General features: G+C 44.2%; 1 long non-coding RNA gene and 1 pseudogene across 1 annotated transcript; one reads left to right on the forward strand and one right to left on the reverse strand.

The window, feature by feature from the left end:
- Positions 1 to 4813: 4813 nt before the first annotated feature.
- On the forward strand, positions 4814 to 6855 carry LOC123075939 (4-hydroxyphenylacetaldehyde oxime monooxygenase-like; annotated as a pseudogene).
- Positions 6856 to 24582: 17727 nt separating this feature from the next.
- LOC123075940 (uncharacterized) lies at positions 24583 to 25250 on the reverse strand. Its single transcript, XR_006436236.1, has 2 exons — positions 25025 to 25250; positions 24583 to 24933 (listed from the first exon to the last, which is right to left on the reverse strand). It is a non-coding gene; the product is annotated as an uncharacterized lncRNA (long non-coding RNA).
- Positions 25251 to 65448: the final 40198 nt, after the last annotated feature.

Consider the following 65448-nt stretch of genomic DNA (forward strand, 5'->3'; position numbering starts at 1 on the left):
CACATGGGTGGCCTTTTCAGTTTTCCTATCTTCAATATAGTGTTTTAGGTTTTCTTTGCCGTTTGGGTTTCTGGGACTTTTATTGTGTGTGCTGTATATAGGATGTACGAAGTTTGCGCGGTTGCCTCTCCTTCCCCTGCGTGTCAAACATGAAGCGCACCTGAAAAGACCTTGTCGTGCGATATTGCTCTACTTGTAGCGCTGGGAAAGGATGCACGATTTCAAAGTTTTTCTTTGTAACCAATAGCAGAAAATAAAGTTTTTTTGCATTACGAGGCCGACACAGCCCAGCCTAGAAACAGTTCTGCAGCTGCTGCCGGTGCCGGAGTCCTTGGAGTGGACGGTAACTCAATCTCCTCCATTTTTACCTCTGCCAGCTTGACAACGCACCTCACTGGATTAGTTAATCACGCCGAGGTCGACACAACCACCATGAAACTAGCCATCTCCTGGATTAGTCAAGAAATGACGACAACAGCAGCCGGCGGCAGCTACATTTTGCGGTTTTGACTGGTTAATTGAGAAACAGGAAGCCGCCGGCCGGCTGACCGGCGAGCTGATATTATTATGGATATACGAGGCTGCTTCGTTCATCCGCCGTTTGTTTAATTCACTAGCGCAGCCTAAGTAACTACTCTCCTCTGAATTATTCCTCTATAAGACGCATGCAGGCGAATATCCATTTGGGGCTTCTTGTTGAAGCAACCAACTCGATCTGCGTGTGTATTGTTAGAGCATCCTCAATCCAGATGCTCGCCGGTAAGTGTATGGAAAGGGAGGTACATATCGTATGGGGGGAGATTGATTTTAATTACCTCTAGTTTAAGCAATATTCCTTTGTATATGATTTCTCTGTTTGAGCTACCCAAAGGTCCTAGTAAGAAGATGAACTTTTTTATGAAAAGAATGTTATGGCAAGAGGAGGAGGGAGCTAAAAAGTACCATCTAGTGAAATGGGAAGATGTTTGTAGACCTAAAGAGATGGGGGGGTTTAGGCGTCTTAGATCTTGACATTATGAACATCTGCTTACTGTGCAAATGGATCTGGAAACTTGAAAATGGCAGTGGTGTGTGGCAAGATCTAGTGAGAAAGAAATATTTAAGTAGATGTACCCTTAGAGATAGCAAGAAAAAACCTGGTCATTCTCATTTTTGGCAGGGTCTAATGAAGGTTAAACCAATTTTCCTGCAATATTGTAGGAAGATGGTGGGAGAGGACTATGTTTTGGAGTGATGTATGGCTAGGAGACAAACCTCTTAGCGTGCAGTTCCCTAGACTTTATCTGCTAACCTTTAGTTCAGATTTCACTGTCGCCAAAGCTCTATCTGATAATATGAGTTTGATTAGATTTAGAAGAGTTTTATGGGGAGACACGGCTGATATGTGGTATGAGCTCAAAAATCTATGCAGTAAAGTAGTTTTAAACGATCAAGAGGATAGATGTAGCTGGTTGCTAACTAAATCTGGTAGATTCACGGTAAGATCTTTGTATCTTGCTTTAAAAACACATCAGGCTGCCTGGCCTCATAGGAAACTATGGCAGGCGAGGGTACCGCTGAAAGTTAAAGTTTTCCTGTGGTTGATGTTTAAGAATAGTGTCCTAACTAGAGACAATTTGGCGAAAAGAAACTGGAAAGGAAAGGATAAAAATTGTAGTTTCTGTGATTACCCAGAAACGGTTGATCACCTTTTTTGTACATGTGTGGTGGGTAAGTTTGTGTGGGGTGTGGTTAGGAATGTAACTGGAATTCTTGACATTCCATGCAAGATAAAAGAGTTTACTGTCTGGGTAGAAAAAATTCCTAAGAATATTAGGCAAACAATAGCAGTGGGTGTTTCTGCGGTGTTTTGGACTTTGTGGAAAGCCAGAAATGCTGCTACATTTCATCATGTTTACCCTCATGACCCTAGTGTGTTGTTCTTTCAAATATCTTATTGGATGTCTTACTGGGCTGGTCTACAGAGAAAAGAAGGGCAACAGATGTTGCGGGCCGTCGCAGCACTGCTGGTTGATGTTGCGAACAGTTTCTTCAACAAGAGCAGAGGATGGGCACCCATGATGAAACGTCTTGATATCGGAAAGTAATTATGTCTGTACTGTTAGCTGAACTTCTGTCCTCCCTGGAGAGTATGTGGCGATGAGTGGGGAAGAGGAGCCATGTGTGGTTACCTCTCACCTGGGTGTGCATTTCTTATAAGTGTGGAGTTTTTTTAGTTGCAAGCTTTATTCTCTTGGTTGTTTAGTTGCTGATGCTTGGATGTCATGGTAGAACATCTGGGGGCTGGATGGGATCTGAAGAATACTTGATCTGTTTTATTGGTTTCCTTTCATGCAATGAAATGAAATCGGGGGCATGCCCCTCAATTCAAAAAAAAAAATCCAGATGCGCATTGTCAGAGCATCTCCTTATAATTTATAACTTCAAACTCCTCCTTACCCTAAATTGAACTCTCCAAACGACCCTTCTTCACAACCATTGCAATTGAAGAACATCTGAAGCACAATTTCTACTTAATTACCATATCTAAAAACCACCTAAACTCTAACTTCATGAACATACTACTTAAACATCGCATAGTACATAATTAAACTCAACATGGTGCTTAATTAGCCTAAATTAAACTGCCTATCCTCGGCGCATGAGGAATTGACGACGACCTCCTTATGCTTGCCGTAACTCGTTAGCCCGTCACTCACTATGAACTACATGGACTCGAGTGCCACAGCCGGCGGCTTGGACCGCGGCACGCACCTCTTGAACGGCAGTTGGTGGCGGTCGTCTGTGTGGTCAAGCAACACACATAGGTTAGTGGGCCGGCCATATTATTTCGCAGATTTGTGGACTAAACTGAAACAGTAGGACAAGTTGGTGGACCTTAATACAATTGACTCATTGTTTTTATGAATAGTGTTTTCCTTGAAAGAAAATTCTTAAAATATTAGTGCTAACTAGTCCATGTATAATCTCGTCGTAGTCTAGGGAGGACCAAGTTGGCAATACTTATAGCATCTATAGATGGAGTAGGCAAATCCGGACCCTCAAACATCTGCAGACGCGCCCGGCGGACACTGACCAGTCAAGTCTCAAATTTGCTTATCTGCATCCGGATACCTCATACTAGAAATAGTAAATCCAAACAAAAGCATGCAAAGAAAAAAAAACTCACACATAGTAAGTAGATCAACTAGCCTAGTCCTTGTCGGAAATGTTCACTATCTCCGTGCCCGGCGTCGGGTACATGGACGGCAGCCGCAGCTCTGCCTGCTCCGGCTCCTCCAGCTCCTCCGCGGCGGCCTCTGCATCCGTCTCTGCTTCGACCTCGTCGAAGAGGGGGCCGGTCGCCGCCCGCTCCTGCTAGATGAACTGCTGATTGGCCTCCACATAGGCCTCATCCTTGATAGACTCCAGGATGGCATGCTGCTCCGCCATCTCGTCCACTTGGGCTACGGCGAACTGCACCTCCGCCTACTCCATGTTGAAGCCTGGAGCCGGCGCCAGCTCCTGCTCCGGCAGCTCCACCTCCTCGTCATCCTCCGGATCGGCCACGTCCATCGGAGTTGGTTGTTGCTCCTCTCCCTCCTCCTCCTTCGCCTGCTCCTCCTCTTCCTCCTCCGACTCCGGCGAGTCCGGAGGCAGCCCCGCAGCGATGCGGGCGGCACAAGCGGCGCATCTCGCCCAGACCTCCTGCTCGATCTCGTACAGGCGCTCCGGCGTGAGCATAGCATATGTGGTTATCTTATTCTAGACCATGGAGAAGCCGGAGAGCGTGGGATGAGCGCCGGAGTAGGAGAGAGGAGGTGAAAGGGCTCGGGCTGGCGGCACAGAGAGAGAGAGAGGAGGTGGATGGGCTTGGTTTGGGGGACGCCGGCCGGCTTAAACAGCCGGATGTGGCCTCGGGCGGCGAGATAGACCGGCACCACGCGTCGTTCACCCCCCCCCCCCCACCCCACTCCACCAGAGAAGACGTCCGTCGGACCGCCAGATTTTTGGGCGATTTCGCATGCGCCCCCGACGTTTGTCCGGCGTGGCGAAGGCGCCAGGGCGCCATCATATCCGCCCCATATTTAGGTTGGATATGAGGGGTGTCGGTCCGCTCGAGCATTTGAGGCCTGTTTGAGGAGCCCGTCTGGGTCGAATTTCCATGACCGGTCACTGACCCGGCCATCTGCCCGGGCATTTGACATGGGTTTAGGATATCCGGTTGTAGATGCTCTTAGACCTTCGGTCTCGGTTTAATGTGGCCAAAAGACTACTTTTCTAAGAAACATGGTACAAAATGCGGACGCCTACAAAACATGCAGTTACACTCCTCCCTATGAACGTCTACACGCACGCTCTATCCCTATGAGGACCTTCGAAAGCCTCGGTGTCTTATAGTCAACAGGAACATCATCTCTCATTGAATGACATCTTAAAAAGGTCTAAAATAAATTTAGAAAAATACGAGCACACATGCCGAATATAAGACTTAAACCCGGATGAACAGGTTCCATTCCACCACAGGGAATCTTGCCACCTAAACTACACTCGGTGCATGTGATTAATTAAGAGAAATTGTAACATAGCAGCCTAGCTATGAGTTTGCTGTAGGAGCTCGTGTGCTAGGTTTATTCGGCGTTCGATCCAGGTTACAACTGATTACATTTTTGTAATGAACCGTGTGTCAATCAATGAAATATTTAATGCTGTTAAAAATTATACCATCCTCATCCAGAGTCGAGTGCCACCCGGCCTGATCACAGTATAAAAGGCCTCTAACACACGAACAAGCAGCATCAGCACATCACCAAACACACAGCTAGGAATAGCAATGGCCATCTCACTCAGCTTGGAGCTCCTCTCCCTGTCCCAACAATGGCAGGTCCTCCTCCTCCTCGTGGCACTCGCCTCCCTCGTGCTCTTCACGAGAAGACTGAGCAACAAAGGGCTCAGACTACCGCCCGGCCCAGCCCAGGCTCCGATCCTGGGGAACCTGCACCAGCTAGGCTTGCTACCACACCAGAGCCTACGGGATCTGGCAAGGCAGCATGGGCCGGTGATGCAGCTGCAGCTCGGCACCGTGCCAACGGTGGTGGTGTCGTCAGCTGAGGCGGCGCGGGAGGTGATGAAAACGCACGATGAGGACTGCTGCACCCGGCCTGTGTCCCCAGGGATGAAGCGGCTGTCCTACGGCCTCAACAATGTCGGGTTCGCCCCGTACGGTCCCTACTGGAGCATGATGCGCAAGTTCCTTCTGGTCGAACTCTTCGGCGTGCGCCATGTCAAGGCCGCATGGCACGCACGCCAGTATCAGGTATGGATCGTCGCATTGCGTCGGTGATTTGGCCCTTCCTTATCTCCACTGCAACGCATTCTCTTGCATTTTTTTGGCGAGTAATGTGTTCTCTTGTATTTGCATTGTTTAGTTTTTAAGCACAAAACACAATATAACATTGTGGTGCACGTCAGAACAGGGGCAAAATAATGCAACATGCAAAGACAAAATGAAACATCATGGTGGGCCCCAAAACACGATGAAAACCAACAAAACTTGTTTGAAGCATACAGAAGCAAAACAAATTGTTGTGGTACGACTAGCTATCATACAGACACAAAATAAGAGATGATATATATGCTATTTACATATTCCAGTGCATTATTGTGGCACATGTCATGATAAAATAAGAGATGGTAGATATATATTGTGCATGGTAGAAACCTCATGGATTTTATCGTAATAAGGTGGAGAAACTAATGAGCACCTTGAGCGGCTTGGCCGGAGAGCCGGTAGCACTGAAGGAGCACATCTTCAGGCTGGCCGACGGCATCATCGGCATGCTGGGGTTTGGCGATATGTACAACAGCGACAAGTTCCCACACCACAAGAACTTGGAGCACGTGCTCGAGGAGGCCACACACGCGCAGGCCAGCTTTTCTGCCGAGAGGACTACTTCCCCAACATCATCGGCCGCCTAGTCGACCAAATCACCGGCCTCTCGCCGCGAGCGGATCTTCAAGAAGCTTGATACCTTCTTCGAGATCATCATTGAGCAGCATCTTGACCCTCAGCGGGTCAAGCCTCAGAATGGTGACCTCGTCGACCGCCTCATCGGTCTCTGGAAGGATAACAGTGGCACCCTCAGCATCACGAGAGACCATGTCAAGGGCATCATCTTTATACGTTATATTAGTTGCATCTACATCATGTCCTGTCCTGATTGAGAAAAAAATATCAACTAACTCACATCACTCACCACCCTGCAGGGCACGTTCATTGGTGGCTCAGACACGGCCTCGGTGACGATCCTATGGGCGATGGCGGAGCTAATCCGGAAGCCACGACTGCTGAAGAAGGTGCAAGATGAGATCAGGTCCATGGTGGGCGGCAACGAGAGCGTGCAACCGGATGACCTAGTAAAACTAGCCTACCTCAAGATGGTGGTGAAGGAGACCCTACGGCTGCATCCGCCAGCGACCATGCTGCTGCCAAGGGAGGCCATGCGGGATATCCAGATTGGTGGCTATGACGTGCCGGCCAAGACGCGAATCTATGTGAATGCGTGGGCCATTGGCAGGGACCCAACAAGCTGGCCTGATGACCCGGAGGAGTTCAAGCCAGAGAGGTTTGAGACGAGCGAGATAGACTTCAAGGGCGCGCATTTTGAGCTAACTCCATTTGGTGCAGGGCGGCGGATATGTCCTGCGCTGTCTATGAGCATAGCTACCGTGGAGTTTACGCTAGCCAACCTGTTGTACTGTTTTGACTGGGCGCTCCCGAAGGGGGCGGTAGTGAGCATGGAGGAGGAAGGCAAGCTTATCCCCCTCCTCAAGACCCCGCTCGTGCTGGTGCCCACCCCATACCGGCACATGTAAGCACAGTGAGGTGTGACATGACACACCCAAGAGAGATCAACTCCAAATTAATTTGCCCCCGTGTATGGAGTAAACATGCATGTAATCTTGTGACTATTAGTATTACCACTTTGTATGTACTACCAGTTTGTTTACCACACCTTGGAAGACAGTATATCACAACAATAAGCTTGGCACCTGTATGTTATTGTAAAATGCGATAAATATACAAAAATCGTTGTTTTGGTTATTAAGTCTCGAGGGCAAGTATATATAATGGTATGCGATTGGGGGACAAGTAAGCTACACACGTGGAGTGCTCTCTAAGACGTTTATCTCTACTTCATTATCTCTACTGTGTACACATATTTTGTATTTTAACGTTGATGTCTCTTGGAATTTGAGGGCCGGTGGTAAATGCAGTATATAAAGAAGAAAAACTCATTTGATTGTATTACGAATCGGCCAAGAAGATAATAAGTGGACGAGAAATTGATAAGAAAAAAAAACTAGAAAATGAAGATATGTTGTATCACAGGATACATCCATGTCGGCAGGGCCGGGACGAACAATTAAACGGTAGATGCACCGGTGGAAGGAACAACATAGCGAACAGCGATGACGATTGAATCAATCCATTAATCAGTACCAAAACTCAATTTTGGTCCTTTTCAGGGGGCAATAAAACAAAAGTGCATTAAAAAATACGCATGGAGTGGGCAAAAATGACAGGTGACCAGTCTAACTGCGCAATTAAGCATGACAAACCCACTACTATTTATTAAATATTTGAATGACAAATGCAGTTTCTGGAACATGGCAGATTTGCTAGTTGATCAACATATAATTAGCTCTCAGACCCATAAGTTTGAGAATGATCCACGCACTGGGAGGAATCATACAACTAGTGTGCTGCCGGTGGTGGTGGGCAATTAATCTTCCACGGGCAGTTTGTGAACCATTCTCCGAGATCTACCAAACACAAATTCTCCGTTTGACAACAGCTCGTCTGGGGGCGCTAGCCTACAGCGACAAGCCAGTCCGGGTTACGGTTATCGTCGGGATTCGTTCCAGATTGGGGTTAGGGCTGAGGACCGCGTGGCAGGAGGTATGTCTTCATTGGGAGTTATATTGTAGTAATAAGTAGAGATTTCTGTATGGTATTACCACTAATTCTACAACTTGTGTGATTCCCAGCACATTTAGTTGCTTCTTTAAAGCAGAGCAGCGCTCACCCTGTTCATATTTGGGTAGTCTTATTAATGATTTCCCATGTTAAAGGAGTGAAACTATTACTAACTATTGTCGAGTATCTTTCGACAATTACGGTAAATTAGTTCTACTTTCATTTTTAGTACGGGTGATGGCACCTTTTCTGAGGATGTTCAGTTTGTTTTTACGGATTGCTGCTTGACAATTGAAAAAAAAAACTGTTGTTAGAATTGAAGTCTTCTCCTATTGTTGACTAACAGCATTTTAAAAAAAATTAATTTACTAGGTGAACCGATAGTACCAAAGAAAATAACTGACACTGGTTTCTTTTTTCTATTTCTTCCTTACAGTACATCGGCAATCATATTAATGTGTTTCAATACGCTCAGATGCATGTCTTCTGAAGATTTCTGCAGTGTTTTTTTTGAAAAGGGGGTTTGCCCCGGTCTCTGAATCAGATAGATGCATACGGCCATATTGATGACATACCTCAATAGAGTGCAAAAGAAAAAGGAATATGTACTAGTACTCCATCTCACCTGCTATTAAAGTTAAGGGCGATAACATCTTAGTGTCCAAGGAACCATTATGAACTGATCAGATAATGTCGGTTTCTTATGCTTCAGCTGCCAGAAGCAATATAAGTATTCAAGTATGAATGCGCCCTATTTGTGATCGGGATAATTGGCAAATATACAATTAAGTTCAGAAATGGACCACTGGAAAAGCCGCCAAAAATCTTGCGCGTATGCAAGGCAATAAAGTTTACATGCTCACTAATAAGAAGTCTAATAACCTCGATATTATGGGTTATTCATACATAGGTTCTGCGAGATGTGTGGATATTAAAGTTTCCACGTTATGTTGCATCCTCACTCTCACATATGGAGCTATATCGTGGAAAAGCTCCATAATGACACTGATGGCAGTAGAAATAATGCACTTAATTATGTGGCATGTTTAGAGGCTACTAGGCAGGTTGTATCTCAAGATATTTTATTCCCGAGATTATGGTGGTAGACAACATTTTTTAACCACCTACTGCACTATGAACACACAGTTTTCTATGCGAGTAACAACAAGTTAAATGGTGTTGCCAAAACCATTGACAATATGTTTAGTGTTGTGAAAGATAGAATCCAGGATCAAGCTATTGAAGTTGAGCATATGAGTATGTTTGAATGTTTTACGGATCCGTTTATCGAAGGCTTACCACCCAATTGTATGTTTATGTTGCTAGCATGGGTTGCTGGAAAGCCTTTTGATCCTGGAAGTAAGGACCTTCTAAATAAACCACTCCCATTAAGTAATATGTTTTCCATTTTGAAGTAGGCTGATGTATTATAAGTATTGAGGTTCGATGGCATTTCATTGGCTATTGTAACACCTTACTTTGATATATTTTTCCTACGGAGAATGGGCAAATGAAGTTGAGCCTAACGATCAAGGGGGAAAATGTTGGTTGATCTCGGCTCTGACCGGGTAAAAAGTAACGTTAAGGGGATGAGCCACGAACCAACGTACGTGGCTTTTGACCCCAACAGAATTGCCCTGATCGGGGGCACCTCTAACCGACAGATGGTTTTGGTCCCCTATTGCCAGCACATATAAAGGGTGGGGCCTGGATACCTACGATAGGTCAATTCACGTACGTTTTATCCAGCCTCCTCAATTCCCTAAAACCATACCGATCTATGGGTGCGCTGAAGCAATGGGAAGGCCAAGTCCACCGCCGGCCACCACGAGGGCAGTGCCGGCGGCTTGCTGCTGTCATCTATCGTGGATGTGCTGCTGCCCCTCCAGACTACAACACCACCCACGGCTCCACCCTGCACCAGGCCTGCATCAAGAAGGCGAGGGATTTTGCCTCGGCCATCAAAGGTACTTACCAAATCAAACTTCTGATCCATAGAAGGTGTTCTAATTAGAGATCAAGATCCAATTCACGTTAATCCTAAAGACTTAATTCTAACATTCTGCAGTGTGCATTTGATTAATTATGATTAGCCTTGTCGCCTTCATGCAGCCGGCTGTTTGACAAAATGTCGACACCGTTGTCCAGTTTCATAAATGTTGTACGTGGATTCGTCATGTCATCAGGCATAATGCAAGTCTGGTTCATGTTTACGGTCCTGGCGACATCGAAGTGGTGCTCGATAACAGGGCCATGGATCCTTCTCCGCACCTGAAAACAATCAGGCTCCAAACGGTCGATTTGGATGATGGATTCTTTAGGGCTCTGAATTTTGACTTCCCTGTGCTTGAATATTTAGAGTTGGATTATTCCAATATCTACGGGGTCAGGCAGAAGATCTCATCAAGGTCACTACAGACTATAAGCATATCATGTTGCCATCTATACGGAGATCTCAAGATTTGTGCTCCGAACTTAAACCATCTGTTTATCCTCTACCCAAAATTCGAAAAGGAGTCTGTTATAATCACAAGGGAGCTGTATTCTCTAGTTACAGCTTCAGTAAGTCTAAGATCTCGTGTCTATGGCAATCGAGACAAAATTGTGAATGCCAGTATACTCGAAGGCCTTTCGCATGTCACAGCCTTGGAGTTGCATGCATCATTACCTGAGGTATGTTGGGTTCGGTTGTTCCCTTTTCACATTCACACTAGTTAAGGTTAATATGGTCAATTGCCTTGCCAGACTTTCCACTATTAGTTGCCTCTTGATATCAATGCTAGATGCCATCTACTTCTTTTACCAACTATTTTCCCCTCATGTATGTTGTACTACTGTTTTAACTAGCTCTGTTTAATCTCATCTATGATAAACACAGAGGCCCACACGCGGGAGGGGTTTGCAAAACATACTCGGTGGTGTTCGGCAACCTCACAAACCTGGTGCTAGGCTAATGGTGCATGGCTTATGACTTCACTCCGCTCCTGCTCTTTCTCCGGTGCTCGCCTAAACTGAAGAACCTGACCTTGAAGCTCCCAACGGTACCGCTGTTGTTTCGGATAAATATGCCTATGTAGTGTGGGTTTTGTTTCTTTCCTAGAACCTTGAGCTAATGTCCTACGCTGGTGCATCTTGACACGCTGAACACAGGAGCAGTGTGGAGAATGCAAGGATGCTGACCATAATCCATCACGAAGGGAGGAATTGTCGTCGGGCGGCTATCCTAGCATCGAGAGGACCGTGATCTACTGTGGCAAAGATGATCCGAGAGTCAGCGCGTTGGTGAAGGTGCTGCTGCCGATTGTCATCCCAGGTGGGGAAATCAGCATCAAAGGTCACTAATAGTACCGTACTTGTGTCCAGGCACTGCCCCTCTCGCTGACTTTTGCTAGTGCTATGGATGTATATGTGTGTCGAGAGGTGTGTCAAGTAGTATCTTTTGCTACTGCTATGGACGAAAATATAAAATAGCACAGCTGCACCCGGGCCCTTTCTATCTAGCCATCCATTCTACGCATCGCGATTCGTGCAAACACATTTCTCTTGTTTGTTTCTCTCACATAAAAGATGTCTTGAAGTTCAAACCTTTGCAGCGTGCCAAAGCTTTCCATCTAGAATCTAGGATAAATCTCTCAGATTTTTTTGTCAAAAATAAATATACAAAAAATGATTTTTTAGATCTAAGAGATTTATCCTAGATTCTAGATGGAAAGCTTTGCCACGCTGCAAAGGTTTGAACTTCAAGACATCTTTTATGTGAGAGAAACAAAAAAGAGAAATTTTCATACGAAAAGTTAGTTGTGTTGCACAGATCTTAAGCAATATTCGACAACCAGGATACCAGGGCCGGGGTGCAGCTGTTCTAAAAATCCACGTCCCTGCTATGGATATATGAATGGACCATCATGTTAAGAACTGTTTTTTTAGAGATTTGTCTGTAGTAGGAAAGGAAATGGCATAACCCTGCGGTTGTGTTCTCGTTTGACACATTCTATTGACAACACCAGCAGATGCCGTCTGGTATGATGTGTTGTGCTATGCTGCTTCTTTTGGAGAGAGACGAAAATGAGTAGGTTCGGACCAGCAGTTCAAGTACTGAACTGAATGGATTCTTGCTGTGCTGTTATCTTGTCCAAAGGAGGCCTTGTTATAGTAATTATCAGTTCATTTTTATGGCTACTCTTATTGTATTGATATTACATTCCTCAACAAAAATATTCTACTGTCAGTTTGGGGATCCCGTTCAGATTGTGATAGCGATACAGTGGTTCCATATCTCTGGAGATGATCCCCATGGGTTATTGGCAAGCTATGAACTGCCTTATTAAAACAACACAATGCTGTTTAGTCTTATTAAAACATGAATTTCTAGAGATACATGTCTTGCTGGGGGAGTTTGGGAAAGTTGTGCGGAACTGATGCAAAGGGATTTGTTACCCAGCAGTCCATGCCACCTGACCTGATACAGCAAAGCATGACCACGTCCATGGTTATAGTATGCATAAATAGTACCCAGTGTTTAAAAAAGTTGAATCTAATGATGATACAACCAGAAACAAACGTGTAATCCTCTGGAGAGTAAAGCTTTTTTTTTTGAGTGGTAAGCCAAACTTTATTACTTGGTTGCAAGGTTTACAGGGATAATGAGGGGGTCATGAGGAACCCCCAGCCACACATGGCGACCAGACTCTAAATAACTAGAAAACTTAACTAAGTTGTGAGCATCCGAGTTCATAGATCGACCCTCAAAAACAAAAACACAACTATTAAACTCTCTTGCCCTAGCAATGATCTCTTTGATGATTACAGAATATCTTCCTTCAGTGCCTCTTTGAATCTCCGACACCACTGCCCTGGAGTCGGATGCGATAACGAGTCTGTCCACCGCTAGATCTAAAGCAAGGGATAGGGCCTCCCGACACGCAAGGGCTTCGAGAGTTGCAGGATCAGCGATGTCTGGAAAAACCATAGCTGACGAACCCAAGAACAACCCGTTATGGTCCCTGCAGACAGCCGAAGAAGCGCCCTTCTGCCTGTTTTGGACAGTGCACCATCAACGTGAATCTTAACATGACCCTCACCAGGAGGTGTCCAAGTCCGCCGGCTGCTAGAGAGCCCGATGGTGTTACTTCCTATTGGTCGTGCTGGACTTGTTTCTATATTCTATAGCACTTCCAGTTCGTCTATAAAGTTGTTCACGAAGGAATGAGTAACGTGTGGACTTTGAAGAATTCCATCGTGTATCGCCTTTCGCCTAGCGGTCCAGAACGCCCAGAGTGTGACTACCAACTCAGTCAGTTTCTTGTGTGGTAATCTTTCAATCATCTCAAAAATCCAGTTCTTTGCGTTCGGATCTGTCTTGGCCTGGATGTGATCGACAATATCCACATCTGCTAACGCCCATACACATCTGGCCACAGAGCATTCAAGGAGAGTATGTCGCCAGGAATCTTGGCTACCACATAACTGACATTTATCATCATCCGCCATGTTTCTGTTGTGTCTGACATCCTCAGTTGGAATCGAGAATTTTGCTAACCTCCATAAGAAGTTTTTTTTATCTTTCCAGGCACACCAATAGAGCACAACGAAGTCCATGACTTTGCCTCATCCTCATAATTTGATCTCCCCGGATTGTCTTCAAGCCAATCCTCTCTCCTTCTCTTGGTGTCAACAAGCATTCTATATGCCGATCTCACCCTAAAGATACCATTCTTCTCTACGTTCCAAGCCCAAAAGTCCTTCATGTTCCTTGTGCATAAAGGGATACTCAAAATAGTATTTGCATATGGTGCTAGAAGAATAGCCCCCGCGTCGTCCGCGTCTCGGGCGACTCGGGCGGCAGCACGATCCACTTTTCTCGGCCACTTCCCCACGCGCCCTCCTCTCGCCGCCGCCGAGCGACGCCGCCGGGCTTGCTCGCCCGGCTGCCGGCGGCGGCGGGGCTCCGTCCCTGTGGCCGATTGGATGCGGATGGCGATGTTCCGACGGTGACTCAAGGCAGTGGATGCGGCGGCCTCTATGCAGCAGGCTTCTCCCTGGTAGCGTTGGCATGATGCGGCTTCACCAAGCAGTGGAAGCAACGGCTGCACCAACCAGATGCAGAGGAGTACAAGCAGCAGGACCGGCGGCCACCATGATCCAAGTCCCCAATCTGAAGAGACACCTTCCAGGGCCGGCGTTGCTCTTGTGGCACATCTTCAGCATGAGGGTGTGAAGGGATGTGGTGATGGCCTTGCGGTAGATGTTGCGACCGCCACCCTCACAGCGGCAGGTGGCTCGTTGATGCGACATTGGCTGGACGCATTCGTCGGAGGGCTAGAGGCGATGCCCGGCGGTGATCGTGTCCTCCCCTCAGGATGATCTGCTGCCAAAGGAAAAGACGGCGGAGCTAGTGGCGGCACGTGATGGCGTCGTCTCGTGTAGATCGGCCATCAGATGCCACTTGTGAGGATGGTTCGAGACTGTCGAAGTGTCCCAAACTCAGGATTTTGGCGGTTCTCGTGATCCTCCTCTCTCGTCAAAGAATTTGTCACGTGTGCGACGACGAGCTTTCGCTGTTTAGTGCCTTTTTGTGCCGTCCAGGACCGTGCGTGTAAGCTGCCACTGTGCCACTGAGACCGTGGCAAGCGGAGGAGATGACATAAGATGACTTCAATTGAGTGGTGCTACTTCAGCACCTAGTCTCGAGCTCCGGGGTGAAAACCCTAGGTATGACCCTAGTTGGTTGTACCCGACAATGACGGTGTTTTTTGCGCCATTACCTGTTGAGGCATTGTTCGGAGGTTGCTCGGACTAAATCTTCAGGGTGAAAACCCATGATCCGGCGGTGGTTGGATCCGGCGATGACGGCGTTTGCACGCTGTTCCCTTCCTGGAGGCATTGCTTTTGAAGAACTTTTCTGATAGTCCTTATGTTGTCAAGGGATTGTTTGTGCTGATGGTCGTCGTTGTATATCGTTGATCGTTGTTTTGATCGCTTTAGGTTTTTTTTCTTTTTCTCCCTCCACATGGCATAGCTTTGGTCTTCTATGACTTTGCTTTTTGCCCGTGGAGTTTTTTGTGTGTGTGCGTTGTTGTTGGCTGTGTGCATCCTAGTTATGCAGAGGCCGGGTGTGCTCATTATGTTTGTATCCCCTTGATGCTTCATTATGAATCAATAAAAGACACCCTTTATCGAAAAAATGGTGCTAGAAAGGCTTGGTTTATCAAGTCACGCCTCCATGTTGCACTGGTAGCATCAATGAGCTCACTCACCCTACTTGGAGGATTATTCATCTAGCATGCTATTGATCTCATCATCTCATTATTAGGCAACCCTTTTTGCTCCCATATCAGTGTGGTAGCTCCATTCCCTATCCTTCGAATGAGTCCCTGACTGAGCACATCTCTCCCTTCCAGTATGACGCGCCAGACCTGCGAAGGCCGGCTTCCCAGTTCGGCAGAAAGAATGTCATTGTTCGGGAAATAAATAGCTTTGAGCAACCTTGCACACAGGGACTCTGTATTATGAAGTAAGCGCCAAGATTGTTTTGCTATCAGTGCCAAATTGAAAAGCTCAAAATCTCGAAAACCAAGGCCGCCCATAAACTTTGGTTCAGTCATAGATTTCCATGAGACCCAGTTCGGTTTGCATTTTCCTTCTTTACTTCCCCACCAAAACTGCCTGATAAGTTTGTTGAAATGTTCACACAGTCCCCTTGGTAACTTGAAACAAGACATCGAAAAACTGGCACTGCCTACGCAACTGATTTCACTAACACCTCCTTCCCTGCCGAAGAAATTGTTCTTTCTATCCATCCCTTTACTTTACTCCACAGTCTATCTTTCAAGTACTTGAATGCACCAAATTTTGAGCTGCCCACATCAGAAGGCATACCAAGGTATTTTTCATTCAAAGTTTCGTTTGGAACATTTAGTACTCCCTTGATCTCCTGTTTAACATTTGCTGGGCATCCCTTGCTGAAAAAGATAGATGATTTCATGGGATTTACTCTCTGACCAGAAGCTTGACAGTATCTTTCCAACAGGTTTGAAACCTCACTTGCCCCAACACCATTGGCTTTGAAAAACAGCAGGATATCATCCGCGAACAAAAGGTGATTAATAGGTGGTGCTGTGGGCGCCACTTGTATCCCACCCAGTTGAGATGACTGGTCTAAGTTTTCTAGGAGGCACAAAAGGCCCTCTGCTGCCAACAAAAACAGGTATGGGGATATAGGATCTCCCTGCCGTAGTCCTCTGCTCGGCTTGAACTCCTCTAACTTCTTCCCATTAAACAACACAGAGTAAGTAACTGAAGAAACCAAGTTCATGACATTATTTACCAACCACTGTGAAAACCCCAACTTGAACATAATCGCCCTTAAATAGTCCCACTCAACCCTATCATAGGCCTTCATCATATCCAGCTTGAGTGCACAATGACGATGTTTCAAAGACTTGTTGCGCTTCATGAAATGTAGGCACTCATACGCAACAATAATATTATCAGTGATCAAACGTCCAGGGACAAAGGCTGACTGTTCTGCTGATATGATATCTGGAAGCACCATCTTCAGATGATTGGCAACAACCTTTGAAGCAATCTTGTACAGCACGTTACATAAGCTAATGGGGCGAAATTGTGAGAGCAAGGATGGATTTTTTACCTTTGGGATCAACACCAAAAAAGTTTGATTAATACCTTCGGCACTATCTTGCCCCTCTACTATTTTGAGAACAACCGCTGTCACCTCAGCTCCACAACCAGTGTTTCTGAAAAAAGTGGGTCGGGAAACCGTCCGGCCCCAGCGCCTTCGTCGGATACATCTGATATAATGTAGTTTTGACTTCCGGCTCTGTGTAAGTAGTATCAAGGAGGGCTTGCTTGTCGCCCGTAATTTTCCTAGGGATCACATCCAAAACCTCTGGAGAGTAAAGCTGACAATAAGGGATAATTCAACCCAGGGCCTGGGCTCAGATGAGCCTGGTGAACAGTACCTCGTTTTGAAATACAAAAAAAGTTCAAAAAATTCCAAAGTTTTTTGTGGTGCAAGATGCTCTTGTGCGTGAACTCCATGTAAAATTTTGGGAAGTTTGGACATTCAAGGAGCTCGTGGCAAAAAAGACAAAATCAGGTGTTAACGGTGCGATTTTCAAAAGTTCCTCAGACATCCGAAATTTATCTTTTTTGCCACGAGTTCCTCGAATGTCCAAACTTCACAAAATTTTGCACGGAGTTCACGCACAAGAGCATCTTGCACCACATTTTTTTTTGGAATATTTGAAGTTTTTTTCTATTTCAAATCGCGGTACTGTTCATGCCCGGGCTCATTTGAGCCCGGGCACCAAATCACCGCTCTCTGACAATAAGCACTTCTACTAGGGCAGTTCTTTATGAGCAACTTTACCCTAACTGATATTTCTGAAGGCTAAATAAATGCAGTAGTATTTCAAATTGTGCACTAAAATTATCATTTTCAGAGAATTCAAATTCATATTTTTATAGACTAGAAGATTCAAATGTCCGGATAAAAATTATCATATTCGTGTTACCATGTGAGTAGCTAATACTGGACCTCCGACATCAAATAATTGCTACGTGCATATCGTCGCCAAGCCCACAGTAAACACGCATGCCACATATATTGTTCTTTGTTTGCACCTAGCTAGTTGCATCTTATGCTTGTGTAATCACCCACTTCCTTCGCACCAAACTCGATGGGTGGGGGGGGGTGGGTACACTTTTTGAGGCTCAGATTGCAATCTAGCTTCCGCACCAGTGTCCTGCAGCATCTCGTGATCACCACTGGTTTTGTGAGGAAAAAATGTTACATGATACATCAGCTCTGCGTAAACTTTATGCTTAACTAATGTTGAGATGACCCTCCAAAAGAAGAGATTCAGGTGCCAATTTGTACAACGATAAAGTAAAGGTGGTAAGTACAATGTTATAAGACCTTATGTAAAGTGCCTTTTGAAGCGATCCAATACAAGATTCTTGAGCTCTATTGTTTTGGAAAATCTCAGAAGCCCCACAAATAAAGTTCAGGTACTTTATACCATGTTGGTAAGAGTACAGAGATTTTGACCCAGTATTTGGATTCAGTTTTCCACAGATTTTGTTTTCAACCAAAATATATATTCCAGGTCTTCATCATACTCACAAAAAAAGAACTACCCGTTGAATCTTTTATCCATTTATAAGACTACCGTCTGTCTACAAAATGACCAATAAACTTGTTATATGTCTTATATTCTTCTTTTCTACTACTTCTCTGGATAAGTACATGATGTCTCTTATAGACAGTTTAATATGCTAGCAGCACAGTCTAGACTAGCTAGATATGTGGAGGTAGAATCCACATGCCACCATCTAAACCACCCTGCACGAAGTAACCTACCGACATGATCCTCTTCACGTCATCGTCATTGTGGGTGATGGCATTCTTCGAGTCGTCTTCCTTGTAGCACGTCATGCTGCTGCTGTCGTTTGAGATTTTCAAGAATACCTTGTCACTAGGGATGGCGGTGTTTAGACCTAACCAACAATGATGCGAGTAATAGATACGGTTTCTCTCCACGCCGCCGCAATTTTTCGCTGGCACATGCACCGCCTTAGAGAATGACTTCCCCAAAAACAATGCATGGTCATCCAAGCTTGTGACCTCGAGCCAGTTGTACTTGTAAGGTGTCTTGCTCTTGCTCGTGCAGTTTTTGATTGTAACTTTCTTTCTTGGATGATGTTCTTCTGTACAAAGCCTTGCGTTCTACGATCTTTTCAGTTTTGTCAGTTCGGCTTGTACTATAATTCTTATGATATAAATGACACATGTATTACCATGCAAAAAAAACATACACGCACGAATTACAATTTTTCCTTTCTTATTTTAAATATAGGACACTGATAACGCCACACGTGTGGTGGGAAGCGAGACCCGCCCACACGCCCTATAACACACAGACTACGCCACGTCACCGCATGCATGCATATGAAAATATTTTTGGATTTTCAGTTTTTAAACTGTTTTATCTCTTTAATGAAAAATCCGATTGAAAATCCGTTTTCACCATTAAATCCATCGCGACGAGATCTTTGAAACTAGATCTCATATCAATATATTTCGACGACTTTTAAAAAGTTGCCATGTCTATTGCACATGAATTGCCATGTTGTTTACACTGAAGTTGCCATGATATGTTTCAGCTATTTTCTTCTACATTTAGAAGTAAATTTTGACATATTATAAAACGGGGAATTAAGAAACTAGACTTGCCATGAACTATAAACTAAAATTTTCATGATACATGCACTTAAAATTGTCATGGTTCGTACAAAAAATATTTGTCATGATCAAAGTACTGGAATTGCCATGGTCAAAATACTAAAATTGCCATACTCTATAAACTAAAATTGCCACATGACAACTACAGTGTAAATATCATGGTAACTTTTGGTAAAAAAAATCGTCGAAACATATCAACATGGTATTTAGTTTTGAACATCTCGTCGAGATGGATTTAATGGTGAAAACAGATTTTTAATTGGATTTTTTAATTAGGAGATAAAACATTTTTAAGCCGAAAACCAAAAAATCCCGCTGATATCATCTGTTTTGATGTGGCAAAATGAATGATACTGGAGGCGTTTGGGCCATGTTACTTCGTGCCACACGTGTGGGCGTTAACATTTGCGTAAATATATATACCCACCATTAATTGAGAGCAACTAGTTAACGAGCGCTCCTTCGGGAGCCTCGCAATTATCAGCGCCACTTGGCGCGCTCTCAGCCATTCGCCACGTGTCGCGCTCTGGACGCTCCCTCCGGATTTATTTTTATTTTTTCGCACGCATTTTCGGCTTTTGAAACGGTTTTTTCCGTGGGTTTTCAACGTTTTGGTTTTTCCCCGGTCTTCCTTAGCTTTTCGACCAAAAAAAATTTACGCGAAAAAACGTGTTTTATTTTTTTTCTTTCGCGAAAAGTCACGGTTTTTCTTCCGCGAGAGGCACGGTTGTGCTTTAGCGAGAGTCCTGGCCGTGCCTTTCGGAAACAAAAAAATGCGTTTTCTGTTTTTTTTCTTTCACGAGAGTCACGGCCGTGCCTCTCGAAAAGAGAAAAACAAAACGCGTTTTCTGTTTTCTTTTCTTTCGCGAGAGTCACGGTTTTGCTTCCGCGAGAGGCATGATTGTGCTTTCGCGAGAGTCACGGTCGTGCCTATCAGAAAGGGAAAAAATACGCGTTTTCTATTTTTTTTTCTTTCGCGAGAGTCACGGTTTTGCTTTCGCCAGAGGCACGGTTGTGCTTTCGCAAGAGTCACGGGCGTGCCTCTTTTGGAACGGGAAAAAAACGTGTTTTCTATTTTTTTTTTCCTTCCACGAGAGTCACGGTTTTGCTTCCACGAGAGGCACAGTTGTGATTTCGCGAGAGGCACGGGCATGCCTCTTTCGAAAAAAAACTGTGCTCCTGGTTTGGTTTTTTCATCCGGTTTTTTCGTGAAAAAAAAGTTCGTCAAAACCTATCAACATGGGATCTTGTTTTGAAGATCTCGACGCGAGGAATCCAATTGTGAAAACGATTTGAGATTTGAACACACGGTTTAAGAGATAAAACATTTTGAATAAACGGATCTTTGAAAAAAGGGAAAACTCCCAGGTTGCGACAAGTGGCGCGCTGTATGTGCGCCGCTTGTCGTGATCTGGGAAGGAGGAGTGTTCTTTACAACGAGTATTTCTTAATTAGTGATTTCGCCATTAATTGTTTTTCTGAGTCGCTAAACTAAATTCCTTTTGAAACGTCACTGGGAGCAATAGCCCACCTGAATTTTTCTTTAGCCGACATACCAACAAATGAATGGTACTGGAGGCGTTTGGGCCATGTTACTTCGTGCCACACGTGTGTGCGTTAACATTTGCGTAAATATATATACCCACTATTAATTGAGAGCAACTAGTTAACGAGCGCTCCTTCGGAAGCCTCGCAATGATCAGCGCCACTTGGTGCGCTCTCAGCCATTCGCCATGTGTCGTGCTTTGGACGCTCCCTCTAGATTTTTTTTTATTTTTTCGCACGTGTTTTCGGCTTTTTAAACGGTTTTTTTCCGGGGGTTTTCGACGTTTTGGTTTTTCCCCGGTCTTCTACTTAGCTTTCCGACCGAAAAAAATTTGCAAAATTTTTTTTTTACGCGAAAAAACTTGTTTTCTTTTTTTTCTTTCACTAAAAGTCACGGTTTTTCTTCCGCGAGAGGCACGGTTGTGCTTTAGCAAGAATCCCGGCCGTGCCTTTCGGAAACAAAAAAATGCGTTTTCTGTTTTTTTCTTTCGCGAGAGTCACGGCCGTGCCTCACGAAAAGAGAAAAACAAAACGTGTTTTTTGTTTTTTTTTCTTTCGCGAGAGTCACGGTTTTGCTTTCGCGAGAGGCACGATTGTGCTTTCGCGAGAGTCACGGCCGTGCCTCTCGGAAAGGGAAAAAATACGCGTTTTCTATTTTTTTTCTTTCACGAGAGTCATGGTTTTGCTTTCGCCAGAGGCACGGTTGTGCTTTCGCGAGAGTCACGGGCGTGCCTCTTTCGGAAAGGGAAAAAACGCGTTTTCTGTTTTTTTTCTTTCCACGAGAGTCACGGTTTTGCTTCCACGAGAGGCACAGTTGTGATTTCGCGAGAGGCGGAAACGGAAAAAAAAACGTGCTCCCGGTTTGGTTTTTTCATCCGGTTTTTTTCGTCCGTTTTTTTCGTGAAAAAAAAGTTCGTCAAAACCTATCAACATGGGATCTAGTTTTGAAGATCTCGACGCGAGGAATCCAATGGTGAAAACGGTTTGAGATTTGAACGCACGGTTTAAGAGATAAAACATTTTGAATAAACGAATCTTTGAAAAAAGGGAAAACTCCCAGGTTGCGACAAGTGGCGCGCTGTATGTGCGCCGCTTATCGTGATCTGGGAAGGAGGAGTGTTTTTTACAACGAGTATTTCTTAATTAGTGATTTCGCTATTAATTGTTCTTTCTGAGTCCCTAAACTAAATTCCTTTTGAAACGTCACTTGGAGCAATAGCCCACCTGAGTTTTTCTTTAGCCGACATACCAACAAATTGCCAGAGTTAAAGGGTTTGCGGCACCCACCATGATAGCAGGAACCGGGCCAATCGAGGCCACAAACGACACTCTAGGGCAACGCCATGAAACTCTGTGCCGATCGTTCCAGGATCGATTTGCAGATATCGAACGAGAACATCACCACCTCCACAGCAGGACAGCGATATTGCGTGCAACAACAGAGGGGGCGGAAAGCTTATCACGAAAGACCTTGGCATTGTGACTCTTCCAGACGTTTCATAGGATGGATGGTGATGCAGATCATGGAGACCATGGCGCGCAAGCGAGTTTGAGCTGGATGGTCGAGGACGCTGTGGAGGCACCTCTCTTCCACCGTTGCGGTAGCAGGCGCACTCGGCACGGCCAGAGCCCACATAGCGCGGACATGCACACACAGATTGCCAAGCTCAGCACGCACGGCCGCAGAAAGCATGTGCTGGAGGTGGTCCTTAATGTTTTTTTTCGAAAAGAGAATTATCCCCGGCCTCTGCATCAGAACGATGCATACGGCCATAATTATTAATAAGCAAAAGGTTCAACACAAGTGTGAGAAGAGAATAGCCACAACACAGGAGTTGGGGCGGTCGGAGTGTGAGGAGAGAGCCAAGAACCACACCTCCGGCGTCTCCCCCTCCGCTCCCTCCCCCCACATGCGTCGCGCCATAAGGTCGTGCGCCTCCCATCGCCCAGCATACAGATGGTGCAATCGCAAAAACGTAGCAGGAGCGCCAGAGAGCTTTTCGGGTAGACGTGTCCATGCGGTCGGAGTTGTCTGGGTCATGACGATGTAGTCCACCCGTGGTGCTCAATGAAGTACACATGCCACACCATCATTTTTGCTATTTATGATTATGACATACATATGGACAAGTACCACGCGCGGTATAAAATCTACTCCCTCAAGGCCACACCATTACCGGCGATCATATGGATCGCCGGCCGCCGTCGGGGGATTCACGGCTACACCGGTGCTGAGAGGCTTTCACATTGGAGTGGACTCGATCCTGAACGCATGTTTGGAACGGAGACCTGCTCCTCCTCCTTGAGAGGCGAATAGGGTCCCCCCCCCCTCTTCCCCTCCCGCCGCCGCCAGCCCTCCCGCTGCCGCCGGCCTAGCCCCCCGCCACCGTCCCCTTCCACCTCCCATCCTTCCCCCGTCAAGATCCGCCTCGCGTCGCCTCCCCGGGAGGTGGCCGGGGCGGAGCTCGAGCTCCTCTCCCGCGGGCTCCCTCCTCCCCCGTCTCCCCTCGCCGCTGGCGGCGGACGCCCCCGGCACTGGCCTGTGTGGTGCCGGCGGCGGCGGGCCTTCTTGTCCCCGCGCGCGTGCTCCCTTCTCGGGGCAGGGAGGCGGCGGCGGTGCAGCCCGGTTTGGCTACGGTCCGGTGGCCCTGCGGCGGCGGCCGGCGGCAGGCGTGGTGTCGGCGCCGCTCCTTGGCGGCGGGGCGGCGTGGTGGAGCTGGGTGGCCGGCGTCGTGCCCCCGGCCCAGATCTAGGCCCGGCGGGCCCCATCTGGGTCATAGCGGGCCGGCCCCCCAGCATGGCCTCGTTGTCTGCGGCGCGGTGAGGAGCAGGTGCGCCTCGGATGTGGGGCGGCGGCGCCGACGGCGTGCCGGCAGCAGCGTGAGGGCGGGAGCTTTATGGGCCTATGAGGGCTCGGCCGGGCCTGTGGGCCCACGGGCCTGGTGTGCTCCTGCTATTGCGTCCGGACGGCTACCGTCGCTGACGGTGGAGGTGGGGCCCTACCGCATGCCGACGGTGCTGTTGTCCTAGTCCCGGCTCTGATTCTTCGCCGTGTTGTCCTCACTTCGCGGTGCCGTGGTGAGACGACGTGGGGGCCTCAAGACCGCGTTGGCGCTGGGTGGTGGTTGGTTTCGTGGCAGGCTCCGGAGCGCCCGAGATGCGGGTTGGGATCGGGGGAAACCCCTGTCGGCTTGGCGGACTCCGGCGCGGTGGCGCCAGTGGGTGCCACCTGACCTTCCGGGAGGGCGTCGGGGGCTACTCTTCCTCTCGCCTCGTCGTGTACCGGGGGAAACCTTTGTAGCAGCGTCATCATCGTCGCGTTCCTTCTTGGAGGTGTTGATAGGTGCCGGCGCTTCGGAGTCTTGGAGCCTGGTGGAAGATCCCGGTGGGCGCAGCGTTCACGAGGCTTCTTCATTTTTGATGATCCGCCGTTGTCGGCATTTATTTCTTTTACTCTTTCTCTGTCGTTTCTTTTGGGCGTGACTGTGCTGCTTCCGCCCCAACACCTATCCCTGTATGATTCGGTTGGTTTGCTTTGTAATACAAAGTGGAGGGGAACCCTTTTTCAGAGAGGCTTTCACATCATCAATTCGCAGGGCCGTCTCTAGCTGACGGATTGATGAGAAAAAGGCTAGAAAACAAAACAGTTGTACCAAGGGATGCGTCCGTGTCAGCGTCTCACAAATGATAGATGAACAGCGATCGATGACTGCAAAAGGCTCAATTTGGGTCCTTTTGGGAGAGCAATTAAGCCAACATGGAGATAGAAGTATGGAAAATGTAAAATGATATGTAACCAATCTAGGTGAAATGAGGGAGCGCAAGTCGCTAGTTTTTTATTATTTATTTAAATGGCGGATCAAATTTCTAGAAAATTTTCTAGCAAATTTGCTAGCTGATCAACACATGATTATCTCGGGACCCATAAGGTCGGGATTTATTAACCCAAAGAATGAGAGATGGCACAACTACTGTGTTGCTGGTGGCGGTGGGCAATTAATCTTGCACGGGCAGTTTGTGAAGCATTCCCCAAGGTTTACCCAACATATCCTGTCCGTTTGACAGCAATATTGCAGGCTTGGGGGCTGTTGATGGTCTTTATAACAAGGGGGGCGGACTACTTCGATCATCCCGTTGCTCCCCTTGTCATTGATGCTTTCACCTGATTAACACAAAACAAAGATTAAACTCATCCTCTTGACATGAACAAAGATTTCCGAATGAAACAAACTTTAACTAGTACTATAAATTACCGTTCGCACATCCAAGGCAGGCAAAGCACACCACAATGACAAAAGAAAGTAGTATAACTGCTTGGACACCGTTCCTCATGTATTTGGCCATCATTACTAAGGATCAAAAGTAATGTAAGGTATTACGTTTGCCTGATAAGAGGTGATGTGCGGTATTGTTTTCAAGTGAGACTGTTGCCTGGATCACAATCGAATGTTTGCTCCATGGTTCATGTATATAGAAAAAATGTGTTGACATTGATGCGCACTGTCCAAGCGTTCAATTTTAGCTCAACTTGTTTCTTTTTATTTAAATGATGTCATCTCTATCTCTATCTCTATCTCTATCTTCTATCTGTTTTATATCTCTATCTATCTTCTATCTTCTATCTCTGTTTTATATCTCTATCTATCTTCTATCTTTTGTCTTGTTTTATATCACTATCTATCTTCTATCTCTATTTTATATATCTATCTATCTTCTAGGACACGGATTTGGTGAACATGGATGTGCGCGCATCCTTTATGAATAGTAGATTCGAAAAAATGCTACAAAAAATCAAAAAAAATCTGAATTTGTTATTCTAATATACATAGTCAACCGGTATGCTCGCATATGAAGTTTCATGAAGAAATCACACCCGTGGTAATCTAGGCAAAAATAACAAAATCGAAGCTATATTAAAAAAACACTGTTTAATGAATAGTATGGTCGCATTTATATTTTCTTCACTAAGAATACCATGGGTGTCAATACATCATGAAACTTCATATGTGAGTAGAATGATCATCTCATACCGCGAAATTTCAGAAATTTTTAATTTTTTCTAGTACGTTTTATGAATTTACTATTCACATGGGTGCACGCGCACCCATGTTCACCTTTGTATTTTCGGTATATTCTATCTCTATTTTATATCTCTATACGTGGTGTTTTGGCTCTCGGGTGCATATGCACCTGAGGTGAACAGTAAATTTGTTTAAAATAGTAAAAAAATCCAAAAAAATCCAATTTTTTTTTTGTGATTCTAGATGCTCATGTGCATGAAGTCTGTGCCAAATTTCATGGAGTTTGAACATTTCGGTAGCTCTCAATAAAAAAGACAAATTTTGGGACTATAAGAAAGTTTACTGTTTACGTACTGTTTTGACCGATTTTGTCTTTTTTGCCATGAGCTCCTCAGATGGCCAAACAAGATGCAATTTGGCACGAACATCACGCATTGGAACATCTTTCACCTAAAAAATTCAGAATTGTCTAAATTTTTTAGTATTTTTTTTTGAATTTACTATTCATCGGGTGCAGATGAGCGTGGGCATGGAATTGGATATCCATCTTTCTTCCATCTTCTTCTAGTTCTATCTCTATCTATCTTCTATCTCTACTATAAAGCCACACTTACGCCGTCCGTCCTTCCACCCCTCTCTCTCATGGAAATAAAGTTGAAAGGAAAAAACACCCAATTCAGCAAAAGAAAACTAACTACACTAATCATTGGGGGAATTATGTCTGAAGTGCCCTCCCATTGAAATAATGATTCGGCATCACGAAAAATTATTCAGAACTTGGGCTCTAGGTAGTGCTTTAAGAAAATCAAAAACACTATTTTTATGCTTCATAAAATTCTGAAAAAATATGTAGAAATACATATAAATGTGTAGTATGTGCGAAAGAATTTCCAACAATATATGCATCTATATGTGGTTCATAACACACAAGTATAGGAGATTGTTTGTAGCATTTTCGATAAATAAGGGTGTCAAACCCAAAGAGGAGCTAAAGGTATAATTTATATTTTTTTTCAAGTTCTATCGACCACCGATACAACTCTACGTACACCAATATTTGTTTTACCTGGAACAAGTATAAAACTAATTTGCAAGAATAAAACTAGAAGTACTTTGTGGGAATAATAAAAGTTAATTTGTTTAGTAGAAAGCTTTTGTGGAACAGTGAGTGAGATTGTCCATGGGTAATTGAATATAACATGTGTGATAATTATTATATGCAATGAGGGAGAGGCATATACTAACATACTTTTCGTACTTAGATCATATGCACTTATGATTGGAACTCTAGCAAGCATCCACAACTACTAAAGATCATTAAGATAAAAACCCAACCATAGCATTAAGTAACAAGTCCTCTCTACTTCCATGCACAACAATCCCCTTGCTTGGATTTAGGCTGTCGTCACCCCCGCAACCCACTATAAGCGAATCATGTGCAACACCCTACAGCGGTAATCCCACACGCTTGCACGACATGGAAGGCGTCATCGGACAGCACCATATCAACATACAACTCATATCAATCACACCATACCACAATTAACCTGTAGCGCAAAAAGAATCTACTCAAACATCATAGGATGGCACCACATTAGATAATAATATCTGGCATAAAGCACCATGTTTAAGTAGGGACTAGCACATATGCCCGTGCGTTGCAATGGCAGAAAAAATAGTATGCATTTAAAGTTAGTGAGAATCATATGTGCAAGCAAAACCTTGTGTGCACGTGAAAAAGGGACATTTAGCTTTTCGGTTTCGTCGGGTGTGAAGTAATCAATTCACTATTTTCCATTCATTGATCGAGGGCATTTAAGAGTTTTGTTACATCATCGTATGCCAGAGAAGGTCCATGAATTATTCAATATACTTTTCCTTTCGAACGAGGAGATTTTAAGGTATGAAGTTTTTGAATTTGTAGGAAACATGAACCATTTTTCAAATCCAAAACGGATTTTTAAATATTATGTACACTTTCAGAAAAACGCAAACAAAATTTGAAACAGGCACAACTGTTCAAATTCACAAACATTTTTTGAAAATACCAACTTTTTTTATAAAAACATGAACATTATTCGAATTTGTGAACATTTCTTTTAGAATGGGAGCATGTGTTCAAAATTCCTAACATTTTTTGAATTTTAATATTATTTTGAATTGTGAAAATTTCACTAAGACAAGAATATTTTCGAATTTGGAGCATTTCTGCAAATGCCATTTTCGTTTTACAAAATCTTGAATTTTTTTCCAAAAACAATAACAAAAAGTTGAAAAAGCTGGTAAACTTTTTTTTACAACATAGCAACCAAATTTAGGAATTCAGAACATTTTCCATAATTTGGTTTTTCTTGAAATTATGAAGTTTTTTTAGAAATTTAATTTATGAAGTAAATTCTATAAGAAAAATAAACTTGGAAGGGGAAAAAGAGGTAGCGGGAGGAGAATAAAAATAGAAATTAAACACAGAAACAAAGAAAAATGAGCAAGCCCATTGTTGGTTGTCCTGTGAATATTTGTCGCGATATGCAAAAAATAGACTTTTGCCAAATGCGCGGGCAGAAAACTAAGTGGGCTAGCTTTGCTGGGCCACACCACGCGGCTCACGTATGAAATTCTGGAAATCCTTTTTTTTTTCTAGCAGACGAACGCATAAGCATTTAGTACCACCTCGGATAGAAAAAATTATTTCTGACGGTGGACAGATCAAAATATTGGCGAAACACACCTTACTTTATTAGTTTGTGTGTATAGATACCAACTTTTTTATAAAAACATGAATATTATTTGAATTTGTGAATTTTTTTACAATAGGAACATGCGTTGAAAATTCATAACATTTTGTGAAAATGTTTATCTTTTAACATTATTTTGCATTGTGAATATTTCACTAAAACAAGAATGTTTTTGAAATTTGGAGCATTTTTTGAAATACCATTTTCGTTTTACAAATCTTGAATTTTTTTAAAAACAATAATAATTGTTGAAAATGGGGAAAATTTAACAGTTCCCAATATTTTTTTTAAATAGCATAAAAAATTGGAATTATGAAATATAAATTTCCCAGCCGCGCAGGCAGAAAAATAAGTGGGCTGGCTTCCCTGGGCCACAGGGCGCGGCCCACGTACGAAATTCTAGAATATTCTTTCAAGTTCTGAATATTTTTCAAAATAGCAAAAAAAATGGAATTCTGAAATTTTCTATATTTTCTATATTTTTTTGGAATTATGAACATCTTTTTGAAAATTCTGAATTTATGAAATAAATTCTGTAAGAAAAATAAACTTGGAAGGGAAAAGGAGATAGAGGAGGAGGATAAAAATAGAAGTAAAACACAGAAACAAAAAAAATGGGCCAGCCCATTATTGGATGTCCTGTGCTAGGCTATGACTATTTGCCGCCATGTGCAGAAAACAGAATTTTCCTAGCGGCGCGGGCAGAAAAATAAGTGGGCTGGCTTTGCTAGGCCACAGCGCGCGGCCCACGTACGAATTCTGGAAAAGTCTTTTTTTTCTAGCAGACGAACGCATAATAATTTAGTACCACCTCGGATAGAAAAAAATTGGCGGTGAACGGATGAAAAATTTGACGAAACGCACCTTAGTTTATTAGTATAGGTATAGATATAGATTATAGCGGGGAGAGAGGTGTTACACCAGTGTAAGGAGTGGGGGAGAGTTGGTGATGACATGGCGAAGTTGTTGGTGTAGATCGGCGTCACAATGTTTCCCCCGACGGCACATAGGCGCCACCCGGTGAGAGGGGAAGAGATCCCCCCCCCCCATCCTTCTTCTGGCTCCTTGGCCTACCCCCTAGAGGAGGGTTTCCCCTCTGGTCCTTGGTCGTAATGGCTCCTGGAGGGCAGGAGCCCCTCTGAGATTGGATCTCTCTCTGTCCCTTTTCTATTTCGCCTTCCTGTTTTCTGGCTCTTCACCGTTTTTTACATTTCCAAAGATCCGTAACTCCGATTGGGCTGATATTTTGAGAGGATTTTATTCTGCATATTTTCTTCCTTGTGGCAGACGGACACCCCCAACCGACCTCCGAGATGGCCACAAGCCTTCTTGGCCCACTGTGTGTTGTGGGCCCCTCGAGTATTATCTTGCATTGATTCTTGTTCCAAAAAATCCCATATATTCCAAAAATAATCTCTGTAAAAATTTATCGTGTTTGGACTTTGTTTGATATGAATTTTCTATAAAACAAAAAATATACAGCAAACAGGAACTGGCACTGGGTACTGGATCAATATGCTAGTTCAAGAAAATCATATAAATTGTTGCCAAAAATATGTGGAAGTAGTAAAGTATTTTCAAGAAACAATCAAAATTATAGATACGATGGAGACGTATCAATGGTGTTCCAGAAAAAGGCAAATACATGGATAAACATGGTTTTTGGGCCCGATTTTGTCTCAACCTTCTTCTGCAGCTTCCCCACTTCAATCCTAGGCTTCTCTGGACATGATTGATTCATGTGCACCAGTCTCATAATTTAAAATGTGGAGGAAAAAAAACTAGGCACCACACCACTAGAGGAGAAATGGGCTCAAGTAAATCTAGGATATGGACATTCTAGATGAATAGAAGAAGGAAATTGTCATTCTTGAGATGATATATCCGGGCTCTATACCTTGGTACTGCCACCATAAAATCATGAGTTCCCAACACCTCGTCTTGAGGTGTGTTAGCCCAACGTTGACCTCGGATCCCCTCATGCATGCTTGATCAGCATGCAAAGTACTACAACACCGACTCAAACATTAGCATTGGCTTCTCCTCTGGTCCATCGCACTTCTTGTTTCCAATGTCACCACCCGGCTTTTGCTTCAGTTCCCTCTCACCTTTACGACGAGCTCATTTTCCAAGGTGGGAAAAAATCTAAGGATGTGAATTCCAAGTAGGAGTCAAGCTCGTCAGCATTGACAGAAAGAAGAAGGTGAAATCTATGAATTTTCTATCCTTAATGATGATGTGTCGTGCAAAGAATTATTGTAAGTACCTTGTAAGAAGCAACTATGAGCAGTAGTAGAGGCAAAAAAAAGTCATCTACAGTGACTTCTGTGTCATGGCCAGCCTTGAGGAACTTCATTACACAATTGATCAGGTGGCACTCGCTAGACACTCAGAAGTCTTCATCACGCGCTTTTTGTGCTTCTGATGTGAACCATGTGGTCCGCGATGATTTCTTGAACTCTTGATGCTACGGATTGAAGGCTCCTGAACTTCTGCCATGTGAGAGATCAAATAGATTGGTCTCCTCGCATGAGATCAATCGCAAGAGCTTTGTGTGTGAGCTAGCCTGATGAGATATTAGAGTAGTGGGACAATGAAGATTTATGTATAGCTAGCTAACAAATTTGAGCAATCACATTCAGATATCAACTAAAATCACATGGCATTATGGTGGATCATCTTCTAAAAACAATCTCAGCACCAAGGAATTTCAATTATTAATTTGTCTATGAAACCGTAAGTATCCTACCCATTACTCATAAAGGAGATCTCACGTGATTATCTCTAGAAACCGCAAGTGGTCCATGCCACGTCACTTGTGGTTGATTCCTACCTCCACCCCCTAGAATAGTTATTTCTATATGTGGTGGCTTGGTTCCCATCCACCAAATGATTTTGACATATTTCAAATTGTTTTAGTCCTGCCCATTAGAGATAGACCATAGTTTGTTTCTATATCGGTACTCTTGCTCTCTCTATACGTAGCAGCACATGAACCATAGCTAAGCCAATGACCCGCTTCAAGATTTGTGGGAACGGGCAGTGTTAAAACACTAATATATTAATACCACACACCCAACGCTTGACCCGAAGAAACCACTGATCAGTTTGGTTGGGTTCTCGATACGTCTCCAACGTATCTATAATTTCAGAAGTATTCATGCCATGTTTAGAACAATTTTATATGATTTTGGTATGATTTAAATGGAACTAACCGGGTTGACACTGTTTTCAGCAGAACTACCGTGGTGGTGTTTTTTGTGTAGAAATAAAAGTTCTCCAAATGCAGCAGAACTTTTTGATGTTTTTTACGGATAATTGTATTTATACCCTTAGTTGTGTCCCCCTCAACAGGATTGCCCCTAGTTTTTGAAAACACGTGGTCTTGCCCAACCCACTTTGTTGTCTTGTGTTTTTGCCCTTTGACCATTTGACCGTCACTTTGAAAACTTCATAACTAATTCATACTAAAACAGAAAAATGCAAATAAGATATCAAAATGTTCCGAAAAACATCACCTATATGTCAATGTCACTTGCATTCATGACAAAAGTGTTGGTAAGTGCCCATCCGAGTTTTAGCTCTTATCATACCACCATGAACATTAAAATCTAAAAAATTCAAGAAATATTTGGTGGCAAAGAATTGCAAATGTTTTAAGTGCTTGCCAAGTTTCATGAATATTTCTTGAATTTTTTAGATTTTAATGTTCATGGTGGTATGATAAGAGCTAAAACTCGGATGGGCACTTACCAACACTTTTGTCATGAATGCAAGTGACATTGACATATAGGTGATGTTTCTCGGAACATTTTGATATCTTATTTGCATTTTTCTGTTTTAGTATGAATTAGTTATGAAGTTTTCAAAGTGACGGTCAAACGGTCAAAGGGCAAAAGCACAAGACAACAAAGTGGGTTGGGCAAGACCACATGTTTTCAAAAACTAGGGGCAATCCTGTTGAGGGGGACACAACTAAGGGTATAAATACAATTATCCCCTTTTTTAACAAAAGCGGCACTAGAAACTTCGTGGGAGGGCCAGAAAGTGAAGGAGGTGGCCACTACCCTCCAGGGCACGCCAGGGGCCTAGGGCGCGCCCTGGTGCCTAGTGGCTTAGCCCATCTTAGCGTGAAATCGACGAAGAAAATCCTATAAATAGAGAAACCACCAGAAATAACCCCAGAACTTCGACTCTGCCGCCGCACGCCTCTGTACCTTTGAAATGCCATCTAGAGCCCTGTTCTGGCACCCCGTCGGAAGGGGAAATCATCACTAGAGGCCATATTCATCATCCTGGCCGCCACCATGACGAGGAGGGAGTAGTTCACCCTCGAGGCTGAGGGTATGTACTAGTAGCTATATGTTTGATCTCTCTCTCTCTCTCTCTCTCTCTCTCTTGTTCTTGATTTGGCATGATGTTGATGTACCGCGAACTTTGTTAATATAGTTGGATCATATGGTGTTTCCCCCTCTCTATCTTGTTGTGATGAATTGAGTTTTTACCTTTGAGGTTTCACTATTATCGAATTGAATACTTTTATAGATTTTATAACACTTGATGTATGTCTTGCATATGAATACCTGTGGTGACAATGGGGTATTATATCGATTCACTTGATGTATTTTTTGGAAGTCAACTCGCGGATTCCCAAGGTGACATTGGGGTAATCTATGCATAGGCGTTGATGCACGTTTTCGTCCTACTTCCTCTGGTAGAAATCTTGGGGCACTCTTTGAAGTTCTTTGTGTTGGATTGAATATTATGAATCTAAAGTTGTTTGATGCGTATCATATAATTGACTCACAGATACTTGTGGTGACATTGGAGTATCTAGGTGACATTAGAGGTTGTTGATGCGTATCATATGGTGTTATTTTAGTACGAACTCTAGGGCTGTTCGTGACACTTCTAGGAATAGCTCAATAGATTGATCGGAAAGGGTAACTTTGAGGTGGTTTCGTACCCTACAAACAATTTCATCTTATTTTCTCTGCTAGATAAGAACTTTGGAGTGACTCTTTGCCGCATGTTGAGGGATTGTTATATGATTCAATTATGTTAGCACTGTTGAGAGATTGTACTAGTGAAAGTATGAACCCTAGGCCTTGTTTCTAAGCATTGCAATATCGTTTGTGCCCACTTTTGTTACTTGCTACCTTGTTGTTTTTATATTTTCAGATTACAAAAATCTATATATACTATCCATACTACACTTGTATCACCATCTCTTCGCCAAACTAGTGCACCTATACAATTTGCCATTGTATTAGGTGTGTTGGGGACACAAGAGATGATTGCTTGGTTTTTGAAGACCATCTTTATCCTATGCCTCCCAGGGATTGATAAACTTTAGGTCATCCGCTTGAGGGAAAATGGCTATTGTCCTGAAAAACTCTGTGCTCGGAGGCCCAAAACGAGTCTACAAGAATAAGTTGTGTAGTAGACATCAATTACCTATCTAATTTTTAAATATGTATACACCATGCTTGATCTATATAGTTGATTATCCTTATTAAACATGTTTACAAATAGAATGATGGGTGCTTCACAATCTATTAAAAAAAATTGTTCACAGAAAACAGTGCATAAGGCAAAAATTATCTATGTGATCTAATGTGTATAAAAATGACTAGAGAGATCTTGAAATCTATATTTTTCGGTGTCCATCATAGGTTCACAATCAATAGACCTATGAGGTGAAAACAATCAAAATGTGGCTAACATGAAAATTGAATATGTAAATGATATGTGACAAATCTAGCAATGCATTTTCGTAGGCAACCCACTAGTTTTATTAATAATTAAAATGACATGTCACATTTTCTAAAACATATCAAATTTGCTAGATACACATCATTATTTTGATGCGCGTAAGGTTGAGATTTATCTGCGCAAAAGAAATACAACATAATTATTGTGTTGCTGGTGGTGTTGGGCAATCAATCTTTGCATGGACAATTTGTGAAGCATACCCCAAAATTTGACCAACATGCTTATCCTTTTTGCAGCTGATTTGTTTTCCTATCAACTGAAAACAGATTGTTTGCCTAGAACATTATGCTCTTCATTATAACAAGGCAATGTGGCTGACACACCTCAAGAGGAGGTCCTCTTGAGGTGTTTCAGCTTAACACTTACCTACACCACTGCTTGCTTGATCAACATGCAAAAGTATTGCAACACCAGCTCGAACATTAGCACTAGCTTCTCCTCTGGTGCATTGCACTTCTTCTCCAAGGCCTCACCTCTCGGTTTCTGCTTCAATTCCTTCTCCCCCTTTCCGATGAGGTCATTTTTCCAAGGTGGGACAAAAGCTAAGGATATGAATTTTGAAGTAGGCGTCAAGCTCGTCGGCATTGACAGAAAAAAGAAGGTGAAATCTATGAACTATCTATGCTCAACGATGATGCCTTGTGCAAATAATTATTGTAATTACATTGTAAGGAGTAGCTCTAAGCAATTGCAGAGGCAAAAATCTTGAGGAAATATATGCCATGGTTGATCAGGTGGCACTCATTGTGTTGGGGAACGTAGTAATTTCAAAAAAATTCCTACGCACACGCAAGATCATGGTGATGCATAGAACGAGAGGGGCGAGTGTTGTCTACGTACCCTCGTAGACCGTAAGCGGAAGCGTTTATCAACGCGGTTGATGTAGTCGTACGTCTTCACGATCCGACCGATCCAAGTACCGAACGCACGGCACCTCCGAGTTCTGGACATGTTCAGCTCGATGACGTCCTCGCCTTTCTCGATACAGCAAGAGGGGCGAAGTAGTAGATGAGTTCCGGCAGCACGACGGCGTGGTGACGGTGTTGGTGAGGAACAATCTCCGCAGGGCTTCGCCTAAGCACTACGAAAACTATGACGGAGGATAAACTAGAGGGGACGGGGTTGCCGGCACAAGGCTTGGTGTTTCTTGATGTGTCTTTGGTGCTAGCCCTGCCCCTCTATTTATATGTTGAGTCCTGGGGTCGAAACTTGGAGCAAAAGCCTCCTCAAAGTCGGTTTTGCCCGAAAGGCAAGAGTCCCACTCAGACTTCAGGACCGAACGCCATAATCCTTGGCGTCTGGCCCAGACGCCATGGGGCTCGGCGTCTGGCCCAGGGCCAGACGCCAGGGTCTCCGGCGTTTGGCCCCCTGGCCTCCGCAAAACTCCTTTTGCACCGACTTATAGCCCCGTGGGCCTGACCCCTTGGCCTAACCATATCATCCAATATATGAATCTTTACCTCCGGACCATTCCGGAGCTCCTCGTCATGTCTGTGATCTCATCCGGGACTCCGAACAACATTCGGTCACAAACATACATAACTCATATAATACTATATCGTCAACGAACGTTAAGCGTGCGGACCCTACGGGTTCGAGAACTATGTAGACATGACCGAGACATCTCTCTGGTCAATAACCAATAGCGGAACCTGGATGCCCATATTGGCTCCGACATATTCTACGAAGATCTTTATCGGTCGAACCGCATAACAACATACGTTGTTCCCTTTGTCATCGGTATGTTACTTGCCCGAGATTCGATCGTCGGTATCTCTACCTAGTTCAATCTCGTTACCGGCAAGTCTCTTTACTCGTTCCGTAATACATCATCCCGCAACTAACTCATTAGTTACAATGCTTGCAAGGCTTATAGTGATGTGTATTACCGAGTGGGCACAGAGATACCTCTCCGACAATCGGAGTGACAAATCCTAATATCGAAATACGCCAACTCAACAAGTACCTTCGGAGACACCTGTAGAGCACCTTTATAATCACCCAGTTACGTTGTGACGTTTGGTAGCACACAAAGTGTTCCTACGGTAAACGGGAGTTGCATAATCGCATAGTCATAGGAACATGTATAAGTCATGAAGAAAGCAATAGCAACATACTAAACGATCAAGTGCTAAGCTAACGGAATGGGTCAAGTCAATCACATCATTCTCCTAATGATGTGATCCTGTTAATCAAATGACAACCCATGTCTAGGAAACATAACCATCTTTGATCAACGAGCTAGTCAAGTAGAGGCATACTAGTGACACTCTGTTTGTCTATGTATTCACACATGTATCATGTTTCCGGTTAATACAATTATAGCATGAATAATAAACATTTATCATGATATAAGGAAATAAATAATAACTTTATTATTGCCTCTAGGGCATATTTCCTTCAGTCTCCCACTTGCAGTAGAGTCAATAATCTAGTTCACATCGCCATGTGATTTAACACCAATAGTTCGTATCACCATGTGATTAACACCCATAGTTCACATCGTCATGTGACCAACACCCAAAGGGTTTACTAGAGTCAATAATCTAGTTCACATCGCTATGTGATTAACACCCAAAGAGTACTAAGGTGTTATCATGTTTTGCTTGTGAGAGAAGTTTAGTCAACGGGTCTGCAATATTCAGATCCGTATGTATTTTGCAAATTTCTGTGTCAACACTGCTCTGCACGGAGCTACTCTAGCTAATTGCTCCCACTTTCAATATGTATCCAGATTGAGACTTAGAGTTATCTGGATCAATGTCAAAACTTGCATCGACGTAACCCTTTACGACGAAGCTTTTGTCACCTCCATAATCGAGAAACATATCCTTATTCCACTAAGGATAATTTTGACCGCTGTCCAGTGATCTACTCCTAGATCACTATTGTACTCCCTTGCTAAACTCAGTGTAGGGTATACAATAGATCTGGTACACAGCATGGCATACTTTATAGAACCTATGGCTAAGGCATAGGGAATGACTTTCATTCTCTTTCTATCTTCTGCCGTGGTCGGGCTTTGAGTCTTACTCAATTTCACACCTTGTAACACAGGCAAGAACTCTTTCTTTGACTGTTCCATTTTGAACTACTTCAAAATCTTGTCAAGGTATGTACTCATTGAAAAAACTTATCAAGCGTCTTGATCTATCTCTATAGATCTTGATGGTTCACGGAGGTCTTTCTTTGAAAAACTCCTTTCAAATACTCCTTTATGCTTTCTAGAAAATTCTACATTATTTCCGATTAACAATATGTCATTCACATATATTTATCAGAAATGCTGTAGTGCTCCCACTCACTTTCTTGTAAATACAGGCTTCACCGCAAGTCTGTATAAAACTATATGCTTTGATCAACTCATGAAAACGTATATTCCAACTCCGAGATGCTTGCACCAGTCCATAGATGGATCGCTGGAGCTTGCACTTTTTTTAGCACCTTTAGGATCGACAAAACCTTCTGGTTGCATCATATACAACTCTTCTTTAAGAAATCCATTAAGGAATGTAGTTTTGACATCCATTTGCCATATTTCATAAAATGTGGCAATTTGCTAACATGATTCGGACAGACTTAAGCACCGCTACGAGTGAGAAAATCTCACCTTGAACTTTGTCAAAACCTTTTTCGACAAGTCTAGCTTTGTAGATAGTAACACTACTATCAGCGTCCGTCTTCCTCTTGAAGATCCATTTATTTTCTATGGCTTGCCGATCATTGGGCAAGTCAATCAAAGTCCACACTTTGTTCTCATACATGGATCCCATCTCAGATTTCATGGCCTCAAGCCATTTTGCGGAATCTGGGCTCATCATCGCTTCCTCATAGTTCATAGGTTCGTCATGGTCAAGTAATATGACCTCCAGAACAGGATTACCGTACCACTCTGGTGCGGATCTTACTTTGGTTTACCTACGAGGTTCGGTAGTAACTTGATCTGAAGTTTCATGATCATCATCATTAGCTTCCTTACTAATTGGTGTAGGAGTCACAGGAACATATTTCTGTGATAAACTACTTTCCAATAAGGGAGAAGGTACAGTTACCTCATCAAGTTCTACTTTCCTCCCCCTCACTTCTTTCGAGAGAAACTCCTTCTCTAGAAAGGATCCATTCTTAGCAATGAATGTCTTGCCTTCGGATCTGTGATAGAAGGTGTACCCAACTGTCTCCTTTGGGTATCCTATGAAGACACAATTCTCCGATTTGGGTTTGAGCTTATCAGGATGAAAACTTTTTCACATAAGCATCGCAACCCCAAACTTTAAAAAATGACAGCTTAGGTTTCTTGCTAAACCACAGTTCATATGGTGTCGTCTCAACGGATTTAGATGGTGCCCTTTTTAACGTGAATGCAGTTGTCTCTAATGCATAACCCCAAAACGATAGTGCTAAATCGGTAAGAAACATCATAGATTGCACTATATCCAATAAAGTACGGTTATGACGTTCGGACACACCATTATGCTGTGGTGTTCCAGGTGGCACGAATTTGTGAAACTATTCCACATTGTTTTAATTGAAGACCAAACTCGTAACTCAAATATTCGTCTCCGCGATCAGATCGTAGAAACTTTATTTTTTCTTGTCACGGTGATTTTCCACTTCACTCTGAAATTCTTTGAACTTTCCAAATGTTTCAGACTTATGTTTCATCAAGTAGATATACCCATATCTGCTCAAATTATCTGTGAAGGTCAGAAAATAACGATACCCGCCGTGAGCGTCAACACTCATCGGATTGCATACATCAATATGTATTATTTCCAATAAGTCAGTTGCTCGCTCCATTGTTCCGGAGAATGGCGTTTTACTCATCTTGCCCAAGAGGCATAGTTCGCAAGCATCAATTGATTCATAATCAAGTGATTCCAAAAGCCCATCAGCATGGAGTTTCTTCATGCGCTTTACACCAATATGACCTAAATGGCAGTGCCACAAATAAGTTCCACTATCATTATTAACTTTGCATCTTTTGGCTTCAATATTATGAATATGTGTATCACTACGATCGAGATCCAACAAACCATTTTCATTGGGTGTATGACAATAGAAGGTTTTATTCATGTAAACAGAACAACAATTATTCTCTAACTTAAATGAATAACCATATTGCAAAAAACATGATGAAATCATATTCATGCTCAACGCAAACACCAAATAACACTTATTTAGGTTTAACACTAATCCCGAAAGTATAGGGAGTGTGCGATGATGATCATATCAATTCTTGGAACTACTTCCAACACACATCGTCACTTCACCTTTAACTAGTCTCTGTTCATTCTGCAACTCCCGTTTCAAGTTAGTACTCTTAGCAACTGAACTAGTATCAAATACCGAGGGGTTGCTATAAACACTAGTAAAGTACACATCAATAACATGTATATCAAATATACTTTTGTTCACTTTGCCATCCTTCTTATCCGCCAAATACTTGGGGCAGTTCCGCTTCCAGTGACCAGTCCCTTTGCAGTAGAAGCACTTAGTCTCCGGCTTAGGTCCAGACTTGGGCTTCTACACTTGAGCAGCAACTTGCTTGCCGTTCTTCTTGAAGTTCCCCTTCCATCCCTCTGCCCTTTTCTTGAAACTAGTGGTCTTGTTAACCATCAACACTTGATGCTCTTTCTTGATTTCTACCTTCGTCGATTTCAGCATCACGAAGAGCTTGGGAATCGTTTCTGTTATCCCTTGCATATTATAGTTCATCACGAAGTTCTAGTAACTTGGTGATAGTGACTAGAGAATTCTGTCAATCACTATCTTATCTGGAAGATTAACTCCCACTTGATTCAACTGATTGTAGTACTCAGACATTCTGAGCACATGCTCACTAGCTGAGCTATTCTCCTCCATCTTGTAGGCAAAGTACTTGTCAAAGGTCTCATACCTTTCGACATGGGCATGAGTCTGAAATACTAATTTAAACTCTTGGAACATCTCATATGCTCCGTGGCGTTCAAAACGTCTTTGAAGCCCTGATTCTTAGCCGTAAAGCATGGTGCACTAAATTATCAAGTAGTCATCATACCGAGCTTTGCTAAACGTTCATAACGTCTGCATATGCTCCTGCAATAGGTCCGTCACCTAGCGGTGTATCAAGGACATAATTCTTCTGTGCAGCAATGAGGATAATCCTCAGATCACGGACCAAGTCCGTATCATTGCTACTAACATCTTTCAACATAGTTTTTCTCTAGGAACATATCAAAATAAACGGGGAGCAACATCACGAGCTATTGATCTACAACATAGATATGCTAATACTACCAGGACTAAGTTCATGATAAATTATAGTTCAATTAATCATATTACTTAAGAACTCCCACTTAGATAGACATCCCTCTAATCATCTAAGTGATCACGTGATCCATATCAACTAAACCATGTCCGATCATCACGTGAGATGGAGTAGTTTTCAATGGTGAACATCACTATGTTGATCATATCTTCTATATGATTCACGCTCGACCTTTCGGTCTCAGTGTTCCGAGGCCATATCTGCATATGCTAGGCTCGTCAAGTTTAACCTGAGTATTCCGCGTGTGCAAAACTGTCTTGCACCCGTTGTATTTGAACGTAGAGCTTATCACACCCGATCATCACGTGATGTCTCAGCACGAAGAACTTTCACAACGGTGCATGCTCAGGGAGAACACTTATACCTTGAAATTTAGTGAGAGATCATCTTATAATGCTACCGTCGATCTAAGCAAAATAAGATGCATAAAAGATAAACATCACATGCAATCAATATAAGTGATATGATATGGCCATCATCATCTTGTTCTTGTGATCTCCATCTCCGAAGCACCGTCATGATCACCATCGTCACCGGCACGACACCTTGATCTCCATCGTAGCATCGTTGTTGTCTCGCCAACTATTGCTTATACGACTATCGCTACCGCTTAGTGATAAAGTAAAGCATTACAGGGCGATTGCATTGCATACAATAAAGCGACAACCATATGGCTCCAGCCAGTTGCCGATAACTCGGTTACAAAACATGATTATCTCATACAATAAATATAGCATCATGCCTTGACCATATCACATCACAACATGCCCTGCAAAAACAAGTTAGACGTCCTCTACTTTGTTGTTGCAAGTTTTACGTGGCTGCTATGGGCTGAGCAAGAACCGTTCTTACCTACGCATCAAAACCACAATGATAGTTCGTCAAGTTAGTGATGTTTTAACCTTCTCAAGGACCGGGCGTAGCCACACTCGGTTCAACTAAAGTTGGAGAAACTAACACCCGTCAGCCACTTGTGTGCAAAGCACGTCGGTAGAACCAGTCTCGCGTAAGCGTACGCGTAATGTCGGTCCGGGCCGCTTCATCCAACAATACCGCCGAACCAAAGTATGACATGTTGGTAAGCAGTATGACTTGTATCGCCCACAACTCACTTGTGTTCTACTCGTGCATATAACATCTACGCATAAAACCTGGCTCGGATGCCACTGTTGGGGAACGTAGTAATTTCAAAAAAAATCCTACGCACACGCAAGATCATGGTGATGAAGGAAATATGCCCTAGAGGCAATAATAAAGTTATTATTTATTTCCTTATTTCATGATAAATGTTTATTATTCATGCTAGAGTTGTATTAACCGGAAACTTGATACATGTGTGAATACATAGACAAACATAGTGTCACTAGTATGCCTCTACTTGACTAGCTCGTTAATCAAAGATGGTTGAGTTTCCTAGCCATAGACATGGGTTGTCATTTGATTAACGGAATCACATCATTAGGAGAATGATATGATTGACTTGACCCATTCCGTTAGCTTAGCACTTGATCGTTTAGTATGTTGCTATTGCTTTCTTCATGACTTATACATGTTCCTATGACTATGAGATTATGCAACTCCCGTTTACCGGAGGAACACTTTGTGTGCTACCAAACGTCACAACGTAACTGGGTGATTATAAAGGTGCTCTACAGGTGTCTCCAAAGGTACTTGTTGGGTTGGCGTATTTCGAGATTAGGATTTGTCACTCCGATTGTTGGAGAGGTATCTCTGGGCCCACTCGGTAATGCACATCACTTAAGCCTTGCAAGCATTGCAACTAATGAGTTAGTTGCGGATGATGTATTACAGAACGAGTAAAGAGACTTGCCGGTAACGAGATTGAACTAGGTATTGAGATACCGACGATCGAATCTCGGGCAAGTAACATACCGATGACAAAGGGAACAACGTATGTTGTTATGCGGTCTGACCGATAAAGATCTGCGTAGAATATGTGGGAGCCAATATGAGCATCCGGGTTCCGCTATTGGTTATTGACCGGAGACGTGTCTCGGTCATGTCTACATAGTTCTCGAACCCGTAGGGTCCTCACGCTTAAAGTTCGATGACGGTTATATTATGAGTTTATGTGTTTTAATATACCGAAGGTAGTTCGGAGTCCCGGATGAGATCGGGGACATGACGAGGAGTCTCGAAATGATCGAGACGTAAAGATCGATATATTGGACGACTATATTCGGACATCGGAAAGGTTCCGAGTGATTCGGGTATTTTTCGGAGTACCAGGGAGTTACGGGAATACGGGAAAGAAGTATTGGGCCTTAATGGGCCTTAGTGGGAAGGAGAGGCAGTAGCAAGGAGGTGGTGCGCGCCCCTCCCAAGCCCAGTCCGAATTGGACAAGGGGTTTGGGGCGCGGCCCCCCTCTCCCTTCCTTCTCCTCTTCCCCCCTTTCCCCCCTTCTCCTAGTTGGACTAGGAAAGGAGGAAACCTACTCCAACTAGGAGTAGGAATCCTACTCCCTTGGTGCGCCCCTCCTAGGGCCGGCCTCCTCCTCCCTTGCTCCTTTATATACGGGGGCAGGGGCACCCCATAGACACAACAATTGATCCCTTGGATCTCTTAGCCGTGTGCGGTGCCCCCTCCACCATAATCCACCTCGGTCATATCGTAGCGGTGCTTAGGCGAAGCCCTGCGTTGGTAGAACATCATCATCCTCACCACGCCGTCGTGCTGACGGAACTCTCCCTCAAAGCTCGGCTGGATCGGAGTTCGAGGGATGTCATCGAGCTGAACGTGTGCTGAACTCGGAGGTGCCGTGCGTTCGGTACTTGATCAGTCGGATCGTGAAGACGTACGACTACATCAACCGCGTTGTGCTAACGCTTCCGCTTTCGGTCTACGAGGGTACGTGGACAACACTCTCCCCTCTCGTTGCTATGCATCACCATGATCTTGTGTGTGCGTAGGAATTTTTTTGAAATTACTACGTTCCCCAACAGGTGATGCATAGCAACGAGAGGGGAGAGTGTTGTCTATGTACCCTCGTAGACTGTAAGCGGAAGCGTTTATCAACGCGGTTGATGTAGTCGTACGTCTTCACGATCCGACCGATCCAAGTACGAAACGCACGGCACCTCCGAGTTCTGCACACGTTTAGCTCGATGACGTCCTCGCCTTTCTCGATCCAGCAAGAAGGGCGAAGTAGTAGATGAGTTCCGGCAGCACGACGGCGTGGTGACGGTGTTGGTGAGGAACAATCTCCACAGGGCTTCGCCTAAGCACTACGAAAACTATGACGGAGGATAAACTAGAGGGGACGGGGTTGCCGGCACACGGCTTGGTGTTTCTTGATGTGTCTTTGGTGCTAGCCCTGCCCCTCTATTTATATGTTGAGTCCTGGGGTCGAAACTTGGAGCAAAAGCCTCCTCAAAGTCGGTTTTGCCCGAAAGGCAAGAGTCCCACTCGGACTTCAGGACCGAACGTCATAATCCTTGGCGTCTGGCCCAGACGCCATGGGGCTCGGCGTCTGGCCCAGGGCCAGACGCCAGGGTCTCCGGCGTTTGGCCCCCTGGCCTCCGCAAAACTCCTTTTGCACCGACTTATAGCCCCGTGGGCCTGACCCCTTGGCCTAACCATATCATCCAATATATGAATCTTTACCTCCGGACCATTCCGGAGCTCCTCTCATGTCTGTGATCTCATCCGGGACTCCGAACAACATTCGGTCACAAACATACATAACTCATATAATACTATATCGTCAACGAACGTTAAGCGTGCGGACCCTACGGGTTCGAGAACTATGTAGACATGACCGAGACATCTCTCTGGTCAATAACCAATAGCGGAACCTGGATGCCCATATTGGCTCCTACATATACTACGAAGATCTTTATCGGTCGAACCGCATAACAACATACGTTGTTCCCTTTGTCATCGGTATGTTACTTGCCCGAGATTCGATCGTCGGTATCTCAATACCTAGTTCAATCTCGTTACCGGCAAGTCTCTTTACTCGTTCCGTAATACATCATCTCGCAACTAACTCATTAGTTACAATGCTTGCAAGGCTTATAGTGATGTGTATTACCGAGTGGGCCCAGAGATACCTCTCCGACAATCGGAGTGACAAATCCTAATATCGAAATACGCCAACTCAACAAGTACCTTCGGAGACACCTGTAGAGCACCTTTATAATCACCCAGTTACGTTGTGACGTTTGGTAGCACACAAAGTGTTCCTACGGTAAACGGGAGTTGCATAATCTCATAGTCATAGGAACATGTATAAGTCATGAAGAAAGCAATAGCAACATACTAAACGATCAAGTGCTAAGCTAACGGAATGGGTCAAGTCAATCACATCATTCTCCTAATGATGTGATCCCATTAATCAAATGACAACTCATGTCTATGGCTAGGAGACATAATCATCTTTGATCAACGAGCTAGTCAAGTAGAGGCATACTAGTGACACTCTGTTTGTCTATGTATTCACACATGTATCATGTTTCCGGTTAATACAATTATAGCATGAATAATAAACATTTATCATGATATAAGGAAATAAATAATAACTTTATTATTGCCTCTAGAGCATATTTCCTTCACGTTGTACACTCAAAAGTCTTTGGCTCTCGCTTTTTGTGCCTCTGTTGTGACCCACATGGTCCATGAAAACGTTTTGATGTTGTGAAGCGGAGGCTCCTGGACTTCTGACATGTGAGGGAACAAATATAGTTGTGCACGCATGAGATCGATCGAGAGAGCTTTGTGTATGGGTTGACCAAGTGAGATTTTAGATTAGTGTCAAATTGGATATTTATGTATAGCTGGCTATCAAATTTTCCCAATCACACTCTGAGATCAATTAAAATCACATGTTGTTATGGTGGATCATCCGAGAACAATCTCGGCACCAAGGCATTGTAGATAGTAATTTGTGCATGAAACCAAGGGATTCCTCCAACCTATTATTGGTGGTCAAGCTTCAGGGTACCATCTCATAAAGGATATTCACGTGATTAGCTCTACAAACCGCAAGAGACCCATGCCACATCTCTGGTGGTCCCCCCCCCCCCCCCCCCCCCCCCCCTCCACAAACACCCACAGAAATAGTTTGACTTCCGTCCACCAAAAGATTTTGACATATTTTAACGGTGTCTTGCAGCATAGGAACCATAGCTAAGCTAACTTGACATTATTGAGATTTGTGGGCGAATCATAATGTTAAAACACAAGAATTTTTATATACCATACACCCAGTGCTTGAACCGGAGAAACCAACTAAGTTTGGTTGGGTTACCTATGTACAGGTTATATACTTGCTAAACATATTTTTTATTAGTGCAACATGTTCTTCGCGGTCTGTTACAAAGTTGGTGTTCATAAAAAATGCAATGTAATGCATTTAACGATAATTGTTAGTATGATCTTAACGTGTATAACAAGGATGAAATAAATTGAACTCTATAACAATCAATAGACATAGGAGTGGCCAAATAAAAATATGGGCAACAACAATACTAAATATGTAAACTATGTGACAAATCTATGAAATTACGCAGTTAAGCACTAGTTTTATAAACTATTAAAATGATACATACACTTATGAAACATTGAAAAATTGCTAGCTAATCAACACATCCTTGTTTCGATACCAGTAAGGTTGAGATTTATTTGCACGAAGGAGTGAAAACAATTGTTGTGTCGCTGGTAGTTGTGGGCAATCAACCTTTGCACAGGAATGATCACTCCAAGCTTTAACCAACCTAGCTTACCTTTTTTGAAGTATATTTGTTTACTTACAATCTTGTGTTCGTCCTTATAACAAAGTGGGCTTTGTATCCTACTTGGTATATCTTGACCTTATTATTGCTCCCCCTGTCGTTTATGCTTTCACATAACATGCATAAAATAAAGAATATATTTATCCTCTCAAAATGCTATACATCACCTAGGGTGCAAAATAAGTTATTTCTCATCTGAGGGTTTTTCTTACGTCGTTGCATTAAGAATTTACGCTTGGCATACAAATATTTACGTTCATACTAATTCATTACGCAAATCGGCACAAGAAAATCAAAATGTAAGCCCGAAGACCATTTTTATGTATATTGTATACTATGCTTTTACGTAACACAAAATAATTTTATAGCCGATATATTTTTCTTACATTCTCGTCACTTTCGACGTAAGACTAAAATTACGAGGAGTACAATATATTGTGCAGTGATGTAAAAATAGAGGGGGCAAAGAATAATTATTCTTCGCCGTGTGTGATGAAAGCTCAACCGTTATGTACATGGCGGATGGGGGAGTGTACAAGTAGGATTTATTTTTCTGGTTAAGAAAACCCAATACAGTTGATAACAAATGACATAGAAAACAAAGTCAACAATTTATTTCATAGTAAAATGGACTTTGATTTGTTGGTGCGTGCGCGCGGAGTCTCTCTCTCTCTCTCTCTCTCTCTCTCTCTCTCGGCGCGCGCGTGCGTGTGATTTATTTTTCTTATTAAGAAAACCCAATACAGTTGATACAAATGACATAGAAATTGAAGTCAACAATCTATTTAACAGTAAATGAACTTTGATTTGTTAATTAGTTACCATATGTGCATCCAAGACCAGCAAAAGACACCAGAAAAACAAAAGGTAGTAGCACAACTCGATGAACATGGTTCCTCGTGTGCTTCGCAATAATTACTTTAGGATCAAAGGCAATGTGAGGTAGTATTTTGTAAGTGGGACTGATGAGTGTATGTCCATGGAATGCTTTCTCCAAGGTTCATATATACAGAAGACGCCATGCTCATCTTGCCACGCACACTTGTAGAAAATATTAATGTTTAGAGTCAAGGCTTTTCTAAACATCCAACTTTTATTCCGCTTCTAAAGATGGGTGAGGCCTTGTATATTTTTTTAAACTTCCTTATCATAATGTCTAAGTTTAGTGCCACGTCTAAAAAATATCGCTTGGGTAGCTACAAATAGTGCATGTCAATATTATATTTAAGGCATTTATAATGGCTGATTAATGAAATATTACCAATATATATACAATTCCTTCCAATTTCATGTTTGTTCTTGTATATCATAATTTCTCATTTGGCATAAGAGAAGAGAATATCTGCATAGTTAGGATGCACACAGCCAACACCAACTCACACATATGCAAAAACACGCAGACTGGGTGCTTGTGACCTACCTGATGAGATTCTCTGCTAGTGTTCTTCTATTTACCTCGCAATTTGCTCTTGCAAAGTCCCGAAGGGCATTATGTCAAAAACAAACAAAAAATAGCTCTGCATCATACAGTTTAATTTTTTAATGGTATCATTATCGTGGTGAAAATGGTCAACAAAGCAACTAAGACTAAGATCCCAACCACAACGTCTTATTCCAATGGTTACCAAGATCAGGCAAACGAAGAACATAATAACAAAGAGAGGATTAATCAACCAAAGTAGTGAACAAGATTGCAATACTAAAATAAGCTTACAGCCATGTTCCTTGTTATCTTCTCTATTCCTATTTAACGCTCATTGCGCCAGTTACAGTGTATTTTGCTAGTTGGCGCCTACATGTTTTCCTTCGATAGCTAAATGGGCCGGCCCAAAACGCATTTCTCTCAGCACCGGTTTTCGGCAACTTCCAGAAGGTTCCTTTTGGTTTCTAGGCTTGTTTTTTGGTACTGTTTTTACTCGTTTTTTGTTCTTTTTCGTTTCTAAATTTCTTTTACTTTTTATTTTCGATTTTTACTTTTCAAAATAGTGATTTTATTTTAAATTCAGTAATATTTTTTGAATTCACAGATTTTTAACAAATTCATGAAAAATTTTGAAACTTTTTTGAAATTTCATAAAAACAATCTCAGAATTCTGAACTTTTTTCCAATTCAAAGTTTTTTCTAAAATTCATGAAATTTTTACTTGAATATGTGAAAAAGAAATCAAACCCCACGAACTTTTTTCCAACTTTTTTGAACTTTCCCTCAATATGTGCTTTTTCACAAAAATCAAAAAAGATGAACTTATTAAATTTATGAACATTTTCAAATTCATGAACATTTCAAATTCTGTTAATTTTTCGCACAATTTATGGGATTTTCTTTTTTTTTCTTTTTTGAAAACCTGTTGTTTAATTTAAGAATTTTTTAGAGTCTTCTTTCAAAAGGCAATGGTCAATGGTCCACCAGTTAACGGTCAATTGGTCCACCAGTCCACCGGTCTAGGTGCTTTTTTGTTAGGGGAGTCTGGCATTTCGTATACGATGCCTTTAGAGCTGGCTGGAGGTCACTAGATATACCGGCGCATACCCCCCCCCCCCCATCATGTGCTCGGCCCATTTCCTTTTTCTCGACCATCAAAAAATGTCGCGAGTGGTCAGATTCGAACTCGGAACATCCATGTTTCCTAAACCATAGAGCATACCCAATGCAACGCCGCTTGTTCGAAAATTTGATGGACTAATTAAGTGGTAGCCTTGGTGCGAGCATCCATGGCTCCAGCGCTGCAGGCGCTTGCATGATGAAAAAAACTGCCGAATACTGTGCAAAATGAGATGTAGCGCCTGACCACAGGCTTGGCATCGATGCCAACACAAATCCTGGGATCAGACGGGATTGACAAGAAACTACCGGGAACTGAACCCTAGCGCCAGTCATAAGAGCCCGCGTTGTCGATACCCTAACCTGCTATTCTTAGTAATACTTCTTTTTCTCTTATTTTCTATGCCTCCCGGACCCTTTTTTCCTTATTTGTTTGACTGGTTTTTCATTGGTTTTTGTACTCGGGTTTTTACTTTCTATTTTTTGTTTTCTTGTTACTTTTTATTTTATTTTTAAAATACGTGAATTTTATCAAATTCGAATCTTTATTCAAATCATGAACTTTTATCAAATTCTTGAACTTTTTTTTAATCAGTTTTTTTACTTTCATGAATGTTTTTTGAAATTGATGTACCTTTTCCAAATTTGTGAACTTTATTATCATGTTGATGACCTTATTCTCAAGTCTGATGAACTCTTTTTGAATTTTCGAATATTTTGTCAAAAATTAATGTATTGTTTTCATCAAATTTATGAAAATTTTCTCAAATCCATGAACTTTTTAGAAAATCCCATGATTTTGTTTTTGAATTCTTGAACTGTTTTCAAATTTTCATGAAGTTTTTCAAAATCGATGAACTTTATTCTAAATTTGATCAACTTTTTTAAAAATCGATGAACTTTATTCCAAATTTGATCAACTTTTTTTTCAAAATCAATGAACTTTTATCAAATTTCCAAAAAATCAGATTTATGAACTTTTTCCAAATTTTGATGAAATTTTTTCGAAAACCGTTTAACTTTTTGTCAAATTCATGGACTCTTGTCAAATTTGTCAAAAAATTTCAAATTCGTGACCATTTTGCGAACCCCCGAATCTTTTTCTAATTCATGAACCTTTTTTGAAACCTCGTGAAATTTGTTCAAGTCCATTAACTTTTTTTGAAGTCATGGTCAACAGTCATCCAGTCAAAGGTCAGCAGGTATTGGTCAACTGATTAGCTGTCAAGTTTGTTTTGTTTTAGCAAGTATTAGTAGTCAACTATCTATGCCGGAGTAAAAGTATCGAACGAAACTGACCGAGCAAGCGAGAGCGCGGAGCGGGGGCACATGAGCGATCGCTTTTTGTTGGACCGGTCCAGACTAGCAGGTGCGTGGGTGCCGGTTCCTCCAAGTTGTCAATGGTGCCACTTAGGAGCTATCGGGGTGTCAATGGTGCAAAGTGTTAATGGGGCGGCCCTAAGCGAGACGCACGTGAGTGCTAGAGCCCCGGTCAGCGCCTGAAGCGCCACATAGGAGGAGGTCTCTATTATCTGGCAATTGTCAATTTTTTGGGATGATTACAATTAGCAAAGTGATCACCAACAAACCACCACAAACACCAGAGAGCAAGTAGTTGACGAGCGCTCCTTCAGGAGCCTCCCAACGATCATCATGATCCTTTCTAGCTAGCTCCTCTGGTGTTGGATTTTCTTTTCCTTCTTCCTCGGCAAGGGGAGGAGTGGGAACGCGCATAGGGCTCACTGGGTTGTCCTAATGCGCCGGCTCTTCAGTGTTAGTTGTGTCACCATTGACGTCCGGGCTGTCCATGACTATGGCCTGAGAAGGAGCTCCCATCTCGGTAGTTGTGGCACCAGGCGAGTTGTCAGTTTTGTTCTTCACGAAGGCTTTGACTCTGGAAATATAAATGCATGGTATATCAGTAAGTGAAGGGAGCACATGATGATGATTAAAGGTGGTATTTGGCTGGCGCAAGATTCGTCAGATGAAGGCAAAGTCATCTGGTAATCCGGGTCAGAAGGATACGGTGGCTCTTTAAGTTGGCTGGCTCTCAGAGGAGTGGGATTAAGTTGTTCTTGGGTCCGTGCATTGCGGGAAGCCGACTCATTTGGTAAGCCGCCAGATAGGTCTCCGGAACTGCTCCGGGTCTTCCTATTCAATGTGGCCTCATGCTGCATTTTCTTCAAAGATACCTGTTTATCTAAGTGAGCTGCTGGATGTGAAAATGGTACCTTTCGAACCACACACTGTATCGTGGAATTGTCACGGCAGATGTCCTTAGCGTGAGGACTTAGTCGTGAGGCCAGCGCATCTAGGTAGTAGCTTGAGAGGGGTTGATTGGGATGAGAGACGCAGGGCGGATCAACGCACAAGACAAGGGTTTAGACAGCTTCGGGCCCCGGGAAACATCATCCGGTAACAACCCTACGTGTTGTTTGAGGCTAGGTCTCATTATGATCACGGGAGAGTCGCCGGCTCCGGCTCTCGGTGTTTAGCCCTAGAGATTATTTCTTGTTGTCTGTCCCTCCTTGGGGAGCCCTGCCCCTTTTTATATATGTTGAAGGGGCGGGTTACATGTGGAGTCCTATTAGGATTAGGACTAGTCTATCTTTAATACAAACCGGATACAAGTCCAGGTCTTAACTCCTTGTAAGACAAATATTCCTCACGCCTTTCCTCTTAAACCGGCCCATCATAACATGAGCCGGCCTTCTGGGCCTTGGGCCTAGTCTTCTATCTGACCCGTCGTCGGGGCCATCCATGAGTCGTCTGGTTCATGAGCCGCCAGACCCATGAGTCGCTAGTCCTCCGCCGGGTCATCAGTGAAATGCCAAGTCCGGCCGGGTCATACTTCCGGCCGGGTCATACCGCGGGGTATATCCCCGACATTAGCCCCCAGTTTAATTTGGATTTATCCATGTTAAACTGATCCTGCAACATAAACACAAGAACAAATTTGACAGGTTGTGCTCCGGGTTAAATATTCTTGTAAACCGGCACCTGATCATCCTTGAGTCCTTGACATTTTCTCCTGGAATATCCGGGTCAATAGGCCAGCTTCATAACCCATTTGCTGATATTGGCTCTTGTAAATAAAGAATCCATTTGAATTGGCCTTCAATGCTCTGACTTGACAAAAATATTAGTCTCTGAAATATTCAACTGATATCCGGTCGGCTTGAAGATGTAAAACTTGCCGGTTTATCATTACCACCATTGTCGGGTTATAAAAGCTGACAATTCCGGGTCATGATTGTTGCCAACGCCGGTTCATGATTATTGATGACGCCGGGCTGTAGACACAGGGTCATAATGATTGGTGACGCCGGGTCAATCTGGTTTGATCAAAACAGAGAATTTGAAAGTATTTCTTTGATAATAATATAATACCTGTAGCCCCCAAGTCTTGAGTAGAAGAAAGTGATGGCTTAAGACTTGCTTCAATATAAATGCTGCCACTTTGAAGAAATCCATATGTTCATCTCAGTCACTAATAAAAACTGAATACTCCATATTATGTAGCCCCCAAGTGCCGGGTTGTCATGCTTGCAGCAACGTGGGACTTGAAATTGCCTGATGCTCAAAAAACTTCAACTAGTGTAGCCCCCAAGGGCCGGGTCATTATGCAATAATGAGTTGGGACTTTGTAAATATGATCATGTAAACTTGACCAGCAACGTGTAGCCTCCAAGGGCCGGGTCAGTAAGATATTACCGAGCTGGGACCTTGTATATGATTCATTGATAATAACAGTATATAATATAATCTCCACCATGGGGCTTGAACCCACGTCCACGAGGTTAAGAGCTTTGTACTCTACCAACTGAATAGTGGATCGTTCAATATAATGGTTTAATGCTTGTGTACCTTAAATTGTTGACAGGACCAATTGATAGCCCCCAAGGGCCGGCTCATTATAATGTGATGAGTCGGGTCTTCAATAAGATGAGCAAAAAATGACTTTGCATTAGCCCCCAAGTACCATGGTGCCTGCTGGCAGTGACATGGGACTTGCATATTTGATGTAATCTTAATTTAAATAATGTAGCCCCCAAGTGCCGGGTCGTAAGCCTGCAGCGACTCGGAACTATTCTTTCCATTGTAAAATAAATCATATCCATTGATAAAATAATAGCCATTGCGCCAAAGCGACTTTGAATACCTCATCTGTTGATAAGTCAATCCGGAGTTTAAATACCCGGCGGCTCTTGGCCGATGGCGATTTAATACGCCTCCATTGTAAGCCGGAATTTGTACAACCCGGCGGCTTATAGCCTTTGAGAAAATTAAGAATTGATAACCCTTTTGAGATACCAATTTCAATCTTTGATGATGGGCTTGAATTTAATCATTTATGTAAGTCATAACTCTGTAAATCCTGCACAGAATTTAAACAGCATATGCCCTGGCGACTTAACATCAAAAAGCCAGGGCGGGTAACCACCCAAATGTAGTCTTATCCTTCACACAAGTAGATCACAAGATCCCTTGACGGTTTACCGCAGGGCGGGTCATAATATCTCACATATAACCATTGATGTGTAACAAGGAGTCACAGATAAGCCTGTTATGAATCATAACTTTGAAACATAACTATAATAATAATATTATACCTGTGATATTGAATTTTCACTGCCGGTTTATGTGACCTGTGCAGTAAGGGTGATAACCCAATCCTTAGAAGCCAATGCTTCCACATAGATGATGATTGTCATAAGCTGGCGATTTATCATCGAAAATCAAGCCGGGTTAAATAGCAACCACTCATATACACTTTAGATATGAAAAAGAGCTTCAAATAAAATCCAAAAATTGTTTGCAAAAAAAAAGACTTCAAAAATTTTGAGGCTTCTGATTCGAATACGATCAGAAAGTCGTCCCAAAGGGGTTAAGCTAAGATTCGAATACGATCATATAGCCCCCAGTGGCTTTGGCGTTGCCGATCAATAGGGTACCGACAGCTATGTTCTCTTTGGTTCGAATACGACCTATGTTTGAACAGGAAGCCCCCAAATGACCTTGAGAATTGTTTAACGACGCTGATTCAAATACGATCCACGTCGGCTCCCAAAAGGGGTTGAGCTACGATTCGAATACGATCAAGAAGCCCCCTAGTGAGCTCGGCAGTGTGCCAATCAAAAGGGTACCGACAGCTATGTTCTCTTTGGTTCGTATACGACCTATATTTGAACAGGAAGCCCCCTAGTGATCATGAGAATATTTAACGACTCTGATTCGAATATGATCAGGGTCACACCTAAAGGGTTACGCTAAATTCGAATATGATCAGCTCCCAATAGTCATTAAAGCAGGATACCTATGTTTGGGTTGTGCTTTGTAACAGACTCTTTTTGGTCCCTTTAATTTTTCCTGAGAACTCGAAATTTGCGAGAGATAAATTCTTTTTGAACCGGAAAAACCGGATATTGAGAGTTTCAAAGCTTTGTGATAAACAAATTTACCTTGAACCGGATTTGAGAGCTTCAAAACTTTGTGGCAGATAAATTTCCCTTGAACCGGATGTTGAACCAGATTTGAGAGCTTCAAAGCTTTACGGGAGAAAGATGTCTCTTGAACCGGATTTTAAACCGGAATCTTTAATTTGAACCGGCAATTTTTTGACGGCCTTTAAATTTCCATCAATATGGTGGTGGCCTCCGGAACCAGGTTATCCTTCCCTCCAATGACCCAGAGTTCTTGAATGCATTGAAACCGACCAATGCTGCTGAGTCATATCATTGTAGCCCCCGAGTCTCAAGACGACTCGAGGAGTTGGCTTTGAGATTCTCCATATTGACCATAGCATAAGATGTATATTATTGATGTTGATAGCCGATGTGAATCCACAGAAGGTTGAGGTGACTGCGGCGGGTTATAATTGATCCTGTATGAGCCGTGTCAGCAACTCGGCCAATGGTCCCTTCCAACTGGTTATTTGAAGTTAACCAAACTGCAGTGGCGGCGACTTGTGCGCCTGCCCATTTGAACCATCCAGTGCAGACGGCGGCTGATAATGCATGATAATTTGCCTCTAGTTTTGTTGGAAGAAAACCGGGCTTCCCAAGCAGTGACTCGCTCATATTCAATAAACAGCTCATGCATACAGGTGCGGCCCAGTGTGGTTATATAGACCAACCCGCGAGAGACGGATGGTAAAGACAACCGTTGCATCAGAGGCGGCACAGACAGATGAGCCGGCCGTGGCGTTGTAAGCCGGTCCGGACGGGCAAATCGATCGCCGGCGCGGTAAGCCGCGCGGATGGGCGAGTCAACCACGTTGTGTTGATGTAGTGAACAATTGTCCTGTATCAAAAACCTCGCAAGCCAGAGTAATTGCTCTTTTTAAAGAAAACAATATATAATATATAAAAATTTATTGGATTGATTTCACCTGATATGTCAGGCCAGAAATTATCCACCGCGGAGTTGATGATCATCACGGTGAAGCTGAAACCAATCACGGCCGAGTCGGCTGCGGGAGCAGACAGATGAGCCGGTCGCGGCGTTGTAAGTCGGTGTGGTCGGGCGAGTCAATCGCAACATTGTAAGCCGGTGCGGATGCGTGAACCGCCACGAGGGCAGATGAAGGAGTCGTCCGTGGCGTTGTAAGGCGGCGCGGACGGATGAGTCGGCCACAACATTGTAAGCCGGTGCGGGAGTCCGTTGAGTAAGGATGACCACCTGTGCCGATTGATGTTGGCACGCCTCCATCTCCGTGGTATAATGCCACTTTGTAATAAATAATTCTCCTGCATATAAAACACAGCAGGGCAAAGTAGTTTTGCTCGGATGAATTAATATACACTTTTACAAATAAATAGGATAAATAGCACCTGGTATTTTTTGTCGGATGAACGTGGATAATGATATTGAGCGTAGTTAGACACAAAAGATAGTTCGTACAGATGCACGTCATCTACGTGTTTTTCCTTTGTCCTTTTCCCCCTTCCAAAGTAATGATTGCCTGCATGTAGACTTTGATGTGTGGCGACGAGTAGCATCGGTCTTTTACCTCCGCAAACCCGTTAGGTCAGCGCTAACTGACTCATGAACGCATCGTTGGTTCTTGTAGTACTTTTTTGGAACAAGTATACATCTGCTTGCTTGTGAACCAACTAGGTGCCACGGGAGACAGACGGCGTGCGGAGATCTCGGCCCTGGCTTGGCGACTTGGTCGGGACAGCTTGCAGCCGCGGTGGTTCGCAGCTGAGGCGGCCTGGAGGTTTGTTGCAAGGCTGCGGCGGGTAAGTCAGAGCTCCGGTGGCGGCTCTCGAGCAATTTGGAGCAGCGACCGGTGGAAGCGAGGCGCAACGGCGGGTCAGCCTCTCAGCCGGAGGAGTGAGGCGCGGCGGGTTGGATCGAGGCCACGGGCGGCCGGCTCGACGGCTTGACGGAGACCGCGGAAGCGAGGCATATAGAGCACGGAGCGATCCGGCAGCGGAGCTCGGAGATAGTCCTTGACGGGGCCGCGAGTGCCGAGGTGGAGGCAGATGGTGTTTCGGAGCGGCTGCGTATGGTAGATGCAGGTCGCCCTGGCACCTGTCAAAATTTGTTCTCTGTTTTCCTCAAGCGTTGGTCTATGGCAAATACCAATCTCGTGCTTGCTGTGGAGATTCGGCAGGCTGCCGACCACATACGGCATAGTTTAAACAGCCGCTGATTGGGACCTAAAACGCCAGGTAGTCATCTAAACGGGATCTTAGCTCCGAACCTCATACGAAGCAGTCAGACGGTCGGACACGGAGAGCCCTCGCACCTTTAATTTGACGATCCAGTATTAGTACCAGTATCTAGCACCATGTTGATTTGATGTGATGGCTTGATGGATCAGTAGATGTAGTGCTCAACAGCCATTGAAGGATTTATAAATATGAAATATAGTACTCTAGTAGGTATTGCCTCCACGTGAGTAGTACTAGTAGATGAACATGCTTTTGGTTTTCACACAATGGGAATATCACAAACATCCACGAATCGATGCCTCGGGACCTGTGGCATGTCCGATCAGCAAAATAGATGTATAGTAGAAACCGTCTCGGCGACTTGATGATCTGATGGTGTTGCAGCAGAAATTAATCAGTTTAGATGGATCGCCTCGTCGCGCATGGCAGTGCACACAGATGCAATCCTAACTCTCATCTTGATCCAATCTCGTATATGACGTCCCGACTATTCGTCAACAACGTGGATCCTTCCATGCCCGCGGCAGAAAATTTCGCAGAGACCACATGGAATCTGTTTGCTTGATGTGGAGCTTTCAGTTCCGGCTCTTCATGATCCGGATGATCGCGAACTTCTCGAACCCTAGGAGAGATCCCTCCAAGAACTCATCACCACCGTGCGCAGGCCCCACGGTGGGCGCCAACTGTCGTGAAATTGTCACGGCAGATGTCCTTAGCGTGAGGACTTAGTCGTGAGGCCAGCGCATCTAGGTAGTAGCTTGAGAGGGGTTGATTGGGATGAGAGACGCGGGGCGGATCAACGCACAAGACAAGGGTTTAGACAGCTTCGAGCCCCGGGAAACATCATCCGGTAACAACCCTACGTGTTGTTTGAGGCTAGGTCTCATTATGATCACGGGAGAGTCACCGGCTCCGGCTCTCGGTGTTTAGCCCTAGAGATTATTTCTTGTTGCATGTCCCTCCTTGGGGAGCCCTGCCCCTCCTTATATATGTTGAAGGGGCGGGTTACATGTGGAGTCCTATTAGGATTAGGACTAGTCTATCTTTAATACAAACCGGATACAAGTCCAGGTCTTAACTCCTTGTAAGACAAATATTCCTCACGCCTTTCCTCTTAAACCGGCCCATCATAACATGAGCCGGCCTTTCTGGGCCTTGGGCCTAGTCTTCTATCTGACCCGTCGTCGGGGCCATCCATGAGTCGTCTGGTTCATGAGCCGCCAGACCCATGAGTCGCTAGTCCTCCGCCGGGTCATCAGTGAAATGCCAAGTCCGGCCGGGTCATACTTCCGGCCGGGTCATACCGCGGGGTATATCCCCGACACACTGGGTTTTTCTTTGGCTTAATATTTCTAAGTCATAAGGAGATGGAATTGCCTCTGCCTCGCCGGCTCAGCTGGTCCCGATGTTTTCCAGAGATGTGTCAGCGTCAGCAAGTTCATTAAAGAGACGACCAAGAGAGTCAAGTTCTTCTACCTTGTTTTCTTCCTCCTCTTCCTCTCAAGGTTTCCATCCTTAGGTGGAGTTGGGACTTGAGGTTCACTCTTCCACCATTCAATGTCCTCCTATGCAAAAGACAAGCCGGCATATTAAACAAAGGCAAAGAGCACAGTTGTATAGGCAATATGAATGAACAGGTAAATGGCTACTTACCGAAGGTGCCGGGTTACCAGCATAAATAGGGGCGTGACCCACAATGGTGATTGTCTCCCGGGTCTCACCAAGAAGCTTCTTGACTTCCTTCATACAATCACTGGCAGACAAGTCATGTTGACTGAAGCGTAAGTCATCAGTCAACTCGCCTGAGTACTGATGCATGAGTCGGCCTCTGAGACTTAGGTGGTGTTTGGTTCTCTAGTCCTAGGACTTTTTCTAGTCTCTAGGACTTTTTGAAAAAGACTCTCAAGGAGGTGCTTCTAAGGACTTTTAGCAAAAAGTCTCAAAAAAGTCGCCCCTGTTTGGTTTGCTAGGGACTTTTTTTAGTCCCAACACAAAAAAGTCCCCCTTAGAGGCTGGATCCTCCAGCTCATCCAACACCGGGTCAAGTCAACCCTAGAAAGCCCATGTGCTATTAAAGCATTGATTCTGGAATAGAGAGGCTTCAGTGTCTCCCTCTCTTCAGCAGAAGCATAAGCGTCAAACTGCTTTGAAACTTAAAGCCGGTCTAATCTGAAACACGGCAGTTGATTTTGCTGATTTGGAGATGTGTCTTTGTAGTAAAATCAGGTTTTGTGCCAGTCTTTAGGATGACTCGCCAATGCCATCTCAGGGAAAGCAGAATTCCTCCTCCTTTGAATGGTTACTCCTCCTAATTCTAGACTCGGCCCTCCTTTGTGCTCTGTCTAGCAATTGCAGTAGAAAAATTCTTGAAACAAGCTGACGGATGGCTCGATCTAGAGATACACTTCACAAAAAACTTGAAAGTTACTCAAATTGAGCACCGAGTTGGGACCGAGATCTTGTGGTCTGATGCCAAAAGAGTGAAGGACATCATGGAAGAATTTGGAACCCGGCGGGCGAAAGCCTCTGTCCAAATGATCGACAAAGATGATGATTTCATTTGGGCCCGGTGCAGGCCACGTCTCTTCCTCTGGAACCCGCCATTCAATTTGGTCCTGAGCTGGCAGCAGACCAGAGGTCACCAAGTGGTCGAGTTTAAGATGTGACATGTTCAACTTGGTCCGGTTAACTGCTTTTGCCACTTTGGGGGCCATGACTACGGTATGCAATAAAGCTCAACTACAAGATGAGGAGAATAAATTACAAGTCGCCTATATGCACATGGATGATGAAAGTCAAAATAAGATGGATATCTACAAGTAGGAAGTAATTGTGAATTACTGCATTGAGAGCTGGCAACATAAGTACAAGCCGACAAAAATGTCATTGAGGCCCAAGACCCGGCGGAGGATTACAAGAGCTATTTTCCGGGTCATAACAGTTATTATTCAGGGTACTATAAATGTCTAAATAACTATGGATTTTTTATGACTCAAGAGCTAATGAGACGGAGTAATCATAACCCGGCAAAGGTATCATTACAGTTTGTGACCCGACAAGTGTTATGAAGCAGGTTCCGAATCAAGACAGCTTCAAAAAACTATTGAACAGATTCAACATCGATATCGATCTAGAAAGTGATTGCAAAAGAGAAAATAAAAGGCCTACGTTTGCAAACATGGTTTGTTACGGAGAAGCATTGGATTTCATTCAAGAGACAAAAAGGGGATCTATGAGGAAAATAACTACGCTGCAAAAGAAGTCCAAGGATCTACGGATGCAAGTCCATTTGGGATATAAAACTAGAGTCGTGCCTTACAATGAACTACGGATAAACTCCGACGAACTAATGAAGAACTACGATAAAGAAAATCACAGAGATGCAATGGTGCACTCACAGATCTGCGACGAAGAGCTTGCAGGCTTCGGGACTTGCGAGCGCGGCCGCGGTGTTCTTGGTTGGTCCCCGTGACGTTGTTGGTTCTGTTGTAGTTGCTGTCCTTGAGGTTGGAGAGCTCGAGGAGGCGCGACAACGTTCAAGTGAGAGGAAGAAGAAGTAGCAAGAGGCAGAGAGGGAAAAAGGTGAGCCCCTGGGTGCACTGCTCTATTTATAAAGGGAGAGGAACCTGAAACGGCAGGCGGGAGACCCCAGGGGGCACAGTAAATTTAGGCCAAAAAGATGTCTCGATTTGCATGATTGACAAGACCTGACATATCCACCCAAAGATCCGTTATGATATCATGCATGGATATCGGAAGTGAGGAGCAAGCTGCGCGACCCAGCTAATGGATTGACTGGCTGGATGTTTCACAAAAATGAATGAAGATTGAAAGGATGAAAATATGTCGGCTCGGAAAAAAAATCTAGACCCGGAGCTTAATCCTTCTCATTTTTTTTCCTTGTCTTGTTTTCAGGGTGGAGTTTAGCATGGATAAATCCAAGCGGAACTGGGGGCTAATGTTGGGACGTTCCCCACGATTGAGACCTGGCCAAATATATGACCCGGCCAAGAGCATTTAGGCTCCATGGGTCACTCTATTTTCCGGATCACGGTGAGGCGACAAGAAGGGCCCAAAGGCCCAGAAGGAGAACTGGCAGAAGGCCGGCTCATGGAGGAATCGCTACCGGCCGGCTTGAGAAGACAGCCCACAAGGAAAGTTGTCCAAAGTTAGAGAACAAGTCCAATGAGAGTTAGAGTAGGATACAGGTTAGTAGTGTGACCCGAAATCTTCTGTAAACCTAGGGACTCAACCTGTTATATAAAGGGGAGCCCCTAGGATGAAAGACTAAGTTGCAATCCCTTGAAAGCTAGGTTAGAGAATCCGCATCCTTCTAATCAAGACCATCATCAATATCAATCAAGAAGGAAGTAGGTCTTTACCTCCACCGTGAGGGACCGGATCTGGGTAAACTTGTGTCCTTCGTTCCCGATCAACCCCCCTCAAACAACCACCTAGTTGCGATGACCTCGAGACTTAGTCCTTTCATGAGGACATCTGGCGTGACAAAACCATGACAACACCTGTTTCAATCGAGCCATTAACATAATGCAGGGACACCCAATGAACCAGCGGCCGCAGTATGGATGTGTGCACGACGCCGCAGACGGCACCACGTGGAAGTACTACTACCACGAGGACAAGGAGGCAAAAAGGCACAGAAAGAGGTTGAGCCAAGTGACTATCAATGAGAAGGTGGCGCTGGCAGTCGAGAAATCCAAAGTTGATACCAAAGCTGAGATTATGCAGGCATCGGTAGCTGCGTGCAGAAGTGATATGGCAGCTGCGTTTACTTCCTTGATTTCGGGTGTTGTTATCTGGGTGGAAAAAAATCCAGACGCAAAGGAAGAAGATTTTCGCATTCCCAGCTTCGGCGGGAGCAACTCGGTGAACACCGCATCCACACCCGGACCTGCTATCGTAACCGCACTTGCTCCCGCACCAGTACCCGACACCGCCGCTCATAGCAGCCCGTCCTCTGTCTCTGGCATGCTCGGCAGAGCTTCGTCATTAGCTGACCTCGATGCCCTCACGATAATTACGTATCGCACCCTCATCAACATATTTAATCTTCTGTTTTCGTTGCCTTTTGGATCACTGACGCCGCACACATGTCTTCGCAGGCCGACGACAACCCGTGCACCCTGCTCTACCACATCAATGGCCAATTGGTGGATGTGGGAAAGGGTACGATAATGAAGCCCAAGGATCGCTTGTTCCATGGCCAACAGATACCCGGTAACACCTTAAGGGTTTCCGCGGCGAGTGTGAAAGCGGGCTACAAGGGTTTGGCTCCTCCTATAAGAATCGAGGGAGAGGACGACGAGACCCCGACGCGGCTTGGTCAATGGAAGAATTGGATGTTGCTGGGGCCGAAGAATCTACTTTGTGTGGAGGCGGCCGGGAGCACACCAACGACAACAGTATTGATGCAAGGTATGACCACCACCCCACACACGCAATTATCATCGTATGTCGTGTTGGGTGAGAGCGGACGATGCGGGGAAGGGAGTCCAACCGTTCCAGTGGCTGATCACGTCACCCCCATGGAAGAAGATATGGATGATGACATGGAGGAGGATGACCCTCTCCAGTTCATCAATACCGGCTATGATGACGGAGGACTGATGAGTCGGCCATATGACTCGGGTATGAGCGTGAAGATGATATGCATGATGTACCGGAGCCGAAATGTTCTCGGGTTGAGTGCAAGAAGTCTCTGGTCATGCAATCCTCGCAGGACAAGCCTCCAGATGCCGCCTCAACCCAGGGTGAACTAGCCGAGGGTCGTGCAGTGTTGAGCCCGACAACACTGGGGCGGCGGTAAGGCAGGGTCTGATAAGCTCACTACATGAACCCAAGAAGAAACAGAGGAAGAGGCCGCCGAAGAAAGGCTCTGTTGTCGCCAAAGCTACTTCTAGTAGTCAGCCACCTCCGGTGACCCGAGTTGCGGACAGTGTACCGATCAGAGGTGCGCAGTCACTCCATGTCGCGGGCGAGCCGATCCAACCGGCGAAAGTGCTATCACAAGGATGTCCCTGCCGCCACACCATTCTTGCTTGAAGAATATTTATTAAGCGTCGCCATCACGGCTGCCAAAGTAAGACAATAAACAACCTAAAAACCTAAGCTATGAAGGCCTAAAAAGATCCACAACCCCCTCACCACCAACGACTGAGGTCGTTGATGGAGGGGAGCCGCCAGAGGACGGCGGGGGAAGGAGACGCCCTGGCGGCTGCCGCGACATCACATGTTCTATTCTGCTTGGGAAGGAAAGAAAAGCAATGGCTAAGACATCAGTCATTTGAAAAGAGAATTTGGGTCAGTCAATGCTTTTCGGCCGTTGGATGGAAAATAAACGTTGCAGATTGCTTCTTCTACCTCCAGACATCTTCTTCAACCCGCCATACGTGCCACCGGCCATCGCCGCCCTGCCCCCCCCAGAACCCCCCCCCCCCCCCACCGCTGGTCTTCTGCCGCCCTCGGCCATCCCTCTAGCCCCCCCCCCCCTGAAGGGAATATGCCCTAGAGGCAATAATAAAGTTGTTATTTATATTTCCTTATATCATGATAAATGTTTATTATTCATGCTAGAATTGTATTAACCGGAAATTTAGTGCATGTGTGAATACATAGACAAACAGAGTGTCACTAGTATGCCTCTACTTTGACTAGCTCGTTAATCAAAGATGGTTAAGTTTCCTAGCCATAGACATGTGTTGTCATTTGATAAACGGGATCACATCATTAGGGAATGATGTGATTGACTTGACCCATCCGTTAGCTTAGCACTATGATCGTTTAGTTTATTGCTATTGCTTTCTTCATGACTTATACATGTTCCTATGACTATGAGATTATGCAACTCCCGAATACCGGAGGAACACTTAGTGTGCTATCAAACGTCACAACGTAACTGGGTGATTATAAAAATGCTCTACAGGTGTCTCCGATGATGTTTGTTGGGTTGGCATAGATCGAGATTAGGATTTGTCACTCCGTGTTACGGAGAGGTATCTTTGGGCCCTCTCGGTAATGCACATCACTATAAGCCTTGCAAGCAATGTGACTAATGAGTTAGTTGCGGGATGATGCATTACGGAACGAGTAAAGAGACTTGCCGGTAATGAGATTGAACTAGGTATTGAGATACCGACGATCGAATCTTGGGCAAGTAACATACCGATGACAAAGGGAACAACGTATATTGTTATGTGGTTTGACCGATAAAGATCTTCATAGAATATGTAGGAACCAATATGAGCATCCAGGTTCCGCTATTGGTTATTGACTGGAAGTGAGTCTCAGTCATGTCTACATAGTTCTCGAACCCGTAGGGTCCGCACGCTTAACGTTCGGTGACGATCGGTATTATGAGTTTATGTGTTTTGATGTACCGAAGGTTGTTCGGAGTCCTGGATGTGATCACGGACATGACGAGGAGTCTCGAAATGGTCGAGACATAAAGATTGATATATTGGAAGGCTATGTTTGTACACCGGAAAGGTTCCGGGTGGTTCGAGCCTTTTTCCGGAGTACCGGGAGGTTACCGGAACCCCCCGGGGAGTTAATGGGCCTTAATGGGCCAAGGTGGAAGAGAGGAGGAGGCGGCCAAGGTGGGGGCGCGCCCCCCCAAGCCCAATCCGAATTGGGAGGGGGGTCGGCCCCCTTTCCTTCTCTCCCTCTCGCTCTTCCTTCTTCTCCTACTCCAAATAGGGAAAGGGGGAAACCTACTCCTACTGGGAGTAGGACTCTCCCCCCCCCCCCCTTGGCACGCCATAGAGAGGGCCGGCCCTCCCCTCCTCCACTCCTTTATATACGGGGGAGAGGGGCACCCCATAGACACACAAGTTGATGGTTTAGCCGTGTGCGGTGCCCCACAGATTTCCACCTCGGTCATATCGTTGCAGTGCTTAGGCGAAGCCCTGTGCCGGTAGCTTCATCATCACCGTCATCACGCCGTCGTGCTAACGAAACTCTCCCTCGACCTCAGCTGGGTCTAGAGTTCGTGGGACGTCACCGAGCTGAACGTGTGCAGATCGCGGAGGTGCCGTATCTTCGGTGCTAGGATCGGTCGGATCGTGAAGACGTACGACTACATCAACCACGTTGTCATAACGCTTCCACTTACGGTCTACGAGGGTACGTAGACAACACTCTCCCCTCTCGTTGCTATGCATCACCTAGATAGATCTTGCGTGTGCGTAGGGAAATTTTTGAAATTACTGCGTTCCCCAACACCCCCCCCCCCCCACACACACACCGACTTTTTTCTCCGGCGAAGCCCCACCACCACCACCCAGCACCGTTGTCGACCACCGCCCCCACCCTAAACCCTAGGATACTAGGGTAGCCATTCGGCGAGCACCTTCCTTCTCCTTCCTCCCATCTGGCCTTCCTCGGGCGAATTTATGGGAATCTCAAATTTGACTGACCCATTAGCTAAAAATCAGTCGATTGAACGAACCAACCTGTGGTTGGATGGTTAGAGCGACAATGGGATCTCCAGCCCACAAGGGTTCAAGTCCTGGTGCTCGCATTATTCCCGGATTTATTTCAGGATTTCCGGCGATGCGCTTTCAGTGGGAGGAGACATTCCCGTCGACGACGAGGCGCCTACGGTGGCTTCGTAAATCTAAAGATGATATGCCGGCTAAGTCTCTCAAAGGTGCTCATAGGGGTAGGGTGTGCATATGTGCGTTCATAGGGGTGAGTGTATGCGTATATGTATGGCGCTTGTTTTTTTAGAATGAAGACGCTGGGGGCGTCCGGCTTTAAATTAATAAAGCCAACAACGGAACAGGCAGAGTATCATAAGGTCGGATATTACACAGACAAACCAAAAGCCCACGACAAAGCTA

Source organism: Triticum aestivum, chromosome 3D (genome assembly GCF_018294505.1).
Source record: "Triticum aestivum cultivar Chinese Spring chromosome 3D, IWGSC CS RefSeq v2.1, whole genome shotgun sequence".
Lineage (NCBI taxonomy): Eukaryota > Viridiplantae > Streptophyta > Magnoliopsida > Poales > Poaceae > Triticum > Triticum aestivum.